Source organism: Takifugu rubripes, chromosome 5, assembly GCF_901000725.2.
Source record: "Takifugu rubripes chromosome 5, fTakRub1.2, whole genome shotgun sequence".
In the NCBI taxonomy this organism is placed as follows: domain Eukaryota; kingdom Metazoa; phylum Chordata; class Actinopteri; order Tetraodontiformes; family Tetraodontidae; genus Takifugu; species Takifugu rubripes.
The window spans coordinates 3,743,092-3,815,180 of NC_042289.1; the positions used below are offsets into that span (position 1 = coordinate 3,743,092).

The following is a 72,089-nucleotide window of genomic DNA, read 5'->3' on the forward strand; positions in this document are numbered from 1 at the left end:
TTGGAGTGAATGGATTTCACAACTAACAGCACACACAAAACCGATTGCCAATATCAACATAGCAGACGATGTAACAGTCGTTCTGATGGAGCTCGGTTTTGAATGGCAAATGATTGATCAAACAAAGACCAGCGGCAGTTACAAAGAAATCCCAGAGGCTGGAAATTACAGCTGTTATCTGACTAGAAAGCACAATAATCACGACGAAGGCGAAGTAAAAAAATATTTCCGGATACATTTTGAATGGGCCAAACAATTTTTCATGAGCGGAGGTCTTTCTAATGAGGAACAGAAACTGATCAGAGACTTGATCAGTGCCGTTGAAGAAGAGGCTCTCACAACAATACAAGCCAAACAAGTGGCAATACCAGGCTATAATATTACATACTTGCATGAAGTAGGCAAAAATGTAATAAAAGCAGTGGAAGCCTTTCACTCTGGGAAGAAATTCACTCTGAACAAAGAGTTTAGTATTGAGCTGGTTTTGTATGTATGTGACAGATTAAAGAGCTGGCTCGAAGACTCCCACAAAAAATTCAAACACAGCAACGATGTATACATTTATGCTGAAAGCAAGAAACCACAATTCTTTAAAGCTTTCAAAGCCTTCTGCAAAGACAGCTCATCATCTGTGGTCTTTGGAGGATTGATCTGTGACCAACTGAAGGATTCCACCATTGAGGCCTCCTGTATCGACTCAGCCACAAATCTAGCTGATGAGATGAGATGTAACCATCCAGTGTTCAATGGGAACAGGACGAACCTGGAGAAGCACATGATGAAATTGTTGGCTGAGAATGAAGACTTTGTTGGTTTCATGACCTACATCCGTACACCGAAAACATATATGGAGACATTCATTGGAAAAGAAGTAAAGAAATACATCAAAGACAATAGAGATAAGGTACAAAATATTCTCAAGAGGAATGTTGAAAACATCACAAAGCTTCTGATAAAAGCTTTGCACGATGCAACAAAAGCAGTAAAAACACAGAGAGGAAACATTGAGATGTGGGTGAAAGAATTTTCCAGGCTGACTGAGCATAAGGTTAAATTGAGTATTAGTTGTGAAGGTTTCAGTGACATAGACAATTTTGACTTTCTTGAAGAGCAGATAGAAACAGGTCTCACATCCAACAAGGAGATGATGGGAGATCTCTCACCTGATGAGATCAAGAAATACAGGCTGCAGCCTGATCAGATCCTGATTGACCAGCTGTGTAACTGCTGCTGGGTCACTTGTCCATTCTGTTCAGCTGTTTGCACCAACACGGTAAAGGACCACAGTCCTGACAAACACAGCGCCCCTTTTCACAGACCCACTGGGGTCAACGGTAGAAAGATTACTGGCACAAATAATATTGTTGTTGAGTCCTGCACAACTTTGGTTGCGAGTGACTGGGTCTTCTACCCTCATCATGATTCAGATGTGACCATACCTTACAAACAATATCAAACAGCTGGAGAGATGTTTGCCTCATGGGAGATTACTTCTGATGGATCATTGCTGCCTTTTTGGAAATGGTTCATCTATCGATTTCAAAAGGAGCTTGAGAAGCGTTTCGACTTACGTTTCACTGGGAAAGGAGAAATCCCCAATAACTGGGGAGAAATTAAGAAAGAAGATGCCATCAAAAGTCTGGATGAACTGTAGCCTCAAACACAAGCCTATGGTGGAGAACTGGAGGGTTGGTTGAAATCTTGGAGCAACAGCAACACTGAGCATGAAGCTATTCTCCAGTCTTTTGATGCAGAGTGGAAGGGAAGAGAAAACTGCTGACAAAATAGTTTTGTTTCCCTTTACAGCAGTATACATTCTTCATATAGAGCCTGCTTTAGAAGTGTTGCTATGACGATGTCTTGAAAAAATTCTATGTAAATTCTATAAAAATTGGATGTAAATTGAGTGACAGGATGTGACAAAATGATTCGAAAATGTTGAGTTTCAAAATTCATGTATGATGTTTTGCTTTGAATGAAAAGGCAAAATGTTTTGGCTTCATTAAAGAAAGATAAGAGATTCCTCTCTTTTGATTTGCTGGACTTTAAATCTAGTTTGCAATTGTGCTTAAATTAAATAATCACCTTTGTGTTAGTTTTTGTCCTCATCTTTCATCAAATTGGGAAGGATCTTAGAAATCTGTTTTTTCTAGTTTTACACTTGTTTTTGTGTTCAGTTGTATTCAGAACTATAAAGTCACTTGCTGTCATCAGTAAATGTTAATCATCATGTTAATAATTCCAACATGTTGGCTTCACCTGCAGGTGAGGATCAAAGTGGGCAGGATGAAATATTATCCTCATTATTATCATCAACAGTTTAAAGGCTGTAAAATTAGGAACATTTTCAATAATAAATATATTACAGAATAATTAAAGTGTTGATTGATTTCTTTTTTACACACATTTTCTGTTGATATAAGAGCTGTCAGATTAATCAGGGATTGTCCTTTTTTACATTTCTTCTCTATTTTATTGGATTGGGGATGGATGGAAATGAAAGTGAACAGTTCAGCACTGATGTCCTTCAGCAAGGCCTCTACACCACCAGCCTCCTGCAGACATCAAGCATCGAGCATGGCTGGACACAGATTTGAACGGAGCCACAAGATGCTACCAACGTCCTTTTTGACTCTTTTAGTTCTGATTGAAGGGGTTTTAGCTAAGGTCTCAGCTTTTGATAAACTGATGAGTTAAATGTATTTTTTAGTCAGCTCAAATTTCAACCTGCTCTGGATCCACTGGTAAAAAATACACATACACATTTGTGTATGAACAAATATTCAGTGATCAAAAGCAGAACTCAGCTTGGTTCAAATTTGACGGACCCTGTAAAATCGAACCTACAATGTCATCAAACATTTTTTCTTGTCCTATTTAGCTCCTTTTTGATCAACTACTTGGCTTAAAAAAGGAAACACACAACGATCTGAGATTTAAATGGTTTATGTTTCTCTGTCCTTGTGAATATCTTATGGAACTGTAACCATCTAAATCCTGTTAGTGATTATTGCCCTCCAGTGGAAGAGTCTGACCATGTAAGTATCTCTTAGCAGATCTTAAAAGATGTCAGTTTGAAGTCTCCACCAATCCTGATGTAACTGATGACATCAACACTCTCCTGGTTTGGAAACTTGAATTCATGGTCATCGGGAATTTCCACTTCAAACACATCTCCAGCCAGCTTCAACACAATCTGAAGAAGAAGAAAACAGAATAAATTAGAATGAAATGAGGTTCTGCTCCAGGCTGGTTATCACTATGTGATTGAGGGAATAGGTCTGCATTTCTTTCTATAAACTGTGGCAGCTTTTAGGACAAAACATGACAACAATTCTCAACAAATCTCTCTTACCTTGACTTCCTAGCCTCTGTGTAAGGGGTTGGGTATTTCGCTTCTCTCTTCACCCCAACACCCAGCTGTCTTTGAGTTAAAAACCAGAACAGATCCATCAGCGTTGTCATGGAAACGAGGGTTAAAATGGAGTGCCAGGTCATTTGCATCATTGCCATTTGGGAGGCAGGATGCGGTCAGGCAAGGAACAGGACTCCCCTAGGGGGAATAGACAAGAAAGGGCACCTGGCTCGACTTTTCAAGAGCCTGTGCGACAGATTAGAGTGAAGTTAAAGTGACTAAAAAACAGAGCCCACCTGGTCTGATACAAGTGGGTGTTAGACGAGAAAAAAAGTGAGCTCTTCCTTCATTTTCTGCAGTATTGCAGTACTTCTCTTCACAACATGCATGATTCTCTGATCGTTTGTAGCAGTTGTTTAAGTCACCTGAAGAGTCAATCAAGCAGACATGAGCCGATGAATTCTACAATCTCCTTGGACAAATTTTTCTTTAATAGTCATGTGGACCGAAGATGACTCCTAGTGACTTCCTTAAAATATTTCAACCTCTGAAACAGGAGCCTGACCCATGTAAGAAGGATCTTGCTCTTACTTTTCTACAGAAGCTGATGTTGTTAGAGGTCACCTTGATATCAATGCTCTTGTGTTTGGAAACTTGGAAACAGGAATTTCCAGAATAAAATGAGGTTTTGCTCAAGGCTGGTTGTCAATATGTGATTGAGGAAATAGGTCTTCGTTTGTGGCAGCTTATAGGACAAAACATGATGACATTTCTCAGCAACTCTCTCTTACCTTACCTTACCTTACCTTACCTTACCTTACCTTACCTTACCTTACCTTACCTTACCTCTTACCTCTTAGTTTGATCCCAAATGAGATTATTAATCTGTATATTTTTAATATATTTATAAATAATATTAAAAGACTATACATATATTACATGAAAACATATCACAACAAATACAGGTTTGATTAAATATTAAAGTATTATACAGTTCTTTAAAAAAGAAAAAAAGTAAAAACCCGACAGTCACATTTCAGCTGAAACACACTTCGTTTATTTATTTTCTTATTTTTTTGCCAAATGTAAAGGTTACTCGATTGCATAACCTCAGTGGACTGAATCTTTGAGAATCTCCTCATTGTTATCAGCCTTTTGTACTTTGTACTTGTTTGGCTTCTGCTCATTTTTGCTTAGTTCTAATTAGAGCAGAAAGTAGATGAGCTGCGCTTATCAAATGGGTGTCATCAGCAGATGATGACCTCAGTCAGGAGGTAAAGGTGTTTGGTTTGTTCCCTGTATATAGTGTACAAGTAGACAGACGTACTGAAATATGCTAATTGCGACAGGTATACCTTCTTGATTTGTTTCTAGTCCCTACATCTGTTATCATGACAGGGCAGTTTAAGATGGATGTTTCTGGGGAGGGTCCCTAGCAGGGGCTTATGGACACCTCAGATTCAGTAGATCTCAGCCCTCGTCACCAAGGTATTGAACCTGATCGACAACCTTGACTGTCTACCGATTTACAGCAGCAATTTATTGCTGCTCCTACAGAAGGGGTTCTGGATCATTGAACTAAAGATCAGCTTCTAAAAATCACAATGGCGTGCAAAATCAAACTGGCTCTGGCAGTGGTTTGAGAAGAGGAGATGCGAAAAACGTCTCAAAGGCAAACTGTTTGTAGAGTGACAACAGCATTGCCTGTTTTATTTTCAATCACGACAAACTTTTTCTGACCTGTAATACAGCAAAATGTATCTAAGTAAAATGCACAAGGTGTTTAACTGTGTCAAAAAGATCATTGTGCCCAGATTGTGAATTGGAGTTTGCCCATGCTTTATGACTTGTGTCAGTGGATAATGATCACCTGTCCTCGTGTCTGCTGAGTCACAAGCTTTAAGAGAAAAGGAGCTGAATTTTACTTTCACTTGTGGCTCACACAAAGACAAGAGTTCACTGAATGGCTAAAATGCACAGTGTGATCTCATGTAAAGCAACAGCAGAACCTAATCCATCGGATCAGCCTCCTTTGTTCCATGGTTCACCTCTGATGCTAAATAGGGAGAAGCTGTATATTCTGATAGCTTTCTCTCGGAGCAGCACTGATTTTCTTTAGCAGTTTCAACTACAGTCACATGACCTCCCAGACCAGCTTCCACTCCAGGAATGTAGCGACGAGCCCTGGCTGCTCATGACCCTTCACCACGGCTACTTCATTCAACCCCTTTTGAATGACCCTTGCCATTGCAATGTGACCCTAATCAAATTAATTTAACCCTTTACATTAACTCTTTTTTGAAAATATTATTACTATTGCTATTGCTGCTGTTACTATGTTGTTGTATAACTATAAATAGGATTATTTTAGGATAATACGAAGAAGAAGAAAAAGAAGAAGAAGAAGAATTAGTTTACAAGAAAGCAGACTGGCATTTACTTTTACCATTTTAAATGTGCACAGGGTTAGGGTTAGGTGATTGTTTTATATGCACAACTTCAGTGACCCTTGCACTGAAGTTGTGCATATAAAATAATCACCATCTGAGATTCATCGGTGCTGAAGGCACACGAAAGAGAAGGTGAGTGCTCTCATTCAACAGACTAACTTCATGTTATCTTAAAGTCTTTTTGAGTGGATGAAAGGAAAACAACAAAAATTGATATTATGCAAATATGCCATTAATGACTTCTAAATTTGAGGTCTGAGTAAAGAGCTACACACACAAAATTCCAACTATCTTCACTCATTTATTCAAACTTTTATGTGACAACATGGGCTTTCTGCTTATCTGACTATCTAAACTAGTCTTGAATGATCCGAATTTGAAATCCTAAAGAGCAAGAATGGCATAAATTGGAAAAGATGAAAAGAGATTGATTGTAGAGATTTACTGTTTTCTATATAATATGTGTGGTCAAAGGCAGGTGAGAAAGATATAAAAAAAATAGTTTAATAGCCTACATTAAAAAAAAGACCTTGTGAAGCCTCCAAAACCCCTAATTTTACTTATTCTTGAAGAGAAATCTGATGCTGTTGAGTTCACCAAGGGGAAGTATAGAATTACTCTGAAAGACAGAGACCCCATGATTCCTTTCAGCTTGAGTCCATGGGTGAGGTCTCTGGAATCAGGTCGGATGGAGTCTGCAAAAAGGGAAAAGCTTCTACAAAGAAGGTGATGGATTTAATCAAGGAACATGATGTTTCTGAGATTACAGACAAATTCCTTCTTTGTCAAGGTGATCTGTGGCAGACTGAAAAATTAGTGACAGTGACCCTGCAACAATAAAAAAAAAAAAGTTTTCATTTACAAAAGTAATGCTAACAATATAATGAAGTTATTTTTTAATAAAATGTGTGTCCCAGAGGCAGAATTTGAATGTGCAAATAATGCCGTTAAGTGCTGCTGATGAAATGCTGAATAATCTACTCTGTTCAGTTTATTTATTTATAAGTCTGATGTGTTATTAACTTTGAAAAATAGTTCTTGAACTATTTCTCATGAGACTGAATTGACTGTCATGATCTGCCTATAAATGACATCCAGAACCACAGCCAACTGGGAAACGGTTGAACCGAGCTTTACGTGGATCCACTTCCCATCTTTTTCTGAACCTTTTATTGTGTATTTAGGCTCTCCCTCCCCAAAATCCAGTGTTTCCTCTCACCTGTTTTGAACCATTTCTCTCCACATTCTGGTCTTTACCAGAACGTTACAAGTCAATTTTATTTAAAGGTTAACTTGTATTTTACAGGAGGTGACCCACTGGTGCTCCAGGACTTATGGGATTCTAAAATCAAGATGTCTTCAAGTGATGAAGGTAATTTTTTAAGTTTTAAAAACTATTGTACACCTCAGTTACATCAGTGTAGTGATGAAATAGTAAAAGTATTGAAGTCAATATATAAAGTTGAAATTTATTAGGTTTATTTTATTTTTCTTCTGTATATTAAGATCAAAGTTCTCTGTGTATTTTGTTTCAGTGGTAGCTGAACTCACACTTGTGTTAGTTGGTGACACCAATTCCATGAAGACAGGATCACAAAACATCTTATTTGACCATGACAAGCAAGCAAATGTGGACCAGATTTCAGAGGGACTGTACGACTTATGTGGTCGTCACATCTCAGTCATTAATCTGCTCGGTCACCAAAACAGTGAAACGTGTCAGTTGAATAAAGGCGTTCATGCCTTTATTTTACTGGTGTCCAACAGTCATCATGAAAGCTCTTATAGAGCAGGACGTCTGTGGTTAGAGAAAGCTTTTGGAGAGGAATCGTTGCCATATTTGCTGACAGTTGTGACTCACGAGTCTGATGAACAATGTAAAAGTGCGTCGACAAACCTGAAAAGAGACGATAGTTTTAATGACAAAAGATACCACACATGCAAAAAAGGTATGACAGACCAAACAGAAATGTTGGCACTGTTGGGAAAGGTAGACGTCATGGTCCAAGAAAATAATCCCAGCTGTTACACCCGACCCAAGTGTGAGGGAGCCCATGAAGAAGACAAGATCAAGTCCTCAGAGTTCCAGGGAAATCAACAAGGTAAGTTCAACAGAGAGAGAGAGAGAGATGAAATAAGTGTAAATTACTCAGTTACATTGAACAGCAAAAACAAACCCTCCAGCAATGTAATTAAAACTAATCTAAAAAGAATCTCAAATTTCACTGCAACATTTTAAGAGAGGAAATCCACCATTTTGGACAGCAACAATCAGGTTGGACTGTTAATATTGTGACACTTTCCCATTAAGGTAAATCAAACGTTCATTGAGTCTTGAAAATAAGATGTGGCTTGAATCTCCTGCAAAGGTCACTGTTACACATGTATTACATGGTAATAAAGTCAGTATCAACAAAGGTTTAAACTTCAAACTTGTTCTGACTTTGTGATAATCACATTTTAAATATGTTTCAGATTCTTTACATTCAGCTATGGATGAAACCAGGAGAAAGGTAAAAAAAAAAAAACCCTCTAAATTCAGACGCAGGAACAGTTCATTCACATTCTGCAGTATTGTGCTACCTCTGGCTTCACAACATGCACAATTCTCTGCTTATTTGTAGCAGCTGCCCAAGTCGTCTGATGAGTCTACTATGAAGACACGAGAAGCTGAATTCTCCAGTCTCCTGGGAAGACTTTGCCTTCAAGACAAGTACAGACAGAAGCTGACTCCTGCTGACTTCCTTAAAATACGTCCACCTCTGAAACAGGAGCCTGGCACATGTGAGAAGGATGTTGTTCTTATGTTTTCACAGAAGTTGATGTTGTTAGACTACACAGCCAGATATATTCCTATCACACAAGATGATCCAGATCCAGGACAGTCAGATCTTGTTCCACAGTCCAGCACTGTTGAGGCAGAAAAAGATGTTTTTGCTGCATTTCTTTATATGCCAGACAGTAGTGAATCAAAACAGCAAAGTGTGCATCCCATGGACATACAAATGGCACTTTTTCACTGCTCAGACAGCTTTTTAAAGCAGAATCTAATAACTAAATTATCCCAGTGTCAGTACGCCCTACCTTTGCTTGTTCCTGACCCAGTCACGATGGATATCCAATGTCCATTGTGGACTTTCAGACAAATAAAGAAAACATGGAAAGCAACAGGAAACCAAGATAATTCAAACACTGTCACATTGAAGACTGTGCCAATCTGCAACGCCACGACACCCATGGTGTCATTTTTCCGCCTGGGTTCACTGTCGCTCTCCAAGTCTCAGCTGATAAACAATTTGATCAGCAGCCGTCATAACACCTTCTACCACAGAGACTGCCAGGGAAGCACCAAAACTCGCCATTTGATGGAAGGAGTAGCAGAGATTGCCTGGTACTGCCCTGCTGGTAAATCCAACGATGCGTTCACTGACTGCACTGCTTTCTGTAACCTTCACGGTGATGCTCGGCGTCTCGAAAAGCAGTGCAGCATACTGAGTGAAAAATCCTCAGTCACTGTTGTTCTCATCTCTGCTCGGAGTGAAAGTGACAGAAACCTTATTGAAGACCTCATGAAGTCTACAAAGCCTCTAATTTTACTTATTGTTGAAGAGAAATCCAATACTGTTCAGTTCTCTGAGGGGAAGTATAGAATTGGTCTGAAAGACAGAGGCCAGTCAAATGTTTCTGAAGAGTTGAAAAGAATCATTCAAAATATTCTAGCTGGACCCCATGATTCCTTTCAGCTTGAGTCCATGGCTACGGTCTCTGGAATCAGGCTGGATGAAGAAGACGAAGCCTGCCAAAAGGGAAAAGCTGCTGCAGAGAAGGTGATGGATTTAATCAAGGGACATGATGTTTCTGCGATTAAAGAGAAATTCCTCACTTGTCAAGGTGAAATGTGGCAGAAGTGGTGTGACACAAACAAGAAACAGTATCGCCTCAAAGACCAAGCTGAGATGGATAAAAGCCAAAAGCAGCAGAAACTGAAAGAAATTAGAGAAATTCAATGTAGGAATTTTTGTGGTGAACTTGTAAATGTATTTGTTGAAGGCATCTCATCTCTGACGCCCAGTGAGAAAGAGTATTTCCTGAAATGGACCCAGCTCTTAATAGACGACCTCACCACAGAGAATGTCTCTTCAATTCTCCAAAACTATGATGGCACATGGTCAGAGTTGTTGATGTTGAAAGAGAAAACTGAGCAGTCCGATCAGCTCAGAGCAAAGCAACAGGAGCTTGAACAAATATCAGAGAAACTACATAAAGCAACGTTCGGCTTGGAGCACATCTATAGAGAAATGGGTCAGATCTATGAAGCCCATGCATCTCTGCAGAAACAACCACTGACAGGACAAACAGACTGGTCCCAGTACCCTGAACTGGCTGCAGAGCTGATGATATCAGGGCACCCAATCGAGCTGATGGATGGTGATGCAGGTCATGTGCCTATAACATGGATCCCAAGACTTTTAGAAGAAGTCATCCAAAAACTGGGTGACAAGAGAGTTTTTGTTTTGTCCGTTTTAGGCATCCAGAGCAGTGGAAAATCAACAATGCTGAATGCCATGTTTGGATTACAGTTTGCAGTGAGTGCTGGCAGATGCACAAAAGGTGCATTTATGCAGCTGCTCAAAGTGTCAGACGAGCTGAGGGACCTCCTGAAGTTTGATTATGTTCTGGTGGTGGACACTGAAGGACTTCGTGCTCTTGAGCTAGCAGGTGATAGTACTCTTCATCGTGACAATGAACTGGCCACATTTGTCGTAGGTCTGGGAAACATGACACTGATCAACGTCTTTGGAGAGAACCCCTCTGAGATGCAAGATGTTTTGCAAATTGTCGTCCAGGCTTTCATGAGGATGAAGGTCGTTAAACTTTCTCCCAGCTGTGTGTTTGTTCACCAGAATGTTGCAGATGTAGCAGCTGCAGAAAGGAACATGGAGGGAAGGCGACGTCTGCAAGAAAAACTGGACAAGATGGTTCAACTAGCTGCAGAAGAGGAGGTTTATGACGCTCAAAGCTTCAGTAGAGTCATTTCATTTAATGTGCAGGAAGATGTCAAATACTTTGCCCAGTTGTGGGAGGGAAGCCCACCCATGGCTCCTCCCAATCCAGGTTACAGTGAAAGCATCCAAGATCTGAAGAACTTTATCATCTCTAAAGCTTCACAGTCCACTGGGATTACTTTATCACAGTTCAAAAGCAAAGTTCAGGACCTGTGGAATGCTCTGTTGAATGAAAACTTTGTTTTCAGCTTCAAGAACACTTATGAAATATCAGTGTACAGAAAACTTGAGGTAGCGTATGGGAACTGGACCTGGACCCTGAGAAACAAGATGTTTGCTGTTGAAAACCAGCTTTATGTTAAAATTGAAAATGGAACAGTTGACAAAATCAGTCACCATGATCTTCATAACCAACTCAACGAAGCATGTGAAAAAATAACAAAAAGTATGACAGATTATTTTGACAAGGATGGAGACAGTGAAGTACTGGCTCAGTGGCGAAGCCGGTTTGAGACCAAAATCAAAGAGTTTCTTGATGGAATGGTGGAGCAAGTTGCAAAAAAATTAAATGCTGCTATCCAACAGAAAGAAGCTTGTAAAAAACTTGATGAAAGGAAGACAGAGCTTGAGAAAATCCTGCTACAGAAGAGCAAAGAGCTCGCTCTGATGTTAAAGGACAAAGATGAAGAGGAACTTCAGAAACACTTTAACTCTCTTTGGACTGAATGGTTTTCAGAACTAACAGCACACACAAAACCGATTGCTGATATCAACATAGCAGATGATGTAACAGTCGTTCTGATGGAGCTCGGTTTTGAATGGAAAATGATTCATCAAAAAAAGACCAGCGGCAGTTACATAAAAATCCCAGAGGCTGGAAATTACAGCTGTTATGTGACTAGAAAGCACAATAATCAAGATGAAGACCAAGTAAATTATGTACAGCAAGGTTATAAATGGGTTAAACAATGTATCAGCAGAGGTCTTTCAAATGAGGAACAGAAACTGATCAGAGACTTGATCAGTGCCATTGAAGAAGAGGCTCTCACAACAATACAAGCCAAACCAGTGGCAATAACAGGCTATAATATTACATACTTGCGTGAAGTAGGCAAAAATGTAATAAAAGCAGTGGAAGCCTTTGACTCTGGGAAGAAATTCACTCTGAACAAAGAGTTTAGTATTGAGCTGGTTTTGTATGTATGTGACAGATTAGAGAGCTGGCTCGAAGACTCCCACAAAAAATTCAAACACAACAACAATGTATCCATTTATGCTGAAAGCAAGAAACCACAATTCTTTAAAGCTTTCAAAGCCTTCTGCAAAGACAGCTCATCATCTGTGGTCTTTGGAGGATTGATCTGTGACCAACTGAAGGATTCCACCATTGAGGCCTCCTGTATCGACTCAGCCACAAATCTAGCTGATGAGATGAGATGTAACCATCCAGTGTTCAATGGGAACAGGACGAACCTGGAGAAGCACATGCTGAAATTGTTGGCTGAGAATGAAGACTTTGTTGGTTTCATGACCTGTATCCGTAAACCGAAAACATATATGGAGACATTCATTGGAAAAGAAGTAGAGAAATACATCAAAGACAATAGAGATAAGGTACAAAATATTCTCAGGAGGAATGTTGAAAACATCACAAAGCTTCTGATAAAAGCTTTGCACGATGCAACAGAAGCAGTAAAAACACAGAGAGGAAACATTGAGATGTGGGTGAAAGAATTTTCCAGGCTGACTGAGCATAAGGTTAAATTGAGTATTAGTTGTGAAGGTTTCAGTGACATAGACAATTGTGACTTTCTTGAAGAGCAGATAGAAACAGGTCTCACATCCAACAAGGAGATGATGGGAGATCTCTCACCTGATGAGATCAAGAAATACAGGCTGCAGCCTGATCAGATCCTGATTGACCAGCTGTGTAACTGCTGCTGGGTCACTTGTCCATTCTGTTCAGCTGTTTGCACCAACACAGTAAAGGACCACAGTCCTGACAAACACAGCGCCCCTTTTCACAGACCCAATGGGGTCAACGGTAGAAGGATTCGTGGCACAAATAATATCGTCGTTGAGTCCTGCACAACTTTGGTTGCGAGTGACTGGGTCTTCTACCCTCATGATTCAGATGTGAATTTTCCTTACAAACAATATCAAACAGCTGGAGAGATGTTTGCCTCATGGGAGATTACTTCTGATGGATCATTGCTGCCTTTTTGGAAATGGTTCATCTATCGATTTCAAAAGGAGCTTGAGAAGCGCTTCGACTTACATTTCACTGGGAAAGGAGAAATCCCCAATAACTGGGGAGAAATTAAGAAAGAAGATGCCATCAAAAGTCTGGATGAACTGTAGCCTCAAACACAAGCCTATGGTGGAGAACTGGAGGGTTGGTTGAAATCGTGGAGCAACAGCAACACTGAGCATGAAGCTATTCTCCAGTCTTTTGATGCAGAGTGGAAGGGAAGAGAAAACTGCTGACAAAATACTTTTGTTTCCCTTTACAGCAGTATACATTCTTCATATAAAGCCTGCTTTAGAAGTGTTGCTATGACGATGTCTTGAAAAAATTCTATGTAAATTCTATAAAAATTGGATGTAAATTGAGTGACAGGATGTGACAAAATGATTTGAAAATGTTGAGTTTCAAAATTCATGTATGATATTTTGCTTTGAATGAATAGGCAAAATGTTTTGGCTTCATTAAAGAAAGATAAGAGATTCCTCTCTTTTGATTTGCTGGACTTTAAATCTAGTTTGCAATTGTGCTTAAATTAAATAATCACCTTTGTGTTAGTTTTTGTTCTCATCTTTCATCAAATTGGGAAGGATCTTAGAATTCTGTTTTTTCTAGTTTTACACTTGTTTTTGTGTTCAGTTGTATTCAGAACTATAAAGTCACTTGCTGTCATCAGTAAATGTTAATCATCATGTTAATTATTCCAACATGTTGGCTTCACCTGCAGGTGAGGATCAAAGTGGGCAGGATGAAATATTATCCTCATTATCATCAACAGTTTAAAGGCTGTAAAATTAGGAACATTTTCAATAATAAATATATTACAGAATAATTAAAGTGTTGATTGATTTCTTTTTTACACACATTTTCTGTTGATATAAGAGCTGTCAGATTAATCAGGAATTGTCCTTTTTTTACATTTCTTCCCTATTTTATTGGATTGGGGATGGATGGAAATGAAAGTGAACAGTTCAGCACTGATGTCCTTCAGCAAGGCCTCTACACCACCAGCCTCCTGCAGACATCAAGCATCGAGCATGGCTGGACACAGATTTGAACGGAGCCACAAGATGCTACCAACGTCCTTTTTGACTCTTTTAGTTCTGATTGAAGGGGTTTTAGCTAAGGTCTCAGCTTTTGATAAACTGATGAGTTAAATGTATTTTTTAGCCAAGTTCACTGAATGAATTAAAATGCACAGTGTGATCTCATGTAAAGCAACAGCAGAAACTAATCCATCGGATCAGCCTCCTTTGTTCCATGGTTCACCTCTGATGCTAAATAGGGAGAAACTGTATATTCTTAAGTTGTGCATATAAAATAATCACCATCTGAGATTCATCGGTGCTGAAGGCACACGAAAGAGAAGGTGAGTGCTCTCATTCAACAGACTAACTTCATGTTATCTTAAAGTCTTTTTGAGTGGATGAAAGGAAAACAACAAAATTGATATTATGCAAATATGCCATTAATGACTTCTAAATTTGAGGTCTGAGTAAAGAGCTACACACAAAATTCCAACTATCTTCAATCATTTATTCAAACTTTTATGTGACAACATGGGCTTTCTGCTTATCTGACTATCTAAACTAGTCTTGAATGATCCGAATTTGAAATCCTAAAGAGCAAGAATGGCATAAATTGGAAAAGATGAAAAGAGATTGATTGTAAAGATTTACTCTTTTCTATATAATATGTGTGGTCAAAGGCAGGTGAGGAAGATATAAAAAAATAGTTTATCAGCCTACATAAAAAAGACCTTGTGAAGCCTCCAAAACCCCTAATTAGAGAAATCTAATGCTGTTGAGTTCACCAAGGGGAAGTATAGAATTACTCTGAAAGACAGAGACCCCATGATTCCTTTCAGCTTGAGTCCATGGGTGAGGTCTCTGGAATCAGGCCGGATGGAGTCTGCAAAAAGGGAAAAGCTTCTGCAAAGAAGGTGATGGATTTAATCAAGGAACATGATGTTTCTGAGATTAAAGACAAATTCCTTCTTTGTCGAGGTGATCTGTGGCAGACTGCAAAATTAGTGACAGTGACCCTGCAACAATAAAAAAATTAACAGTTTTCATTTACAAAAGTAAAGCTAACAATATAATGAAGTTATTTTTTAATAAAATGTGTGTCCCAGAGGCAGAATTTGAATGTGCAAATAATGCCGTTAAGTGCTGCTGATCAAATGCTGAATAATCTACTCTGTTCAGTTTATTTATGAGTCTGATGTGTTATTAACTTTGAAAAATAGTTCTTGAACTATCTCTCATGAGACTGAATTGACTGTCATGATCTGCCTATAAATGACATCCAGAACCACAGCCAACTGGGAAACGGTTGAACCGAGCTTTACGTGGATCCACTTCCCATCTTTTTCCGAACCTTTTATTGTGTATTTAGGCTCTCCCTCCCCAAAATCCAGTGTTTCCTCTCACCTGTTTTGAACCATTTCTCTCCACATTCTGGTCTTTACCAGAACGTTACAAGTCAATTTTGTTTAAAGGTTAACTTGTATTTTACGGGAGGTGACCCACTGGTGCTCCAGGACTTATGGGACTCTAAAATCAAGATGTCTTCAAGTGATGAAGGTAATTTTTTAAGTTTTAAAAACTATTGTACACCTCAGTTACATCAGTGTAGTGATGAAATAGTAAAAGTATTGAAGTCAATATATAAAGTTGAGATTTATTAAGTTTATTTTATTTTTCTTCTATATATTAAGATCAAAGTTCTCTGTGTATTTTGTTTCAGTGGCAGCTGAACTCACACTTGTGTTAGTTGGTGACACCAATTCCATGAAGACAGGATCACAAAACATCTTATTTGACCATGACAAGCAAGCAAATGTGGACCAGATTTCAGAGGGACTGTACGACTTATGTGGTCGTCACATCTCAGTCATTAATCTGCTCGGTCACCAAAACAGTGAAACGTGTCAGTTGAATAAAGGCGTTCATGCCTTTATTTTACTGGTGTCCAACAGTCATCATGAAAGCTCTTATAGAGCAGGACGTCAGTGGTTAGAGAAAGCTTTTGGAGAGGAATCGTTGCCATATTTGCTGACAGTTGTGACTCACGAGTCTGATGAACAATGTAAAAGTGCGTTGACAAACCTGAAAGGAGACGATAGTTTTAATGACAAAAGATACCACACATGCAAAAAAGGTATGACAGACCAAAGAGAAATGGTGACACTGTTGGAAAAGGTAGACGTCATGGTCCAAGAAAATAATCCCAGCTGTTACACCCGACCCAAGTGTGAGGGAGCCCATGAAGAAGACAAGATCAAGTCCTCAGAGTTCCAGGGAAATCAACAAGGTAAGTTCAACAGAGAGAGAGAGAGATGAAATAAGTGTAAATTACTCAGTTACATTGAACAGCAAAAACAAACCCTCCAGCAATGTAATTAAAACTAATCTAAAAAGAATCTCAAATTTCACTGCAACATTTTAAGAGAGGAAATCCACCATTTTGGACAGCAACAATCAGGTTGGACTGTTAATATTGTGACACTTTCCCATTAAGGTAAATCAAACGTTCATTGAGTCTTGAAAATAAGATGTGGCTTGAATCTCCTGCAAAGGTCACTGTTACACATGTATTACATGGTAATAAAGTCAGTATCAACAAAGGTTTAAACTTCAAACTTGTTCTGACTTTGTGATAATCACATTTTAAATATGTTTCAGATTCTTTACATTCAGCTATGGATGAAACCAGGAGAAAGGTAAAAAAAAACCTCTAAATTCAGACACAGGAACAGTTCATTCACATTCTGCAGTATTGTGCTACCTCGGGCTTCACAACATGCACAATTCTCTGCTTATTTGTAGCAGTTGCCCAAGTCGTCTGATGAGTCTACTATGAAGACACGAGAAGCTGAATTCTCCAGTCTCCTGGGAAGACTTTGCCTTCAAGACAAGTACAGACAGAAGCTGACTCCTGCTGACTTCCTTAAAATACGTCCACCTCTGAAACAGGAGCCTGGCACATGTGAGAAGGATGTTGTTCTTATGTTTTCACAGAGGTTGATGTTGTTAGACTACACAGCCAGATATATTCCTATCACACAAGATGATCCAGATCCAGGACAGTCAGATCTTGTTCCACAGTCCAGCACTGTTGAGGCAGAAAAAGATGTTTTTGCTTCATTTCTTTGTGTGCCAGACAGTAGTGAATCAAAACAGCAAAGTGTGCATCCCATGGACATACAAATGGCACTTTTTCACTGCTCAGACAGCTTTTTAAAGCAGAATCTAATAACTAAATTATCCCAGTGTCAGTACGCCCTACCTTTGCTTGTTCCTGACCCAGTCACGATGAATATCCAATGTCCATTGTGGACTTTCAGACAAATAAAGAAAACATGGAAAACAACAGGAAACCAAGATAATTCAAACACTGTCACATTGAAGACTGTGCCAATCTGCAACGCCACGACACCCATGGTGTCATTTTTCCGCCTGGGTTCACTGTCGCTCTCCAAGTCTCAGCTGATAAACAATTTGATCAGCAGCCGTCATAACACCTTCTACCACAGAGACTGCCAGGGAAGCACCAAAACTCGCCATTTGATGGAAGGAGTAGCAGAGATTGCCTGGTACTGCCCTGCTGGTAAATCCAACGATGCGTTCACTGACTGCACTGCTTTCTGTAACCTTCACGGTGATGCTCGGCTTCTGGAAAAGCAGCGCAGCATACTGAGTGAAAAATCCTCAGTCACTGTTGTTCTCATCTCTGCTCGGAGTGAAAGTGACAGAAAGTTTATCGAAGACCTCATGAAGTCTAAAAAGCCTCTAATTTTACTTATTGTTGAAGAGAAATCCAATACTGTTCAGTTCACCAAGGGGAAGTATTCAATTGGTCTGAAAGACAGAGGCCAGTCAAATGTTTCTGAAGAGTTGAAAAGAATCATTCAAAATATTCTAGCTGGACCCCATGATTCCTTTCAGCTTGAGTCCATGGCTACGGTCTCTGGAATCAGGCTGGATGAAGAAGACGAAGCCTGCCAAAAGGGAAAAGCTGCTGCAGAGAAGGTGATGGATTTAATCAAGGGACGTGATGTTTCTGCAATTAAAGAGAAATTCCTCACTTGTCAAGGTGAAATGTGGCAGAAGTGGTGTGACACAAACAAGAAACAGTATCGCCTCAAAGACCAAGCTGAGATGGATAAAAGCCAAAAGCAGCAGAAACTGAAAGAAATTCGAAAAAAACAATGTAGGAATTTTTGTGAACTTGTAAATGTATTTGTTGAAGGCATCTCATCTCTGACGCCCAGTGAGAAAGAGTATTTCCTGAAATGGACCCAGCTCTTAATAGACGACCTCACCACAGAGAATGTCTCTTCAATTCTCCAAAACTATGATGGCACATGGTCAGAGGTGTTGATGTTGAAAGAGAAAACTGAGCAGTCCGATCAGCTCAGAGCAAAGCAACAGGAGCTTGAACAAATATCAGAGAAACTACATAAAGCAACGTTCGGCTTGGAGCACATCAGAGAGAGAGAAATGGACCACTTCTTGTCAAAGTGACAGGTTGACCTTTCCCTGAACCCGCCCACATCTGTCAGACTTTTCGGCGCCAATCAACTTTTTTTTTTTTTTTTTCCTTCTCGCCAAGCATTGTAAAGCGAATATATACATGATCATCTCACAGTCATTAGCTCAGTCCTCCAGAACTTCATCGGAAGCTTCACCGTCTGCGAGCGCGTGTAACAAACAAAGATAGCTGCAAAGATGACTACCGGTAAGCCTCAAATTCTTCCCAAACTTTTTCTCTGTAGTTTTCTAAATAGTTTTAGAAAACTATTAATGAATGAACTATTAATGATTAACTACTATTTACGAATAACTGTGTTTTAGAAGTTACAGTAGAGGTTCACCATATGCCAATTTATCCTGGTAAGCAATCCGTGATCTTTTTAACCTGAAAGTTGTTCTATTTTTATTCTAGATTTTTAAGTGTAATTTTCTGTATCTTTAAAGTCAGCGCCGATGAGTTTGAAGGAATAACCCTCACGCAAACAGACGTTGGTATTTTACATACAGTTTTTTTTTGTTTTGTTTTTTATGAACAGCTCAGTTGTTCATAGATTGCTGAAATATAACTTTTTATGATACATTTTTCAGATCTGTTAGCCAGGGCTGAAAGATTGGTATCCGAAGACAACCAAGAAACTGAAAAAGCAGTAAAAGCATTGCTGTGTTCTGAAACCCCACTCCCCGTGCAGGGGACAAATTGCTGTGTAACTGAAATTGGTGAAATTGAGATTGAGAGGGAAACCTCGGCACTTCAACATGGGACTGACTCAAGTAAGCAGACGAACAAACTCTCCAGAAGACGTGTGAGACAGCCAGGAGGACCGAAGTCGACTGTACAAGGTAATATATTTATCTGTGATTAGAAGTATATACAAAATATGTGCCGTTTTGATGATTTGTATTTTAACGATTTTCCCCTCTGTCTAAACAGAACCATCAAAACAGAACCTTCAAACGTGCGCCTCTCTGAGCACTGTGACTCCCACGGCCTTTCCACCCTCCCGTGAACCTTCTGCCCCTGCGAGGAGACGTAGATTACGGCAAGCGTGTACCACTCTGACCCCTGTACTTACAGCGGCACCAGATCCTTTCGAACCTGCGAGGCCGATAAGGAGACGTAGGAACCAGAGACACAAGTCTAACATTGTCAGGAGATTGTTTGATGGTATATTTTATACTATATCTTCTTGACTAATAATAATAATAATATATAAAAAAAATAATAACTCATCTCTCATCTAATTACAGATTCAGGGTTGAGATTAAACGAGAGCGTTCCTGAACCGTCCTTCGACAGGGGGGAAGCGGATACAGGCTGCTACATTCATTCCCAACACCCCCAAGACATGGTAGTGCTGGAGATTTTCAATAATGTCATACGGTATATTGTTTCCTCCAATTGTAACCAAAGGTGTACTAAAACAGTGTTGAAAAAGCTGTAATTTTTTTTTCCTTTTTCTGTCTTTTGTTTAAGATATGGATGAGGATTTCAATGTTGAATATTTTAATCAAGTACCGAATGCTTTACAAATAGCTGTTGATCAATTAAGTGATGAGGATTTCAATGTTGAATATTTTAATCAAGTACCGAATGCTTTACAAATAGCTGTTGATCAATTAAGTGATGAGGATTTCAATGTTGAATATTTTAATCAAGTACCGAATGCTTTACAAATAGCTGTTGATCAATTAAGTGAAATTCCAATCTCCATTCCAATAAATTTACAATTTACAGAGCAAAATGAAAACGTCCTAGAACTTGACACCTTACGACTCATAAATAATGCCCTCGAAAACCTTAATGCAGTTAATGCAGTAGAGTTTGAAAATCATTCTCCTTCATCAGCTCTCCACACGCAAAGTGATCATGTCTTACACGCGGTAACAATCAGATCAGAGACGGATTCAGCAGAGACACAAGAAGGGGGGTCAGAGAGCAGCCCCTCAGCCCTTACACACATGGCCCCCCCCTAAACTTTCTCCTCAGCAAGGGGGAGGAGGGCTAGGAGAAAATCCATCCGATCTCTCTCCTGAGCGGGGTGAGAGGTTTTTTAATGATTTTAACACATGGAGAACAAGACGCTCCTTTAACATTCCCACTCGGGGAAATGTGCCTGACATTGCAACATTCTATCGAGATGTAACAGGGGTTATCAGCGAATTGGTGGATGTTGCCAGACGACATAGTAGTCGCAATGATTTAATACAGTTGGAGGTGGTGGGTGAAAACGTACACAATCATGTTACAGTTGCTGTGGATGAACAAGGTGAAAATATTCTACCGGCTTTTAATGGAATGCTAGATCGGATTGTGCAGTCAAGCGGTATCATTTCATCGGATGAGAATATAGAATTCATCCTTCACGTGGTGCAGAACCCAGGAGGAGGTGCCAAACGTAAGATGGAGAAAACTCTAGACTGTGAAATCATTGACAAAAAAAGACGTCACTTATTTATCGTAGACAACAGAGACAACCGGCTTTGCTTCGCCATCAGTCTAGCTCACGTTATCTACCCGAAACTTACTGAAAACGAATGCCTTGATATTGCGAGGAAGTTGCAGCATCAGGCTGGTTTAAATGATGAGACCCCCGTCACTTTCAGTGACATTGGTAAATTTGAAAATATTCTGGGGCGTAAAATTGTTGTGTTTTACAGAACATGCCACAGTAAACCCCTCTCACATTATGAGACAAAATTCTCTGATCGTTCCAATCAGTTGTTTCTCTTTTTACTACAAAATCACTATTATGGGATAAAAAATCTCAAAGCCTTCCTGGGGTCGTCAGTCTGTAATTATTGTTACAAGACTTTTAAGCACCCCTATACCCACTTTTGTAAAGGTTACTGCGCAGTGTGCAACGATCCTGCCTGCCCCACAGAAGGGTTCAACACAGTGGTTTGCTCTGACTGTAACAGAACGTGTCGCTCACCCTCTTGTTTCACCAGACACAAATTGGTCGGTTCAAGCAGAAAGTCCAGCCTCTGCGACCGAATCAAAAAATGTGCACGATGCGAACTATACTACAGTGTCAATTTGTCGTTAGACGATGCAAAGCATCGCTGTGCGGTGAAAAAATGTAAAATCTGTGGTGAAAAACTGCAGAGCGACTCTAAAGTCGATCATAGTTGTTACATTCCTACCCTCCAACCAGACATCTCACATCCTGATTTGGTTTTTTATGATTTTGAAACATTTGTGGGTCAAAATGGAGAGCATGTTCCTTTTTTAGTGCATACAAAAACATCCAAAGGTGAAGAGAAGGCGTTTTATGGTCTTGACTGTGCTAAAATGTTTATTTTGCATTTCAGGAAGCCATGATACAAACAGAACATCTTTATAGCCCATAATGCCAAGGGGTTTGACAGTTATCTGGTGTTAAAAGGTATGTTGGAACTGGATGTGACGCCACAACAGATTCTGATGAACGGGAGTAAAATCCTCAGTTTTGAGGAATCCCATTATGGTCTCAAATTCATAGATTCCCTGTCATTTCTCCCCATGCGTCTCAGCGCTATGCCCAAAGCCTTAGGATTCACTGACAAGACCAAGGGGTATTTCCCACACAAATTTAGCTCAGAAATTCACCTCAATTACGTGGGGCCCTATCCCGTTCCGTCCGACTATGGCGTAGATCGCATGACGGTGCGCGAACGGGAAGAATTTGACCCGTGGTACAACGAGGTCAGCCGAGGTACCTTTGACTTCAAAAAGGAGGCCTCGCTGTACTGCAAAAATGATGTTGACATTCTCACCCAGGGCAGTCTTAAATTTAGAGATCAGTTCCTAGGTGAGACGGGGGTAGACCCTTTTGGTTCTATCACCATAGCCGGAGCCTGTATGAAGGTGTTTCGCACCAATTATCTGACTCCTAACACTCTGGCTATCCCCTGCCCTCACAACTATTTGAATCAGAGCAAAAGATTCTCTAGCGCATCGGTTCAATGGTTAGAATGGTTGATGCACAAAGAAAAAATCTTTATACAGCATGCTCTAAACATGGGTGAAAAACAGACTGGTGCATTTTTCGTAGACGGATATGCTGAGATTGACGGTGTAAAACATGTCTGGGAATTTCATGGATGTTTTTACCACGGCTGTCCCAGTTGCTTTGATCCCACAGTACAGTGCGATATGAGAGGCGTCACCTTTGGTGAACTGCACTACAAAAGTGAGAAGAGGGTGAGTGAGCTACAGACCACACATGGGGTTCGTGTTGTAGTCATGAGAGAACACACGTGGAACCAGATGAAAACAACATGCACGGAGGTTAAAGAATTTCTCCGTTGCTTTAACGCTCCTGAGCCTCTCAACCCCCGAAAAGCACTTTTCGGAGGTAGAACGAGCGCTTTAAAACTGCGACACACGGCAGCGCCCGATGAAACCATCCACTATGTTGATGTCACCTCACTGTACCCGTTTGTCAACAGTACTTGCTCTTACCCCTTTGGTCACCCCGTGATCATCTACAAAGATTTCGAGGACCCACGCAGCTACTACGGCTTCATCAGAGCCACTGTGTATCCTCCTCGAGGTCTTTTATTCCCCGTGTTACCGCACAAAAGTGAGGGAGGTAAATTACTCTTTACACTGTGTCGCACCTGTGCCGAAACTAACAATGAGGGTGGCCCCTGCGAACACGACGATGAGGGCAGAGCTCTGACGGGGGTCTGGGTCACCGTTGAATTCATCAAAGCTCTGGAGGTGGGGTACAGGGTGGGTAAAATTACAGAAGTCTGGCACTTTGACAAGAGCAGCGACACTGTGTTTACCGACTACATACACACCTTTTTGAAAGGAAAGCAAGAAGCCTCGGGTTACCCCGCTGAGGCGACGGACCGAGAGAGCAGGGAAAAATACATCAGGGACTATCAGGAGCATCAGGGCATTCTTTTAGATGCTGGCAAAATCGAGACCAATCCTGTGAAAAGACAGGTTGCTAAATTGTGTCTCAACAGTTTGTGGGGAAAGTTTGCACAGAGAGATAATTTGTTTAAAACCACCATTGTCTCAGATCCTAAAGAATTCTTTAGTTACATGTTTTCAGGTAAATACAAAGTCGAATACTTTTCCGTTCTCCACAGCAACAGAGCTCTCATCAGGTGGAAATACACCGACAGGTACGTTCAACCCCCAGGTAAACAGAGTAATGTTTTTATTGCAGCATTCACCACAGCACACGCACGACTGAAGCTGTACAGTTATCTGGAAAAACTACAAGACAGAGTGTTTTACATCGACACAGATAGTTTAATCTATCTGGTCAAAGAGGGTGAGAAACCTCTAGAGCTATTTAGGTGACCTGACGGATGAACTGGATGGTGACAGCATTCAAGAGTTTGCAGCGGCGGGTCCCAAGAGTTACGCGTACCAAACACGAAATAAAAAGAAAGTCGTCATGCGTGTGAAAGGTATCACTCAGACCCGGGAATGTTGTGAGCGTGTGAGCTTTGACAGTGTCAGAGAGCTGGTGGAGGGTTACCTGAGTAATAAACAAGAGGGAAACACGATCGAGATCCGTCAACACAGCATCAGACGTGATAAAAAGGGTTTTGCATTGAGAAATGTGTCATTTGATAAAAAATTTAGGGTGGTGTATGACAAAAGACGACTCTTTGCTGACGGAACAACTCTGCCTTTCGGGTATTAGAAATGCAGGAAATTGAATTTGATCCTAGGTTTATCTTTCCTTTTTCTTGTTTAATCGTGGGTCCGAGCGGGTGTGGAAAGACCTATTTTGTAAAAAATGTATTGGAAAACTGTGACCGTGTAATAAATGTTGTACCTGACAATATCGTGTGGATTTATACCTCTTTTCAACCTATGTACACTGAACTGCAAAAGATGATTAAAAACATTAAATTTGTCAAAGGTCTGCCTGATTCTTTTGAAGATGAAACACTGTTTCCTCCTGATCAAAAGCATTTGATTATTTTGGACGATGTTATTTTTCAAGCCTCTGACCATCCTGAAGTGGTAAAGATTTTTACACAGTATCGCCATCACAGAAACATGAGCGTTATGATGTTGACTCAAAACGTGTTTCACCAGGGTAAACACAGTCGGACCATCAGTTTGAACAGCAATTATTTGGTCATGTTTAAAAACCCACGGGATAAACTACAAATGAATATATTGGCTCATCAGATTTTTCCATCACAAAAGACATTTTTCTTGGAGAGTTTTGAAGACGCCACAAAAGACCCTCACGGGTATTTAATAGTGGATCTCACCCCCGTCTGCCCAGATCCGTACAGACTGAGGACGGGTGTACTTCCTCACCAGCAAGCGGCCGTTTACATCCCCAGAGTGTCGACGTAGATCATCATGTCAGCGCGTATAAAAAGAAACGCACCCCTGCTGAAGGCCCTGTACCGTGCCACACCCAAGAAACGTAGAGACATTCTTATTCACAGCTCCCCGGATTTTATCCAGACACTGTGTGAGATTTCTTTAAATCTTCTAAAAGGAAACGTCCCCCTGACTCCTTCTCAATTTAAAAAACTGAAGAGACAGAAAAAAATTATCAAACTGTTGGCTGATAAAAGAACCAGTTTAAAGAGGAAGCAACAGGTTCTAAAGAAGCAGACGGGCGGATTTCTTTTACCTCTCCTCTCAGCGGTGGTACCTTTGATCGGGAACCTCGTCGGAGGATTGATACGAAAATGACTTTGAAAAAGGCCCAAAAAATGTTTCTCGTCACCCCTCATCAACTCAACCGCCTGACGCGACCCTCCCAGTCCATCAGAGATGTCGCGGAGGACGATTTGGATGCTAGGATGAGAGCCATCTTAAACGAGCAGGGGCTGAGCTCTCATGAAAAAATTAAAAAATATAACGCGTTACTGCAAAGATATCTGACCTTTGTGAAGCAGGATCAGACAGAGAATCTGACAGAGAATCTGACAAAGACGGAGGCAGAGGCAGATTCTGGGACGGACGTCCGATAGCATCATCGACGACGTGTTGCAGAGCCTCCCACCGCGAGATCGCAAGAACGCCGAATACGTCTTAAAGAAATTATCCGACCGTCACGATGTTTGGAATACAAAAGGGGAATTTGTGTACCGGGGCAACGTTGTAAAAGGGTCTCACATGATCGATCTATTCAAACGACTCTTGTTTCCTTTTAAAAAGAAAAAATCAGAGGGTTCTGAACCTCCCGGATGGACACATTTTTTAAATACTCTCTCAGAATTAAACATCCCTTTGTCTTCTATAAGTAACCCACGAGCGCGTAATCAATACCGACTCCTCAAGATGGATGCGATCGGATCTCAAGACTCTGAAACACCTGCGGATCTACCGTCAAAAACTAGAAGACGAACAAATGACCCCCCGCGTTGGATTAACATTTCATCGTGAATAAATGTAATACACAAAGTTTTGTCTTTTACCAATAAAGCGTTTATTAAACATTTTTTCGAGCGTACAGTCATTCATTCAAAAACTTTAAAAATCTTTAAAACATTGCAAAAAACAACACCCCTGCTTGGAGGGACCATTGATTTTATTTCTAATACAGCGCTGATATTTCCTCACATAGTCGTACACCATGAAGTCATTCTTTATTACATCATCATTGTACAAAGACAGTACTTGATCAAAAGATAGCCCGCACGCGCGGTGACAGAGGTAATAGATGCAATGTTGTCCGCAGACCGTCGACATGTGGTGCTGCAACTGAACGTCGTGGTACTCAATGTTTTTAGAACGTTTTTCCAGAAACTGTAAGATGCTCGGAGGGTAGTGATCAAAGTCCGGCGGAAATCCATAAGAATCAAAAAAGGTGGCTATGCCACCATTTTCCAGCGTCAAAGCTAACCAGTGCTCCCCCGGCATGTGAGCCGGATGTGTGTTGACGATAAAGTAGGCCGGGGTTCTAAAAGAGGGATTCAGCATGGGCAGTTGATCGGACGCCCACACCCCGCAAAACACATCTCCCAGCAGGCTATGCAGAAGGTTCTCTAGTTGAACGTTGTCCATCTTTTAATAATAGTCCACCAGCACCTGCCTCTTGGCGTTGATCTCCAGAATAGAATCGTAACAGGCGTAGACGATAAGGGTCGCGGTGTGCGGCAGGGGTGTTCTAAATCTCAACTCCAGCCTGAGGTTTCCGTTTGAGACGGTAGACAGTGCGTCGTTGTCATCGCTCGGATTGAGATTAAACACAAACAGAGAGTAGCCGTCATTAAAGTCATCACGGCTGATACTCAGGGGTAAATCTTTGAGATGTCTCCCGGTAGCCAGGAACATGTTGTAGAATTCTCTGACGGACACCCCGTTGTTAAAATCGGGTTGGAAAGCTTTAGCCGGAACTTGCCGGCCGTCCTGACAGAGAGCCAGGTATTCGATGTCATAGTGTCTGAAATTAAAAGGCGACAGGTCTCGTCTTCCTGTGAAAGCCTCGTGGTGTACCATACCCAGAACCACGTACTTTGGTATGCTACCCAGAAACAGATTCTCCTGGTTGCAAACCCTAGAGTTTGCCGGAATAGAGTAAGTTTTCACATTAACGCGTGAAAGGGGGTAGAGAGCGTTGCCCTTCATTAAGGCGGCGGCGTGACCTAACCTGACTGCAGGGGACACGGCTACTTTTTTAACAAATAGGGAAGCCCCCAGTACTTTTAGGCTAAAAGCAGAGTCACGCGCCCCCATGAGGCAGAAAGCATCGTTGGCTCGCGTCAGTTTAATTCTCAAATCGACAGAGTTGAGCAATAGTCTCTCGCAGAAAAAGATGTCCCCGTGGAGAGGACCGAGCAGGTGTACTTCTCTGGAACGGGCTGTGGACGCGGCTCTCCTCGTTAACCCTTTATTTGGACCGTTCACGAGCACGATAGAGTCCACTGACCCGGCGGTATCTTTGTAAAAAAGACCCCCGGTAAACTGACTGGAGAGCGTGTCCGGTGAAAAGTTGAGCAGGGTCTCAATCATGCAGCGATAGGGGTGGGTAGCGCTCGACTGAGAGATGAGTCGATCCCCCAGGGTCACGTCGCATTGACTGAAAATTGTATTTAGAGGATAATTGATAAGACCCACCGCTGCGTCATTAGCTAGGTTCGATCCGTTAGGGTTGGTGATTTTTACACGGAGATGCAACAGAGTGTCGTTCAGATCCAGATACCGGTCCCCGTCTCCGGGGATGAAAAACTCAATGGGTCCCCCGTCGGTGATGGCTGACAGGGGAGAAATTTCCGTGTAGGTTTTTTCATCGATAGACAGCTGCGTCACAGGTGCTGAAAATAAATCCAATTCGGCCAGAGTACACTCTGGAGATTTCTGATGTACTAGAGCCATTTTCTTTTTTCTCAAAGAAAAGATATTCTTAAAAAATATCAGAGCTCCGGACGGACTTCTTCACACGACGGCCTTTTGCAACTGATTTCTTCCTTTTACCGAACGGCTGTTTATTAAAGCTCGAGGGGATGCGTTCTCCGGGGGGTCGTCTTCTCTTCCTACGCGACAACACCATAATGCCCCCGGATCCTTCTTGCTTCATCTCTTGATCATTTTCTTGATCACCGGCGAACCGTTCCATCACGTGTTTGACGGCGTTGGAGGCGATGTTACTCGCAGCGGCTTTAAGATGAGGTTTAGCTATTTCGAAACCTTTCTTGGCCAAAGGGCTGACGAAACGAAATAATTTAGAAAACAAAGATCCTATCCCCCGACCGTACATGACCGGTGCACCGTAAAACCCCGGCAAATTCCCCCCTACTTGACTCTCATAATATTGTACAAATCGGTGAGGATCTTCTCTCAAACCTACCCGAGCCATTTTCTTTTTCTCTATTTTTCTCTTAGCCTTGAACACTTTGTGTGTGGATAGCTGATCAGCCTCCGGAAAATGAATGATGAGGACGCGGGCGATTGGAATATATATAACCCTGGGGTTCAAGTTCTAGGTCTAAAGTGGAGAGTCGCGATAGTCTTGCCTTATGAAAATTTTACCGGTTTGTTTTGATCCGTTTTTATCTCCACCTGAATGTTTTCAATGTGGTTTTTGGACACCGGTAAATAGTAAGCAGGATTGAAATACTGTGTGACGATTTCACCGAACGTTCCTTTTACATCAATCGTTCTCAAAAGTGGCGCATAAACGTCGCCGACCATCTGCGGTGCAACTACGTCGCTGTAACAATACATGTGATAAAACCCAGCTCGTAAATCGCAGGGATAGTACGCATACCTTTGGTCAAACGTAAACCATTCCCCTGATTTCATACCCATCAAATATGCCAGGGGTCCTTCGAAGAGTACGTGGGTTTTACCTCCCGATTGGAAATCAAATCTTTTCAGAAGACTGTCATAGACGAGGTAAATATCAGACTTTATTCTTCTAAATTGTCCGTCCATCTCGAATCTAAAGGCTGAGATGGCGTTGAAATATGATTCTCTCATCTCTTGACGATGCACCTCGCTCTCCGTGGCCGGTTCTTGAGGTTTTTCCCTCCAGTAAAAGTAGGCATCCTCCTGATAAAGGTGATAAAAGGTGTGCGGGTATGAAATCTGCGTTAAAGCTACTTCCCAGCTTCCCTCTAAATCGATATGTTGAGGCAAATCCACGCGGTAACTGGAACTCGTGTTTTCTTTAAAAACATCGACGCTGGCGTTGGAGGGTAGGGTAATAAAAAAACCCTCGTCCTTCGGACCGTACATGATGAAATGATATCCGTTGCGATCGCAAGTTGATTTTTATACGTTCTTTAAATCTGCGGCTTTGATCCAGCTGTTGAATTTCTCCGGCCAGTTTTTCCAACTTACAAAGACTTGCTTTTCACCCCTGACGACGCGATGCTTCAGAATCTTTTCTACGTGGAAAAGTCTGTCTTCCCCCATCGTTACCTTTTGTAGCTCTGGCTCATAAAATGACCCTTGGATGGGTTCTCCATCGTAATCTTTTAACTTGTACACTGGAGGGTCGCGAGGGATGCGTTCAGATACCGTAAACACCTCGTTCGTAAAACTCTGTTCATATTTTTTATCAAACACTCCTCTCAGTTTTGAAATTCTAACTAGGTCCCCCTTCTTGAAATTCATCTTGGTTTCAACCTTCCGTCGGTTTTCAGATTTACCGTACAAGTTTTGAAACACTCAACACTCAACACAAAGTGTTCTCCGAGGTTACCTCAGCGGGTTTCATCTTGATACTGCTGTGATAACTGTGATTATAGCTTTTCACCAAGTCTTGTAAGACGTCGGTGTATCGCAGAGTGTTGTTTGCTGTAAAATATCTCCACATTCTACCTTTTAATGTACGATTAAATCTTTCAATCACAGAGGCCTTAAGGTGGCTGGCGGTGGAAAAATGAACGATATTGTGTTTTCTCATCAAAGCTTCAAAACTCTTGTTAAAAAATTCTTTCCCCGCATCAGTTTGTATTTTTTCAGGCGTCTGACTTGACTCAAAAATGGATTCAAACGCCTTTACCACCTCAGCCGCTGATTTTCTCTTCAGAGCCCTGACGTAAGCTTTTTTGGAAAATATGTCTATGACCGTTAATAAATAATTATATCCGTCATTATGCTCCGACAGGGCTTGCATATCGCACAGGTCCGCTTGAAATTGGTTTAAAGGGCGGGGGGCGAAAACCCTGTTTCTTGGAAAATGTATCCTGGCCGGTTTGTGTAGAGTGTAAGCGTCCTGTCCCTGTAGAAATGTTTTAACATTTTCTCGAGGAACCGTCTTTCCCATTTGTTCTTGCACCCCCTTATGGAGCCGCTCTACACCACCGAGGCTACCGGGATGCGCGGGGTCATAGTACACTTTTTCCATGAAGCGTGTCTCAGACATGTTGAAAACAGAATGAGAAGGGATGCTCGTTTGAGAGGTATTTATTTTTTTATTAGCTGTTAAGAAATCTTTAGCATACACATTTTGTGAGTAACATGAGTAAATACATTTTGTGAGTAACATGAACAAATACATTTGTAACATTTGTAATGTGAAAGTACAGATAGTCAAAAACTAGTCCAAGACCCATGCGTTATCATCAATAGAGTTTGAGTTAAGACTTTATGATCTAGACTGAGGCAGATATCATCGTGTAATTTTCCAAGTTCTTCCAAGATGCTTACAGAATGGTTGTTTTGCACAAGTCTGCTGGTCACATCAATGAGCAAAGCATAAAAGGCTATCATATGACATGGTTTTACAACATCGTTGGACAGTTCTTTAAAAATTACTTTAAAACAATCCGACAATCCAGATTTGCTCATAAGCATCGTGTCATTTACCATCTCTTCCCAAAGTGCGGGTCCTGCACACGTTCTGGTTTTTTCCAGCAAGATGTTTTTGTTTGAAGCCGTTTTGTTCTCAATAGCCTGGTACAAGATGTTTATTATCTGACCCTTGATCAATTGGATCTTGACACCTTCTACATCGTTTACAACTTTTCCCCAGAAGCTCCCCATTTTATATCTGAAAACACCATTTTCAGATTTAAGTGTTTTCAGTCCAGTACTGAGTCACCGTGTCCAGATGTTCCTGTTTAATCTCGCTGTCGTTGTCGGCGATACTCTCGTACATTTGTTGGATGGGAGTGTAGATTAATTCGCTGGATTTCAGCTCGAACAAAAGGGTCTCTGCGGCGATCTTGACTTTCACGTAGTCAGCGTTGACACCGCACGCTTTCAGGAAATTTTGAATAGCAGGAATGAACTTGGGTGTGTAGAGTCTTTTCATCAACATGTAAAAGTTGTTGCGGTAGAAACCCGGTTCGATCACATCCAAACACTGGTGTTGGCGCTGGCTGGGGTGGTCGATCCGACATCCGTTGCAAACCTCACCCTTGTACAGGTCCAGGACGACGCTAAGTAGATGAAGAACGCCTTTTTTTACCAGACCAAAGAATTCAGATGCCCAGCCGTCAAGCTGGTCAGCACCGTTACATACAGCCCCGGGGAGATCCGATGCGTCGTCGGGCAAAGGCAGATCAGGGGTTGTTGAGCGTGAAAGACTCTCCACACCGCTCACAGAGATTGGAGAACCTGGACGTGAAGAAGCCGGAGACGGCGCAGGATCTCTGCCTTGGAGAAGAGACTCGGACAGCTCTGGAAGTGATGCTGAGTCTCTGACGGGTGGTGTCAGTGAGGGTGAGTGAGGACTGGACACCCCAGGATCCGATGCCGAGCGTCCAAGGGGTGGGGTTGGTGGAGGGCTTAGACAAGGAGTGAGAGACTCCTTAGAATCCGTGGGATCCGAGCGTTGGATGAGTGAGTCAAAGTCCAGCCTGCGAGGCCGAAGCCGACGTTGAGGGCGTTCCGTTTGTGTCTCATCCTCATCCCACAGATAGGAATTGCTCGGAGTGTCAGATCCGCTCTTGACGCTTCTGTTGGTAGACATGCTCTCCTTAGTGTTTCACTCCGGTAGTGGGTAACGTATGGTTCAGACGAACGTCTTTTATACATTTGAGATATGGGTGTGGGCTTACACGAGGGAGGACTCTTTTTTTCGTCACCACAGTGTTGTTCCAAAGACGACAATGGTGAAAAAATTTTGTGATTTTATCATCCATTTCATGCATCTTTTCGATCCATGCTGCAAGAGGTAGAGTCAACACGTTGCTGAAAACCCCACAGTCTGGCGGGTGGGGGATCCACCCTCCTCCCTTTTTAAAAAAAGGCGGGAAGGAGAAAGGCCGGAAAGGCGGGGAAAGGGAGGTGGGGGGGGGGACAGATGTGGGCGGGTTCAGGGAAAGGTCAACCTGTCACTTTGACAAGAAGTGGTCCATTTCTCTCTCTCACATCTATAGAGAAATGGGTCAGATCTATGAAGCCCATGCATCTCTGCAGAAACAACCACTGACAGGACAAACAGACTGGTCCCAGTACCCTAAACTGGCTGCAGAGCTGATGATATCAGGGCACCCAATCGAGCTGATGGATGGTGATGCAGGTCATGTGCCTATAACATGGATCCCAAGACTTTTAGAAGAAGTCATCCAAAAACTGGGTGACAAGAGAGTTTTTGTTTTGTCCGTTTTAGGCATCCAGAGCAGTGGAAAATCAACAATGCTGAATGCCATGTTTGGATTACAGTTTGCAGTGAGTGCTGGCAGATGCACAAAAGGTGCATTTATGCAGCTGCTCAAAGTGTCAGACGAGATGAGGGACCTCCTGAAGTTTGATTATGTTCTGGTGGTGGACACTGAAGGACTTCGTGCTCTTGAGCTAGCAGGTGATAGTACTCTTCATCGTGACAATGAACTGGCCACATTTGTCGTAGGTCTGGGAAACATGACACTGATCAACGTCTTTGGAGAGAACCCCTCTGAGATGCAAGATGTTTTGGAAATTGTCGTCCAGGCTTTCATGAGGATGAAGGTCGTTAAACTTTCTCCCAGCTGTGTGTTTGTTCACCAGAATGTTGCAGATGTAGCAGCTGCAGACAAGAACATGGAGGGAAGGCGACGTCTGCAAGAAAAACTGGACAAGATGGTTCAACGAGCTGCAGAAGAGGAGGTTTATGACGCAAAAAGCTTCAGTAGTGTCATTTCATTTAATGTGCAGGAAGATGTCAAATACTTTGCCCAGTTGTGGGAGGGAAGCCCACCCATGGCTCCTCCCAATCCAGGTTACAGTGAAAGCATCCAAGATCTGAAGAACTTTATCATCTCTAGAGCTTCACAGTCCACTGGGATTACTTTATCACAGTTCAAAAGCAAAGTTCAGGACCTGTGGAATGCTCTGTTGAATGAAAACTTTGTTTTCAGCTTCAAGAACACTTATGAAATATCAGTGTACAGAAAACTTGAGGTAGCGTATGGGAACTGGACCTGGACCCTGAGAAACAAGATGTTGGCTGTTGAAAACCAGGTTTACGTCAAAATTGAAAATGGAACAGTTGACAAAATCAGTCACCATGATCTTCATAACCAACTCAACGAAACATGTGAAAAAATAACAAAAAGTCTGACAGATTATTTTGACAAGGATGGAGACAGTGAAGTACTGGCTCAGTGGCGAAGCCGGTTTGAGACCAAAATCAAAGAGTTTCTTGATGGAATGGTGGAGCAAGTTGCTAAAAAATTAAATGCTGTTATCCAACAGAAAGAAGCTTGTAAAAAACTTGATGAAAGGAAGACAGAGCTTGAGAAAAACCTGCTAAAGAAGAGCAAAGAGCTCGCTCTGTCGTTAAAGGACAAAGATGAAGAGGAACTTCAGAAACACTTTAACTCTCTTTGGGCTGAATGGATTTCTGAACTAACAGCACACATAAAACCGATTGCCAATATCAACATAGCAGACGATGTAACAGTCGTTCTGACGGAGCTCGGTTTTGAATGGAAAATGATTCATCAAACAAAGACCAGCGGCAGTTACAAACAAATGCCAGAGGCTGGAAATTACAGCTGTTATGTGACTAGAAAGCACAATAATCAAAACGAAGGCCAAGTAACTAAATTTGTACAGAAAGGTTTTGAACGGCTAAACAACTTATCATGGGAGGAGGTCTTTCTAATGAGGAACAGAAACTGATCAGAGACTTGATCAGTGCCGTTGAAGAAGAGGCTCTCACAACAATACAAGCCAAACAAGTGGCAATAACAGGCTATAATATTACATACTTGCATGAAGTAGGCAAAAATGTAATAAAAGAAGTGGAAGCCTTTCACTCTGGGAAGAAATTCACTCTGAACAAAGAGTTTAGTATTGAGCTGGTTTTGTATGTATGTGACAGATTAAAGAGCTGGCTCGAAGACTCCCACACAAAATTCAAACACAACAACGATGTATACATTTATGCTGAAAGCAAGAAACCACAATTCTCTAAAGCTTTCAAAGCCTTCTGCAAAGACAGCTCATCATCTGTGGTCTTTGGAGGATTGATCTGTGACCAGCTGAAGGATTCCACCATTGAGGCCTCCTGTATCGACTCAGCCACAAATCTAGCTGATGAGATGAGATGTAACCATCCAGTGTTCAATGGGAACAGGACGAACCTGGAGAAGCACATGCTGAAATTGTTGGCTGAGGATGAAGACTTTGTTGGTTTCATGACCTACATCCATACACCGAAGAAATATATGGAGACATTCATTGGAAAAGAAGTAGAGAAATATATGTACATCAAAGACAATAGAGATAAGGTACAAAATATTCTCAGGAGGAATGTTGAAAACATCACAAAGCTTCTGATAAAAGCTTTGCACGATGCAACAAAAGCAGTAAAAACACAGAGAGGAAACATTGAGATGTGGGTGAAAGAATTTTCCAGGCTGACTCAGCATAAGGTTAAATTGAGAATTAGTTTTGAAGGTTTCAGTGACATAGACAATTTTGACTTTCTTGAAGAGCAGATAGAAACAGGTCTCACATCCAACAAGGAGATGATGGGAGATCTCTCACCTGATGAGATCAAGAAATACAGGCTGCAGCCTGATCAGATCCTGATTGACCAGCTGTGTAACTGCTGCTGGGTCACTTGTCCATTCTGTTCAGCTGTTTGCACCAACACGTTAAAGGACCACGGTCCTGACAAACACAGTGCCCCTTTTCACAGACCCAATGGGGTCAACGGTGGAAGGTTTCGTGGCACAAATATTTTTGTCGTTGAGTCATGCACAACTTTGGTTGCGAGTGACTGGTCCTTCTACCCTCATCATGATTCAGATGTGACCATACCTTTCAAACAATATCAAACAGCTGGAGAGAGATTTGCCTCATGGGAGATTACTTCTGATGGATCATTGCTGCCTTTTTGGAAATGGTTCACCTGTCGATTTCAAAAGGAGCTTGAGAATCACTACGACTTACGTTTCACTGGGAAAGGAGAAATCCCCAATAACTGGGGAAAAATTAAGAAAGAAGACGCCATCAAAAGTCTGGATAAACTGTAGCCTCAAACACAAGCCTATGGTGGAGAACTGGAGGGTTGGTTGAAATCGTGGAGCAACAGCAACACTGAGCATGAAGCTATTCTCCAGTCTTTTGATGCAGAGTGGAGGGAAAGAGAAAACTGCTGACAAAATACTTGTGTTTCCTTTTACAGCAGTATACATTCTTCATATAAAGCTGCTTTAGAAGTGTTGCTATGACGATGTCTTGAAAAAATTCTATGTAAATTCTATAAAAATTGCATGTAAATTGAGTGACAGGATGTGACAAAATGATTTGAAAATGTTGAGTTTCAAAATTCATGTATGATATTTTGCTTTGAATGAAAAGGCAAAATGTTTTGGCTTCATTAAAGAAAGATAAGAGATTCCTCTCTTTTGATTTGCTGGACTTTAAATCTAGTTTGCAATTGTGCTTAAATTAAATAATCACCTTTGTGTTAATTTTTGTTCTCATCTTTCATCAAATTGGGAAGGATCTTAGAAATCTGTTTTTTCTAGTTTTACACTTGTTTTTGTGTTCAGTTGTATTCAGAACTATAAAGTCACTTGCTGTCATCAGTAAATGTTAATCATCATGTTAATAATTCCAACATGTTGGCTTCACCTGCAGGTGAGGATCAAAGTGGGCAGGATGAAATATTATCCTCATTATTATCATCAACAGTTTAAAGGCTGTAAAATTAGGAACATTTTCAATAATAAATATATTACAGAATAATTAAAGTGTTGATTGATTTCTTTTTTACACACGTTTTCTGTTGATATAAGAGCTGTCAGATTAATCAGGGATTGTGCTTTTTTTTCTACATTTCTTCCCTATTTTATTGGATTGGGGATGGATGGAAATGAAAGTGAACAGTTCAGCACTGATGTCCTTCAGCAAGGCCTCTACACCACCAGCCTCCTGCAGACATCAAGCATCGAGCATGGCTGGACACACATTTGAACGGACCCACAAGATGCTACCAACGTCCTTTTTGACTCTTTTAGTTCTGATTGAAGGGGGTTTAGCTAAGGTCTCAGCTTTTGATACACTGATGAGTTAAATGTATTTTTTAGTCAGCTCAAATTTCAACCTGCTCGGGATCCACTGGTAAAAAAATACACATACACATTTGTGTATGAGCAAATATTCAGTGATCAAAAGCAGAACTCAACTTGGTTCAAATTTGACAGACCCTGTAAAATCGAACCTACAATGTCATCAAACATTTTTTCTTGTCCTATTTAGCTCCTATTTGATCAACTACTTGGCTTAAAAAAGGAAACACACAACGATCTGAGATGTAAATGGTTTATGTTTCTCTGTCCTTGTGAATATTTTATGGAACTGTAACCATCTAAATCCTGTTAGTGATTATTGCCCTCCAGTGGAAGAGTCTGCCATGTAAGTATCTCTTAGCAGATCTTAAAAGATGTCAGTTTGAAGTCTCCACCAATCCTGATGTAACTGATGACATCAACACTCTCCTGGTTTGGAAACTTGAATTCATGGTCATCGGGAATTTCCACTTCAAACACATCTCCAGCCAGCTTCAACACAATCTGAAGAAGAAGAAAACAGAATAAATTAGAATGAAATTAGGTTCTGCTCCAGGCTGGTTATCACTATGTGATTGAGGGAATAAGTCTGCATTTCTTTCTATAAACTGTGGCAGCTTTTTGGACAAAACATGACAACAATTCTCAACAAATCTCTCTTACCTTGACTTCCTTGCCTCTGTGTAAGGGGTTGGGTATTTCCCTTCTCTCTTCACCCCAACACCCAGCTGTCTTTCAGTTAAAAACCAGAACAGATCCATCAGCGTTGTCAAGGAAACGAGTGTTAAAATGGAGTGCCAGGTCATTTGCATCATTGCCAAGGTCAATATGGAACCTGGTTTGATCCCAAATTAGATCATTAAAGTGTTGGAAATATATCTATGAAAGTATATTAGGTGTGTTTGTTTTACCTGTCTGCATCATGCAAAACAAACCCCTTAATCTTCAGCTGATCACAAGTTCTCAGAATCACATCCTTTAATTCAAGTTGCTGTAGACATAGATATTAACGTTTGTTTTACCAACATTGTTTTATAAGATCAAACGAAGTCATAAACAGTCAAGCATCAAACAGACATGAGAAAAATACATCTATAACCACTTTTTAAAAAACAACTGTATAATTATTATATATTTTAAAAAAATACTGTACCATGCTCATTTTGGGTGTGGTTCAGACCTCTGGAGATATGGAAGCAGTTGATGGCAGCATCAATACGTCCTAGAAAGCAATATTGTACTTTTGAGACTGATGTTTTTCTCACTATATAGCGGGAGAAACAACAGCTCCTCTGAAGAGATTCTATGCATCTTTCTTTCCTTATGACAGTTAATTGGATCATTTATTTCAGAACAACATAATCTATATAATCATTGTTATTTTCCTGCCAATCAGTTGATCTGATAATGATTAACACATAAAACGCTGTAAAAAAAAAAAAAGTCGCCTGTTTACCCGTGGATGCTACTTTATTGCAAAAACTTTATTACATTTGCATTGAGTTGTTTTAACTGCCATAAATATCATTTATGTTGTCATTTTATGTCTGTAGAATATTTTATTCAACATTGTTTATTTTTATGAATATTTAATTCCTTTATTTAACACATCATACAGGCGGAAGTGGTTTCTGTTCTTTGTTTAGTGACGGACCTTTAATGTGGTACTCCACTTCACGAACTTTTATTTGAGGTAATACTGCAAGAAGAGGAAGTTGCAGAAGACATTCTTTTTAAGACATTTTTCTTTGCTCATGGTGGACTCATTCCCTCAGGGGTGCAGCCAGCGAGGTAATCTGTTTTTCTTATGTTGCGTTTGTACGTGTTGTATATGTGAAACCTGTTTAATTGTGTCTTGTGCTAAACAGTTCGACGGTGGTGATGGTGTTTACGGCGATGTCGAGCCAATAAATCATCTGTGTCAAAAGAACTGTGGTCCGTGCTTCTCTGACGGGAGTGATAGTCGAACTCGAGTCTGCTTCGACGGACCTGCTCGGGCCCAGCAAGGAGGCGCAGACGGCTCGTCAAGAAGGAAAAGCAGATAAGCCGATGTTTAACAAGAAGACACATGTTCAACGGTTTCCCATGAACGTCCACAAGTCAGACACGCAAGTTAAAATGCTCTGAAAAGGGACACAAGTCTGGAAAACCACAAGGGACTGTGAGGTTTATGACAGTAGTCACAAGTTTAATGAGCAATTAATGTCGTTTACGTTTGATGTCTTATTTGAGCACCTCATTCGTTAAAGGGGTAATCTGTACATTTTGAAAGGTTTGAAATAATTCATGAGCATTTAAGTTTAGTCCTTTAATGCTTGCTTTAAGGGTTAATTAGAAGCAAAATTATCTTTAAGTTTATTGACCTGAGTGCCTCAAGAACATGTTTAGGGCTAAACTGCTTATGTCAGACAAGCTAATGACGTATAGTTAATTTCTAAGTAATTCATTTGTCAAAAGTAAAAACTGTCACTCTGAAGTAGCCTTCAAATGGCAGAACCAGAGCAGATAGATGAGCCTGATGATGCACAAGTAGTCCAGTTTGAAGAGCCTCGTAGAAGTGAAAGAGAAAAAGGAAAAGAATTTCACAAGGAAAAGACTAAAGGGCTACTTCTACGCTTTGACAGCATTTATGACCGCTGGAAAGCTCTCAGCAAGGTTGCTAAAAGGTCTGTAATAAAAGAGGACCCTAGCAACATTCTAGAAGAACATATCAGTACTGTTCAAAGGGAGTTGTCAGAGCTGAATATTGTTTATGATGAATATCGGAGGACTGACAGCCCAGAACATGAAATGCGCCGCAAGATGGATAAGTGTGTATCTGTCACAGGGATTGTGGTTCAGAATGCCCAATTTCAAATGCAAGGAACAGCAGAGAAGATTGTTTGGCCTGATGCTGGTTCTGTATTTGCGTCGTCTGTATCAAGCGGCTCACATTCAGCCTCTAAGTATTCTAAAGCTAATTCTGTTGTCTCTAATGTATCCTCAGCCAAAAGACAAGAAGCTGCAGCAGAATATGCAGCCACACAAGCTGTACTGAAGATTATGGCTGAACAAGAGGGTCACCAAGAGAAACTGCAAAGACTTGAGGTCGAGGACAAGCTGATAGCTGCAGACCAAGAAGCAGCTGCAGTATCTCGCCGTCTACAAGCAGAAAAGGAAGAAACTGAACGCAAAATAGAAAGAGAGAGAAAAGAAGCTGCACTTTTAAAGCAACAAGAAGAAGAAAGTGCAGCAAGAAAAAGGTCAGTCAAAGACTTAAAAAGAGAACTTGAGCGTTTGGAGGAGCTGAAAAGACTGAACTCAGCCAGAGCAAAGCTTCAAGTTTATGATGAAGGTGAGATGCTACACAATACAGAACTATCTACAGATATGCAAGCAACCAATCAGATGAATCCTGTGTATCAACACACACAACAAAGTGATTCAGCTCCAAGACATGTTGTTCAAGATAATTCAGGAGAGCTTGTCAAAGTTTTGGCTGAGGCCATATCAGCAAATAGGCTACCTATCCCAGAGCCTATCATCTTTAGCGGTGATCCACTCAAGTTTAACCACTGGAAGTCATCCTTCCATACACTGATTGAGAGGAAAAATATTCCAGCAGCAGAAAAAATCTTTTTCCTTCAGAAATATGTAGGAGGAGCTGCTAAAGAGGCTTTAGAAGGATATTTTTTGACTGATTCAGAAGACTCGTATCACGCAGCATGGGACTTGCTTAATGAACGATATGGTGAGCCCTTTGTAATTGCTAAAGCCCTCCGAGACAAACTACATGCTTGGTCAAAAATAGGCCCAAAGGAGAGTGCTGAACTGAGAAAGTTTGTGGATTTTTTACGTAACTGTAAATCTGCCATGACCCATAATGAGAGTTTAAATGTTCTTAATGATGGAATTGAGAATCAGAAACTTACTGCCAAGCTACCTGACTGGCTAAGTACCAGATGGAATCGGAAAGCTACTCAGTATCAGCTGGAACACAGAAGGTTCCCAAGCTTTGATTATTTTGTGACTTTCCTAAGCATGGAAGCTAGCATCGCATGTAACCCTATAATTTACAGCAGAGTGAATCTGAGAGACTAAAAGTTAAGAACCAAACCACAGTTGTTTTCAAGAATAGAACTGTTGGTGCAAAGATCCTCACAACTAACACTAGTGAGAAGAGCATAGTCACATGTGTGTTTTGTCAGAAAACAGGACGCAGCTTATATAAGTGCAGAAGATTCATTGAAAGGCCTCTATCTGACAGAGTAAAGTTTATTCAAGTCGAGAAATTGTGTTTTTGATGCTTAAGTCATGGCCATCAATCCAAGAGCTGCAGTAAGCGAATGGTGTGTGACATCTGCTCAAAACGTCACCCTACATGTCTTCATGAAGATCGCTTAAAACAAGAATCAAAGAAAGAAAATTCTGAAGCACAAAGTGTAACCAAAGAAATCACATCTAACAGAGTTGTACAAGACAGTAATAATACTCAGACTTCAACAATTATACCTTTTTATGTATCAACCTCAAGTGATTCAAGCAAGGAAGTTCTCATCTATGCACTGCTTGATTCACAAAGTGACTCGTCATTCATTCTTGAGGATGTGGCAGTTGTTCTAGATGTGAATTCAGAGCAAGTTAAACTGAAACTCTACTATGACATCAAAGAAAACAGTAGTCATATGTAAAAGACTGAAAGACCTACAAATAAGAGAGCTATTCTCCTCTAAGAAAATCACAGTGCCAACAACTTACACTCGTGAATTCATTCCTGCTAATCGCTCACACATTCCAACACCAGAGACTGCCAAGGCATGGCCTCACCTGATGCATCTTGCAGAGCACATTGCTCCACTATTGGAATGCGAGATTGGCCTACTGATCGGTTACAACTGCCCACAAGCACTGATGCCCAGAGAAGTTGTAATTGGGGAAGAGAACCAACCATTTGCTCAGAGAACTGATTTAGGTTGGAGCATAGTGAGTTATGGTGAACAAAAAGAAAATGAGATTGATGCAATTGGTGTAAGTCACCGCATCATTGTAAGGCAGGTAATACCAGCACACAAACCAACAGTCAAGCTCAAGAGTGAAGTTCACTATGTTTGTAACACTCGTATCAAAGAAGTGGTTACTCCAGATGATGTAATCAAAGTGCTGGAATCAGACTTCAGTGAGCGAGTGGGAGAAGAAGCAGTCTTCTCTCAGGAAGATCTCCAGTTCTTGAACAAGCTGAAAGATGGAATCAAACATAAACCGGATGGTCATTATGAAATGCCCTTACCCTTTAAACAAGACAAGCCAGACTTACCCAATAACATGCCATGTGCTGTTCATCGTTTGAAGTGTCTAGAACGAAAGCTCAAGAGAGACAAACAATACTGCATGGATTACATTAACTTCATGCAAGACATCATCACATGTGGTGATGCAGAAAAGGTCCCAGAAGAAGAACTCAACAATCATCCAGCCTGGTATATTCCCCACCATGGGGTATACCACCCTCAAAAGCCTGGGAAAATTGGTGTAGTCTTCGATTGCTCAGCGAGGTTCCAGGACACATAATTGAATGATCACCTTCTTACTGGACCAGATCTAACAAACAGCCGGGTGGGTGTCCTTTGCAGATTCCGTAAGGGCCCTGTTGCTGTTATTTGCGATGTTGAACGAATGTTTCATCAGTTCCATGTGAGACCTGAGGACCAAGACTACTTGAGGTTCTTATGGTGGGAGAATGGTGATCTCGAGTCTCCACCATCAGTTTTTCGGATGAGAGTTCATCTCTTTGGGGCAGCCTCTTCACCTGGGTGTGCCAATTTTGGTCTGAAACACATAGCTCTTGAAGGTCAAGACCAGGTTAGTCAAGACACTGTGAAATTTGTTCAGCAGAATTTTTATGTGGATGATGGGCTTGTTAGTGTGATGTCTGACTCAGAGGCTATCCAGCTTGTCGAAGAAGCTAGGAAGCTTTGCAGTGTAGGCAAGTTGAGGCTACACAAGTTCATCTCCAACAGTGACAAAGTGTTAAAGTCGATACCCAAGGAAGAATGTGCAGAAAGCGTGAAAAACCTGGATATGGCTTTTGGAGAGCCACTGATGGAATGTGCACTCGGCGTGCAGTGGTGCGTCTTCTCTGATGATTTTCAGTTCAGAGTTACTGTCAAGGAACGCCCACTGACCAGAAGAGGCGTGTTATCCACTGTAGCTTCCATCTATGACCCATTAGGGTTTGTTGCACCATTCATCCTCCGTGGAAAACTGCTTTTACAACAAATGTGTCGAGACAAAGTTGACTGGGATGAGCCACTCCCTGAAGAGCTCAGATCACAGTGGGAGTTATGGCTACAAGATCTTCAGAATTTATCTCGTGTAAAAATTAGGAGATGTTACATTCCAGAAAGGTTCACAGATGTTGAGAAGTACAAACTCCATCACTTTTCCGACGCCAGTGTCAAAGGTTATGGTGAGTGTAGTTATCTCAGAGCAGTTAGTGCTGAGGGAGAGGTTCATTGCTCGCTAGTGATGGCGAAAGCGCGTGTTGCTCCCACCAAAGTAACTACTATACCGCGCCTTTAGTTGTCTGCAGCGGTGGTAGCAGCAAAGATGAGTGTCATGCTCAGAAATGAGCTTGATATAGATGGTCTTCAAGAATATTTTTGGACAGACTCCAAGGTCGTTCTTGGATATATAAACAATGATGCCAAAAGGTTTCAAGTGTTTGTCGCAAACAGAATCCAGAGAATTAAGTCCATCACTGATGCTGAGCAATGGCAGTATGTGAAATCTGAAGATAACCCGGCAGATCACGCTTCAAGGGGCCTGATGGCACATCAGCTTGTCAGTTAAAATTGGCTCACTGGCCCAGAATTTCTATGGAAACAGGACCTACCTGCAGGAAATATCAAGGTGGGAGAAATCCAAGATGATGATCCAGAGCTATGGAAAGTTCAGGTTCTAAACACAAAAGCAAAGGAAGAGAAGACTTTGCTTGATTGTTTATCAAAGTTTTCTGACTGGAGAAGAGCTGTGAAAGCCATCGCCTGTCTTAAAAGATATGTACAGCAAAGAAAGGGTCTCAAAGCTAAGACTAATGAAACCACAAACATTGAAGAAAGACAGGAAGCGGAGCTTTTCATTATTAAACTGGTCCAAGAGGAAGCATTCAACTCTGAGATCAAAGGTATAAAGCAATGCAAGGAAGTAAGACCTAAGGATAAAACAAACAACTTACACAAGCTAAGTCCATTCTTGGATGAGCATGGTGTGCTCAGGGTAGGAGGACGTTTGACAAGGTCTAGTCTTCACCCACATGTCAAGCATCCTGTCATTTTGCCTAAGACAAGCCATGTATCTTTTTTACTTATCAAGCATTACCACCAAAAGGTGCATCATCAAGGAAGAGGCATAACTGTAAATGAACTAAGATCGAGTGGAATATGGATCATAGGCTGCAGTAGTGCAGTTGCCTCACACATCCACAAATGTATGATGTGCAGAAAGTACAGAAGAAACACACAAGATCCAAAGATGGCAGATTTGCCAGAAGACAGGATGGAAAGTACTCCTCCATTTACATATTGTGGCTTAGATTGCTTTGGACCATTCTACATGAAGGAAGCAAGAAAAGAACTCAAGAAATATGGTCTCCTTTTTACATGTATGTGTTCAAGAGCCGTACATATAGAAATGTTGGATGATCTTACCACAGATGCTTTCATCAATGCGCTGCACACATTCATTGCAATCCGTGGAAATGTGAGACAGCTGAGATGTGATCAAGGCACAAACTTTGTAGGGGCGAAAAGAGAGTTCATGAATGCAATGAAAGATCTGAACCATGAACAAATGAAGGGATATGGATGTGAGTTCCTAATGAACACCCCATCATCAAGCCATATGGGAGGTGTATGGGAAAGACAAATAAAGACAATCAGAAGTGTTCTCACTGCAATCCTGGATGAATCTGCTAAAAGACTTGACACTGCTTCATTTCGCACATTTCTGTATGAGGTGATGGCTGTTATAAACAGCAGGCCTCTAACAATTGAACACTTAAATGATCCCACAAGTGTCGAACCTTTGACTCCCAACCACATTCTCATGATGAAGTCTAGCATAGTGTATCCCCCTCCTGGTCAATTTGTGAAGCAGGATCTGTATATGCGTAAGAGGTGGCGACAGGTGCAGTTTCTGTCAAATGAGTTTTGGGTTAGGTGGAGGAAAGAATATCTCCTTAATCTTCAGCAGAGACAAATCTGGCAAACAGATAAGAGAGATACAAAGGTTGATGACATAGTTATCATTTGTGAGGACAGTTCTCCAAGAAATCAGTGGAAACTGGCAAGAGTGACAGAAGTGTATCCCAGTGCAGATGGAAAGGTTAGAAAAGTGAAACTGTTAGTCAGTGACTCAACCTTAGACAAACAAGGGAAGCGTAATACTAAGTCAGTGTATCTTGATCGGCCTGTGCAAAAGATTGTTGTATTGGTTGAAGCAGAATAAGTGTCATAGTTCACTTGTTACGTTAAATGTTACGTTAAAACGTAAGGTTGTAGCAAAGGTGTAAAGTGTGTATTGAAATCACAATAACTGATTTGGTGGGAGTTTAACTGCCATAAATATCATTTATGTTGTCATTTTATGTCTGTAGAATATTTTATTTAACATTGTTTATTTTTATGAATATTTAATTCCTTTATTTAACACATCATACAGGCGGAAGTGGTTTCTGTTCTTTGTTTAGTGACGGACCTTTAATGTGGTACTCCACTTCACGAACTTTTATTTGAGGTAATACTGCAAGAAGAGGAAGTTGCAGAAGACATTCTTTTTAAGACATTATTCTTTGCTCATGGTGGACTCATTCCCTCAGGGGTGCAGCCAGCGAGGTAATCTGTTTTTCTTATGTTGCGTTTGTACGTGTTGTATATGTGAAACCTGTTTAATTGTGTCTTGTGCTAAACAGTTCGACGGTGGTGATGGTGTTTACGACGATGTCGTGCCAATAAATCATCTGTGTCAAAAGAACTGTGGTCCGTGCTTCTCTGACGGGAGTGATAGTTGTTCTTTATCTTTGATTAATGTCCAATGTTTCCCCTCTTGTGGTCAATACGGTAAACTGTTCCTCAACTCCAAGGCCACGCCCTTTACTTCCGGTATTAAAACGTAACAAAACAGTCGAATCGGTTGAAGAGGACACAATTTTTGAACATTCATGATAAACATTATTTCGTAACATGAACCCTTTTCCTGCTTGTAACCACCTAGAGGAAATATATATGTATATGGACAAAATAATGAAAGAAAATAATTTTTTTAAGTCTGCTAGAATACTTACAAATTTATTACTGAACTGTTACAAACCAAACGTGGTTCTTTCAAAAATAAAAACCTTCATGAGTTTGTCAATACTTGTAGTTTTCTTACAGAAAACTCCTGCTATGTTTCAGGAAGTGACGTAGAAGAATATTAGGAACTGTCAGTGGATAAAGAAAGTAAATATAATTCCTACTAGAGCAGACATATCATTAATTACATTTTGCTTCGACCGATTCAGGGGTGTTAATCGCGGGCAAATAACCAATTTAAGGTAAACAGTTAATATTTTTGTATTAGTGCATGCTTGGAATTTGACTTCGCACTTGCTAGCAGCTAGTCAAACAGTTTATTCTATCGTTGATTGTAAAAGAAATATACATAAATAGTAATTATATTCTACAGTTGTGTTTGTGACGGTGAGGCCATGTTAGTGCTAATAATCGGCGGAGTCCTGTATTTTTTTTAAATATGGATTATTTCTCCTTGTTGTTATCGAGTGATTAGAATATCCCGAGTATTCAATTTTAAAGAAGTTTAAATAAAAGTGAAACCAACACACACGGCACACCCACGAACATTGAGAAGACAGGAAGTGACGCAATACGTTACCCAACGGAAGCAGGCCCGACCCTGCTTAGCTTCCCACTAAAGTTGTACATATAAAATAATCACCATCTGAGTTTAATCGGTGCTGAAGGCACACGATAGAGAAGGGGGGTACTGTCATTCAACAGACTAACTTCATGTTATCTTAAAGTCTTTTTGGGTGGATGAAAAAGTGTTAAGGTTTCGGTTTTTACAGGACCCGAAAGCAGGCTAAACGCAGTGATAAAAAGTCCAAAACTAGTCTTTATTGAACAAAATCAAACCGGCAATCCTCCTGGACCGCAGGGAAGCACTCGTCCAGTCTTCCGGGGCGCACAAAGAGCTCCAGAGCGGACCCAACACAGGAGTCAAGTCCTGCGCGTTCTCTAGTCCAGCAGGGCGGCGTGGAGACCTCAAACGAGCTGGGCTGGGGTGGGGTGGGGTGGGGGAAACACCCAAACTCTCCGACGGTAGAACAGGCGCCCTCCCAGGCTTATCCGGGTGGGCGGAGTAGAAGTCTCGGAGGAGGCTGTTGTCCAGTATGAAACGGCGGGGGACCCACGATCGCGTACCCCTCCCAGTCGACCAGGAACTGGAACTCTCGTCCTCGGTGACGGACGTCCAGGATGCTCCGGACTGTGTCGGCAGGACCCCATCCACAACACGGGGGGGAGGGACCAGATCCGACTCAGCGACCGGCTTCACCTTGGAGACGTGGAAACTTTTATGTGACAACATGGGCTTCCTGCTTATCTGACTATCTAAACTAGGTTAACTAGTCTTGAATGATCCGAATTTGTTTGAAATCCTAAAGAGCAAGAATGGCATAAATTGGAAAAGATGAAAAGAGACTGATTGTAGAGATTTACTGTTTTCTATATACCGTAATATGTGTGGTCAAAGGCAGGTGAGGAAGATATTGAAAAAATGGTTTATCAGCCTACATAAAAAAGACCTTGTGAAGCCTCCAAAACCCCTAATTTTACTTATTCTTGAAGAGAAATCCAATGCTGTTGAGTTCACCATGGGGAAGTATAGAATTACTCTGAAAGACAGAGGCCCCATGATTCCTTTCAGCTTGAGTCCGGGGGTGAGGTCTCTGGAATCAGGTCGGATGGAGTCTGCAAAAAGGGAAAAGCTTCTGCAAAGAAGGTGATGGATTTAATCAAGGAACATGATGTTTCTGAGATTAAAGAGAAATTCCTTCTTTGTCGAGGTGATCTGTGGCAGACTGAAAAATTAGTGACAGTGACCCTGCAACAATAAAAAAAATTAACAGTTTTCATTTACAAAAGTAAAGCTCACAATATAATGAAGTTATTTTTTAATAAAATGTGTGTCCCAGAGGCAGAATTTGAATGTGCAAATAATGCCGTTAAGTGCAGCTGATCAAATGCTGAATAATCTACTCTGTTCAGTTTATTTATTTATTAGTCTGATGTGTTATTAACTTTGAAAAATAGTTCTTGAACTATCTCTCATGAGACTGAATTGACTGTCATGATCTGCCTAGAAATGACATCCAGAACCACAGCCAACTGGGAAACGGTTGAACCGAGCTTTACGTGGATCCACTTCCCATCTTTTTCCGAACCTTTTATTGTGTATTTAGGCTCTCCCTCCCCAAAATCCAGTGTTTCCTCTCACCTGTTTTGAACCATTTCTCTCCACATTCTGGTCTTTACCAGAACGTTACAGGTCAATTTTGTTTAAAGGTTAACTTGTATTTTACAGGAGGTGACCCACTGGTGCTCCAGGACTTATGGGATTCTAAAATCAAGATGTCTTCAAGTGATGAAGGTAATTTTTTAAGTTTTGAAAACTATTGTACACCTCAGTTACATCAGTGTAGTGATGAAATAGTAAAAGTATTGAAGTCAATATATAAAGTTGAGATTTATTAGGTTTATTTTATTTTTCTTCTGTATATTAAGATCAAAGTTCTCTGTGTATTTTGTTTCAGTGGCAGCTGAACTCACACTTGTGTTAGTTGGTGACACCAATTCCATGAAGACAGGATCACAAAACATCTTATTTGACCATGACATGGAGCAGATTTCAGAGGGACTGTACGACTTATGTGGTCGTCACATCTCAGTCATTAATCTGCTCGGTCACCAAAACAGTGAAACGTGTCAGTTGAATAAAGGCGTTCATGCCTTTATTTTACTGGTGTCCAACAGTCATCATGAAAGCTCTTATAGAGCAGGACGTCAGTGGTTAGAGAAAGCTTTTGGAGAGGAATCGTTGCCATATTTGCTGACAGTTGTGACTCACGAGTCTGATGAACAATGTAAAAGTGCGTTGACAAACCTGAAAAGAGACGATAGTTTTAATGACAAAAGATACCACACATGCAAAAAAGGTATGCCAGACGAAACAGAAATCTTGGCACTGTTGGAAAAGGTAGACGTCATGGTCCAAGAAAATAATCCCAGCTGTTACACCCGACCCAAGTGTGAGGGAGCCCATGAAGAAGACAAGATCAAGTCCTCAGAGTTCCAGGGAAATCAACAAGGTAAGTTCAACAGAGAGAGAGAGAGATGAAATAAGTGTAAATTACTCAGTTACATTGAACAGCAAAAACAATCCCTCCAGCAATGTAATTAAAACTAATTTGAAAAGAATCTCAAATTTCACTGCAACATTTTAAGAGAGGTGCCAGAAAATCCACCATTTTGGACAGCAACACTCAGGTTGGACTGTTAATATTGAGACACTTTCCCATTAAGGTGAATCAAACGTTCGTTGAGTTTTGAAAATAAGCTGTGGCTTGAATCTCCTGCAAAGGTCACTGTTACACATGTATTACATGGTAATAAAGTCAGTATCAACAAAGGTTCAGACTTCAGATGGTTCATCACGTTAAACTGTTCCTGTCTCATCTCGTTCTGACTTGGTAATAATCACATTTTAAATATGTTTCAGATTCTTTACATCCAGCTGTGGATGAAACCAGGAGAAAGGTAAAAAAAAACTTCTAAATTCAGACACAGGAACAGTTCATTCACATTCTGCAGTATTGTGCTACCTCGGGCTTCACAACATGCACAATTCTCTGCTTATTTGTAGCAGTTGCCCAAGTCGTCTGATGAGTCTCCTATGAAGACACCAGAAGCTGAATTCTCCAGTCTCCTGGGAAGACTTTGCCTTCAAGACTTCAAGTACAGACAGAAGCTGACTCCTGCTGACTTCCTTAAAATACGTCCACCTCTGAAACAGGAGCCTGGCACATGTGAGAAGGATGTTGTTCTTATGTTTTCACAGAAGTTGATGTTGTTAGACTACACAGCCAGATATATTCCTATCACACAAGATGATCCAGATCCAGGACAGTCAGATCTTGTTCCACAGTCCAGCACTGTTGAGGCAGAAAAAGATGTTTTTGCTGCATTTTTTTGTGTTCCAGACAGTAGTGAATTAAAACAGCAAAGTGTGCATCCCATGGACATACAAATGGCACTTTTTCACTGCTCAGACAGCTTTTTAAAGCAGAATCTAATAACTAAATTATCCCAGTGTCAGTACGCCCTACCTTTGCTTGTTCCTGACCCAGTCACGATGGATATCCAATGTCCATTGTGGACTTTCAGACAAATAAAGAAAACATGGAAAACAACAGGAAACCAAGATAATTCAAACACTGTCACATTGAAGACTGTGCCAATCTGCAACGCCAAGACACCCATGGTGTCATTTTTCCGCCTGGGTTCACTGTCGCTCTCCAAGTCTCAGCTGATAAACAATTTGATCAGCAGCCGTCATAACACCTTCTACCACAGAGACTGCCAGGGAAGCACCAAAACTCGCCATTTGATGGAAGGAGTAGCAGAGATTGCCTGGTACTGCCCTGCTGGTAAATCCAACGATGCGTTCACTGACTGCACTGCTTTCTGTAACCTTCACGGTGATGCTCGGCTTCTCAAAAAGCAGCGCAGCATACTGAGTGAAAAATCCTCAGTCACTGTTGTTCTCATCTCTGCTCGGAGTAAAAGTGACATAAACTTTATCGAAGACCTCATGAAGTCTACAAAGCCTCTAATTTTACTTATTGTTGAAGAGAAATCCAATACCGTTCAGTTCACCAAGGGGAAGTATTCAATTGGTCTGAAAGACAGAGGCCAGTCAAATGTTTCTGAAGAGTTGAAAAGAATCATTCAAAATATTCTAGCTGGACCCCATGATTCCTTTCAGCTTGAGTCCATGGCTGCGGTCTCTGGAATCAGGCTGGATGAAGAAGACAAAGCCTGCCAAAAGGGAAAAGCTGCTGCAGAAAAGGTGATGGATTTAATCAAGGGACGTGATGTTTCTGCGATTAAAGAGAAATTCCTCACTTGTCAAGGTGAAATGTGGCAGAAGTGGTGTGACACAAACAAGAAACAGTATCGCCTCAAAGACCAAGCTGGGATGGATAAAAGCCAAAAGCAGCAGAAACTGAAAGAAATTAGAGAAAGTCAATGTAGGGATTTTTGTGGTGAACTTGTAAATGTATTTGTTGAAGGCATCTCATCTCTGACACCCAGTGAGAAAGAGTATTTCCTGAAATGGACCCAGCTCTTAATAGACGACCTCACCACAGAGAATGTCTCTTCAATTCTCCAAAACTATCATGGCACATGGTCAGAGGTGTTGATGTTGAAAGAGAAAACAGAGCAGTCCGATCAGCTCACAGCAAAGCAACAGGAGCTTGAACAAATATCAGAGAAACTACATAAAGCAACGTTCGGCTTGGAGCACATCTATAGAGAAATGGGTCAGATCTATGAAGCCCATGCATCTCTGCAGAAACAACCACTGACAGGACAAACAGACTGGTCCCAGTACCCTGAACTGGCTGCAGAGCTGATGATATCAGGGCACCCAATCGAGCTGATGGATGGTGATGCAGGTCATGTGCCTATAACATGGATCCCAAGACTTTTAGAAGAAGTCATCCAAAAACTGGGTGACAAGAGAGTTTTTGTTTTGTCCGTTTTAGGCATCCAGAGCAGTGGAAAATCAACAATGCTGAATGCCATGTTTGGATTACAGTTTGCAGTGAGTGTTGGCAGATGCACAAAAGGTGCATTTATGCAGCTGCTCAAAGTGTCAGACGAGATGAGGGACCTCCTGAAGTTTGATTATGTTCTGGTGGTGGACACTGAAGGACTTTGTGCTCTTGAGCTAGCAGGTGATAGTACTCTTCATCGTGACAATGAACTGGCCACATTTGTCATAGGTCTGGGAAACATGACACTGATCAACGTCTTTGGAGAGAACCCCTCTGAGATGCAAGATGTTTTGCAAATTGTCGTCCAGGCTTTCATGAGGATGAAGGTCGTTAAACTTTCTCCCAGCTGTGTGTTTGTTCACCAGAATGTTGCAGATGTAGCAGCTGCAGAAAAGAGCATGGAGGGAAGGCGACGTCTGCAAGAAAAACTGGACAAGATGGTTCAACTAGCTGCAGAAGAGGAGGTTTATGACGCTCAAAGATTCAGTAGTGTCATTTCATTTAATGTGCAGGAAGATGTCAAATACTTTGCCCAGTTGTGGGAGGGAAGCCCACCCATGGCTCCTCCCAATCCAGGTTACAGTGAAAGCATCCAAGATCTGAAGAACTTTATCATCTCTAAAGCTTCACAGTCCACTGGGATTACTTTATCACAGTTCAAAAGCAAAGTTCAGGACCTGTGGAATGCTCTGTTGAATGAAAACTTTGTTTTCAGCTTCAAGAACACTTATGAAATATCAGTGTACAGAAAACTTGAGGTAGCGTATGGGAACTGGACCTGGACCCTGAGAAACAAGATGTTGGCTGTTGAAAACCAGCTTTACGTCAAAATTGAAAACGGAAAAGTTGACAAAATCAGTCACCCTGATCTTCATAACCAACTCAACGAAGCATGGGAAAAAATAACAAAAAGTATGACAGATTATTTTGACAAGGATGGAGACAGTGAAGTACTGGCTCAGTGGCGAAGCCGGTTTGAGACCAAAATCAAAGAGTTTCTTGATGGAATGGTGGAGCAAGTTGCAAAAAAATTAAATGCTGTTATCCAACAGAAAGAAGCTTGTAAAAAACTTGATGAAAGGAAGACAGAGCTTGAGAAAATCCTGCTACAGAAGAGCAAAGAGCTCGCTGTGACGTTAAAGGACAAAGATGAAGAGGAACTTCAGAAACACTTTAACTCTCTTTGGACTGAATGGATTTCAGAACTAACAGCACACACAAAACCGATTGCTGATATCAACATAGCAGACGATGTAACAGTCGTTCTGATGGAGCTCGGTTTTGAATGGAAAATGATTCATCAAAAAAAGACCAGCGGCAGTTACAAACAAATCCCAGAGGCTGGAAATTACAGCTGTTATGTGACTAGAAAGCACAATAATCAAGACGAAGACCAAGTAAAAGAATATGCACGAATACGTTTTGAACGAGCTAGACAATTTTTCATGAACGGAGGTCTTTCTAATGAGGAACAGAAACTGATCAGAGACTTGATCAGTGCCGTTGAAGAAGAGGCTCTCACAACAATACAAGCCAAACAAGTGGCAATAACAGGCTATAATATTACATACTTGCATGAAGTAGGCAAAAATGTAATAAAAGAAGTGGAAGCCTTTCACTCTGGGAAGAAATTCACTCTGAACAAAGAGTTTAGTATTAAGCTGGTTTTGTATGTATGTGACAGATTAAAGAACTGGCTCGAAAACTCCCACAAAAAATTCAAACACAACAACGATGTATCCATTTATGCTGAAAGCAAGAAACCACAATTCTTTAAAGCTTTCAAAGCCTTCTGCAAAGACAGCTCATCATCTGTGGTCTTTGGAGGATTGATCTGTGACCAACTGAAGGGTTCCACCATCGAGGCCTCCTATATCGACTCAGCCACAAATCTAGCTGATGAGATGAGATGTAACCATCCAGTGTTCAATGGGAACAGGACGAACCTGGAGAAGCACATGATGAAATTGTTGGCTGAGGATGAAGACTTTGATGGTTTCATGACCTACATCCATACACCGAAGAAATATATGAAGACATTCATTGGAAAAGAAGTAGAGAAATACATCAAAGACAATAGAGATGAGGTACAAAATATTCTCAAGAGGAATGTTGAAAACATCACAAAGCTTCTGATAAAAGCTTTGCACAATGCAACAAAAGCAGTAAAAACACAGAGAGGAAACATTGAGATGTGGGTGAAAGAATTTTCCAGGCTGACTCAGCATAAGGTTAAATTGAGTATTAGTTGTGAAAGTTTCAGTGACATAGACAATTTTGACTTTCTTGAAGAGCAGATAGAAACAGGTCTCACATCCAACAAGGAGATGATGGGAGATCTCTCACCTGATGAGATCAAGAAATACAGGCTGCAGCCTGATCAGATCCTGATTGACCAGCTGTGTAACTGCTGCTGGGTCACTTGTCCATTCTGTTCAGCTGTTTGCACCAACACGGTAAAGGACCACAGTCCTGACAAACACAGCGTCCCTTTTCACAGACCCACTGGGGTCAACAGTTTCCGATATCGTGACACCAATATTTTTGTCGTTGATTCCTGCACAACTTTGGTTGCGAGTGACTGGGTCTTCTGCCCTGATCATGATCCAGATGTGTCCATACCTTACAAGCAATATCAAACAGCTGGAGAGTGGTATGCCTCATGGGAGATTACTTCTGATGGATCATTGCTGCCTTTTTGGAAATGGTTCACCTATCGATTTCAAAAGGAGCTTGAGAAGCGCTTCGACTTACGTTTCACTGGGAAAGGAGAAATCCCCAATAACTGGGGAGAAATTAAGAAAGAAGATGCCATCAAAAGTCTGGATGAACTGTAGCCTCAAACACAAGCCTATGGTGGAGAACTGGAGGGTTGGTTGAAATCTTGGAGCAACAGCAACACTGAGCATGAAGCTATTCTCCAGTCTTTTGATGCAGAGTGGAAGGGAAGAGAAAACTGCTGACAAAATACTTTTGTTTCCCTTTACAGCAGTATACATTCTTCATATAAAGCCTGCTTTAGAAGTGTTGCTATGATGATGTCTTGAAAAAATTCTATGTAAATTCTATAAAAATTGCATGTAAATTGAGTGACAGGATTTGACAAAATGATTTGAAAATGTTGGGTTTCAAAATTCATGTATGATGTTTTGCTTTGAATGAAAAGGCAAAATGTTTTGGCTTCATTAAAGAAAGATAAGAGATTCATCTCTTTTGATTAGCTGGACTTTAAATCTAGTTTGCAATTGTGCTTAAATTAAATAATCACCTTTGTGTTAGTTTTTGTTCTCACCTTTCATCAAATTGGGAAGGATCTTAGAAATCTGTTTTTTCTAGTTTTACACTTGTTTTTGTGTTCAGTTGTATTCAGAACTATAAAGTCACTTGCTGTCATCAGTAAATGTTAATTATCATGTTAATAATTCCAACATGTTGGCTTCACCTGCAGGTGAGGATCAAAGTGGGCAGGATGAAATATTATCCTCATTATTATCATCAACAGTTTAAAGGCTGTAAAATTAGGAACATTTTCAATAATAAATATATTACAGAATAATTAAAGTGTTGATTGATTTCTTTTTTACACACATTTTCTGTTGATATAAGAGCTGTCAGATTAATCAGGAATTGCCCTTTTTTTTTACATTTCTTCCCTATTTTATTGGATTGGGGATGGATGGAAATGAAAGTGAACAGTTCAGCACTGATGTCCTTCAGCAAGGCCTCTACACCACCAGCCTCCTGCAGACATCAAGCATCGAGCATGGCTGGACACAGATTTGAACGGACCCACAAGATGCTACCAACGTCCTTTTTGACTCTTTTAGTTCTGATTGAAGGGGTTTAGCTAAGGTCTCAGCTTTTGATACACTGATGAGTTAAATGTATTTTTTAGTCAGCTCAAATTTCAACCTGCTCGGGATCCACTGGTAAAAAATACACATACACATTTGTGTATGAGCAAATATTCAGTGATCAAAAGCAGAACTCAACTTGGTTCAAATTTGACAGACCCTGTAAAATCGAACCTACAATGTCAAACATTTTTTCTTGTCCTATTTAGCTCCTTTTTGATCAACTACTTGGCTTAAAAAAGGAAACACACAACGATCTGAGATTTAAATGGTTTATGTTTCTCTGTCCTTGTGAATATTTTATGGAATCGTAACCATCTAAATCCTGTTAGTGATTATTGCCCTCCAGTGGAAGAGTCTGACCATGTAAGTATCTCTTAGCAGATCTTCAAAGATGTCAGTTTGAAGTCTCCACCAATCCTGATGTAACTGATGACATCAACACTCTCCTGGTTTGGAAACTTGAATTCATGGTCATCGGGAATTTCCACTTCAAACACATCTCCAGCCAGCTTCAACACAATCTGAAGAAGAAAACAGAATAAATTAGAATGAAATGAGGTTCTGCTCCAGGCTGGTTATCACGATGTGATTGAGGGAATAGGTCTGCATTTCTTTCTATAAACTGTGGCAGCTTTTAGGACAAAACATGACAACAACTCTCAACAAATCTCTCTTACCTTGGCTTCCTTGCCTCTGTGTAAGGGGTTGGGTGTTTCCCTTCTCACTTCACCGCAACACCCAGCTGTCTTTCAGTTAAAAACCAGAACAGATCCATCAGCGTTGTCATGGAAACGAGGGTTAAAATGGAGTGCCAGGTCATTTGCATCATTGCCATTTGGGAGGCAGGATGCGGTCAGGCAAGGAACAGGACTCCCCTAGGGGGAATAGACAAGAAAGGGCACCTGGCTTGACTTTTCAAGAGCCTGTGCGACAGATTAGAGTGAAGTTAAAGTGACTAAAAAACAGAGCCCACCTGGTCTGATACAAGTGGGTGTTAGACGAGAAAAAAAGTGAGCTCTTCCTTCATTTTCTGCAGTATTGCAGTACTTCTCTTCACAACATGCATGATTCTCTGATTATTTGGACAGAAGATGACTCCTAGTGACTTCCTTAAAATATTTCAACCTCTGAAACAGGAGCCTGACTCATGTAAGAAGGATCTCGCTCTTACTTTTCTACAGAAGCTGATGTTGTTAGAGGTCACCTTGATATCAATGCTCTTGTGTTTGGAAACTTGGAAACAGGAATTTCCAGAATAAAATGAGGTTTTGCTCAAGGCTGGTTGTCAATATGTGATTGAGGAAATAGGTCTTTGTTTGTGGCAGCTTCTAGGACAAAACATGATGACATTTCTCAGCAACTCTCTCTTACCTTACCTTACCTTACCTCCTACCTCTTGTTTGATCCCAAATGAGATTATTAATCTGTATATTTTTAATATATTTATAAATAATATTAAAAGACTATACATATATTACATGAAAACATATCACAACAAATACAGGTTTGATTAAATATTAAAGCATTATACAGTTCTTTAAAAAACAAAAAAAGTAAAAACCCGACAGTCACATTTCAGCTGAAACACACTTCGCTTATTTATTTTCTTATTTTTTTGCCAAATGTAAAGGTTACTCGATTGCATAACCTCAGTGGACCGAATCTTTGAGAATCTCCTCATTGTTATCAGCCTTTTGTACTCATTTATTTGGCTTCTGCTCATTTTTGCTTAGTTCTAATTAGAGCAGAAAGTAGATGAGCTGCGCTTATCAAATGGGTGTCATCAGCAGATGATGACCTCAGTCAGGAGGTAAAGTTGTTTGGTTTGTTCCCTGTATATAGTGTACAAGTAGACAGACGTACTGAAATATGCTAATTGCGACAGGTATACCTTCTTGATTTGTTTCTAGTCCCTACATCTGTGATCATGACAGGACATTTTAAGATGGGTGTTTCTGGGGAGGGTCCCTAGCAGGGGCTTATGGACACCTCAGATTCAGTAGATCTCAGCCCTCGTCACCAAGGTATTGAACCTGATCGACAACCTTGACTGACTACCGATTTACAGCAGCAATTTATTGCTGCTCCTACAGAAGGGGTTCTGGATCATTGAACTAAAGATCAGCTTCTAAAAATCACAATGGCGTGCAAAATCAAACTGGCTCTGGCAGTGGTTTGAGAAGAGGAGATGCGAAAAACGTCTCAAAGGCAAACTGTTTGTAGAGTTACAACAGCATTGCCTGTTTTATTTTCAATCACGACAAACTTTTTCTGACCTGTAATACAGCAAAATGTATCTAAGTAAAATGCACAAGGTGTTTAACTCTGTCAAAAAGATCATTGTACCCAGATTGTGAATTGGAGTTTGCCTGTGCTTTATGACTTGTGTCAGTGGATAATGATCACCTGTCCTCGTGTCTGCTGAGTCACAAGCTTTAAGAGAAAAGGAGCTGAATTTTACTTTCACTTGTGGCTCACGCAAAAACAAGAGTTCACTGAATGGCTAAAATGCACAGTGTGATCTCATGTAAAGCAACAGCAGAACCTAATCCATCGGATCAGCCTCCTTTGTTCCATGGTTCACCTCTGATGCTAAATAGGGAGAAACTGTATATTCTTAAGTTGTGCATATAAAATAATCACCATCTGAGATTCATCGGTGCTGAAGGCACACGAAAGAGAAGGTGAGTGTTCTCATTCAACAGACTAACAAAATTGATATTATGCAAATATGCCATTAATGACTTCTAAATTTGAGGTCTGAGTAAAGAGCTACACACACAAAATTCCAACTATCTTCAATCATTTATTCAAACTTGACACTTTGTGACAACATGGGCTTTCTGCTTATCTGACTATCTAAACTAGTCTTGAATGATCCGAATTTGAAATCCTAAAGAGCAAGAACGGCATGAATTGGAAAAGATGATTTACTGTTTTCTGTATAATATGTGTGGTCAAAGGCAGGTGGGGAAGATATAAAAAAATAGTTTATCAGCCTACATAAAAAAGACCTTGTGAAGCCTCCAAAACCCCTAATTAGAGAAATCTAATGCTGTTGAGTTCACCAAGGGGAAGTATAGAATTACTCTGAAAGACAGAGACCCCATGATTCCTTTCAGCTTGAGTCCAGGGGTGAGGTCTCTGGAATCAGGTCGGATGGAGTCTGCAAAAAGGGAAAAGCTTCTGCAAAGAAGGTGATGGATTTAATCAAGGAACATGATGTTTCTGAGATTAAAGACAAATTCCTTCTTTGTCGAGGTGATCTGTGGCAGACTGCAAAATTAGTGACAGTGACCCTGCAACAATAAAAAAAAAAAGTTTTCATTTACAAAAGTAAAGCTAACAATATAATGAAGTTATTTTTTAATAAAATGTGTGTCCCAGAGGCAGAATTTGAACGTGCAAATAATGCCGTTAAGTGCAGCTGATCAAATGCTGAATAATCTACTCTGTTCAGTTTATTTATTTATATGTCTGATGTGTTATTAACTTTGAAAAATAGTTCTTGAACTATTTCTCATGAGACTGAATTGACTGTCATGATCTGCCTATAAATGACATCCAGAACCACAGCCAACTGGGAAACGGTTGAACCGAGCTTTACGTGGATCCACTTCCCATCTTTTTCTGAACCTTTTATTGTGTATTTAGGCTCTCCCTCCCCAAAATCCAGTGTTTCCTCTCACCTGTTTTGAACCATTTCTCTCCACATTCTGGTCTTTACCAGAACGTTACAAGTCAATTTTATTTAAAGGTTAACTTGTATTTTACAGGAGGTGACCCACTGGTGCTCCAGGACTTATGGGATTCTAAAATCAAGATGTCTTCAAGTGATGAAGGTAATTTTTTAAGTTTTAAAAACTATTGTACACCTCAGTTACATCAGTGTAGTGATGAAATAGTAAAAGTATTGAAGTCAATATATAAAGTTGAAATTTATTAGGTTTATTTTATTTTTCTTCTGTATATTAAGATCAAAGTTCTCTGTGTATTTTGTTTCAGTGGTAGCTGAACTCACACTTGTGTTAGTTGGTGACACCAATTCCATGAAGACAGGATCACAAAACATCTTATTTGACCATGACAAGCAAGCAAATGTGGACCAGATTTCAGAGGGACTGTACGACTTATGTGGTCGTCACATCTCAGTCATTAATCTGCTCGGTCACCAAAACAGTGAAACGTGTCAGTTGAATAAAGGCGTTCATGCCTTTATTTTACTGGTGTCCAACAGTCATCATGAAAGCTCTTATAGAGCAGGACGTCAGTGGTTAGAGAAAGCTTTTGGAGAGGAATCGTTGCCATATTTGCTGACAGTTGTGACTCACGAGTCTGATGAACAATGTAAAAGTGCGTTGACAAACCTGAAAGGAGACGATAGTTTTAATGACAAAAGATACCACACATGCAAAAAAGGTATGACAGACCAAAGAGAAATGGTGACACTGTTGGAAAAGGTAGACGTCATGGTCCAAGAAAATAATCCCAGCTGTTACACCCGACCCAAGTGTGAGGGAGCCCATGAAGAAGACAAGATCAAGTCCTCAGAGTTCCAGGGAAATCAACAAGGTAAGTTTGACAGAGAGAGAGAGGGAGATGAAATAAGTGTAAATTACTCAGTTACAATGAGCAGCAAAAACAATCCTTCCAGCAATGTAATTAAAACTAATCTAAAAAGAATCTCAAATTTCACTGCAACATTTTAAGAGAGGAAATCCACCATTTTGGACAGCAACAATCAGGTTGGACTGTTAATATTGTGACACTTTCCCATTAAGGTAAATCAAACGTTCATTGAGTCTTGAAAATAAGATGTGGCTTGAATCTCCTGCAAAGGTCACTGTTACACATGTATTACATGGTAATAAAGTCAGTATCAACAAAGGTTTAAACTTCAAACTTGTTCTGACTTTGTGATAATCACATTTTAAATATGTTTCAGATTCTTTACATTCAGCTATGGATGAAACCAGGAGAAAGGTAAAAAAAAAAAAAACCCTCTAAATTCAGACGCAGGAACAGTTCATTCACATTCTGCAGTATTGTGCTACCTCGGGCTTCACAACATGCACAATTCTCTGCTTATTTGTAGCAGCTGCCCAAGTCGTCTGATGAGTCTACTATGAAGACACGAGAAGCTGAATTCTCCAGTCTCCTGGGAAGACTTTGCCTTCAAGACAAGTACAGACAGAAGCTGACTCCTGCTGACTTCCTTAAAATACGTCCACCTCTGAAACAGGAGCCTGGCACATGTGAGAAGGATGTTGTTCTTATGTTTTCACAGAAGTTGATGTTGTTAGACTACACAGCCAGATATATTCCTATCACACAAGATGATCCAGATCCAGGACAGTCAGATCTTGTTCCACAGTCCAGCACTGTTGAGGCAGAAAAAGATGTTTTTGCTGCATTTCTTTATATGCCAGACAGTAGTGAATCAAAACAGCAAAGTGTGCATCCCATGGACATACAAATGGCACTTTTTCACTGCTCAGACAGCTTTTTAAAGCAGAATCTAATAACTAAATTATCCCAGTGTCAGTACGCCCTACCTTTGCTTGTTCCTGACCCAGTCACGATGGATATCCAATGTCCATTGTGGACTTTCAGACAAATAAAGAAAACATGGAAAGCAACAGGAAACCAAGATAATTCAAACACTGTCACATTGAAGACTGTGCCAATCTGCAACGCCACGACACCCATGGTGTCATTTTTCCGCCTGGGTTCACTGTCGCTCTCCAAGTCTCAGCTGATAAACAATTTGATCAGCAGCCGTCATAACACCTTCTACCACAGAGACTGCCAGGGAAGCACCAAAACTCGCCATTTGATGGAAGGAGTAGCAGAGATTGCCTGGTACTGCCCTGCTGGTAAATCCAACGATGCGTTCACTGACTGCACTGCTTTCTGTAACCTTCACGGTGATGCTCGGCGTCTCGAAAAGCAGTGCAGCATACTGAGTGAAAAATCCTCAGTCACTGTTGTTCTCGTCTCTGCTCGGAGTGAAAGTGACAGAAACCTTATTGAAGACCTCATGAAGTCTACAAAGCCTCTAATTTTACTTATTGTTGAAGAGAAATCCAATACTGTTCAGTTCTCTGAGGGGAAGTATAGAATTGGTCTGAAAGACAGAGGCCAGTCAAATGTTTCTGAAGAGTTGAAAAGAATCATTCAAAATATTCTAGCTGGACCCCATGATTCCTTTCAGCTTGAGTCCATGGCTACGGTCTCTGGAATCAGGCTGGATGAAGAAGACGAAGCCTGCCAAAAGGGAAAAGCTGCTGCAGAGAAGGTGATGGATTTAATCAAGGGACATGATGTTTCTGCGATTAAAGAGAAATTCCTCACTTGTCAAGGTGAAATGTGGCAGAAGTGGTGTGACACAAACAAGAAACAGTATCGCCTCAAAGACCAAGCTGAGATGGATAAAAGCCAAAAGCAGCAGAAACTGAAAGAAATTAGAGAAATTCAATGTAGGAATTTTTGTGGTGAACTTGTAAATGTATTTGTTGAAGGCATCTCATCTCTGACGCCCAGTGAGAAAGAGTATTTCCTGAAATGGACCCAGCTCTTAATAGACGACCTCACCACAGAGAATGTCTCTTCAATTCTCCAAAACTATGATGGCACATGGTCAGAGTTGTTGATGTTGAAAGAGAAAACTGAGCAGTCCGATCAGCTCAGAGCAAAGCAACAGGAGCTTGAACAAATATCAGAGAAACTACATAAAGCAACGTTCGGCTTGGAGCACATCTATAGAGAAATGGGTCAGATCTATGAAGCCCATGCATCTCTGCAGAAACAACCACTGACAGGACAAACAGACTTGTCCCAGTACCCTGAACTGGCTGCAGAGCTGATGATGTCAGGGCACCCAATCGAGCTGATGGATGGTGATGCAGGTCATGTGCCTATAACATGGATCCCAAGACTTTTAGAAGAAGTCATCCAAAAACTGGGTGACAAGAGAGTTTTTGTTTTGTCCGTTTTAGGCATCCAGAGCAGTGGAAAATCAACAATGCTGAATGCCATGTTTGGATTACAGTTTGCAGTGAGTGCTGGCAGATGCACAAAAGGTGCATTTATGCAGCTGCTCAAAGTGTCAGACGAGCTGAGGGACCTCCTGAAGTTTGATTATGTTCTGGTGGTGGACACTGAAGGACTTCGTGCTCTTGAGCTAGCAGGTGATAGTACTCTTCATCGTGACAATGAACTGGCCACATTTGTCGTAGGTCTGGGAAACATGACACTGATCAACGTCTTTGGAGAGAACCCCTCTGAGATGCAAGATGTTTTGCAAATTGTCGTCCAGGCTTTCATGAGGATGAAGGTCGTTAAACTTTCTCCCAGCTGTGTGTTTGTTCACCAGAATGTTGCAGATGTAGCAGCTGCAGAAAGGAACATGGAGGGAAGGCGACGTCTGCAAGAAAAACTGGACAAGATGGTTCAACTAGCTGCAGAAGAGGAGGTTTATGACGCTCAAAGCTTCAGTAGAGTCATTTCATTTAATGTGCAGGAAGATGTCAAATACTTTGCCCAGTTGTGGGAGGGAAGCCCACCCATGGCTCCTCCCAATCCAGGTTACAGTGAAAGCATCCAAGATCTGAAGAACTTTATCATCTCTAAAGCTTCACAGTCCACTGGGATTACTTTATCACAGTTCAAAAGCAAAGTTCAGGACCTGTGGAATGCTCTGTTGAATGAAAACTTTGTTTTCAGCTTCAAGAACACTTATGAAATATCAGTGTACAGAAAACTTGAGGTAGCGTATGGGAACTGGACCTGGACCCTGAGAAACAAGATGTTTGCTGTTGAAAACCAGCTTTATGTTAAAATTGAAAATGGAACAGTTGACAAAATCAGTCACCATGATCTTCATAACCAACTCAACGAAGCATGGGAAAAAATAACAAAAAGTATGACAGATTATTTTGACAAGGATGGAGACAGTGAAGTACTGGCTCAGTGGCGAAGCCGGTTTGAGACCAAAATCAAAGAGTTTCTTGATGGAATGGTGGAGCAAGTTGCAAAAAAATTAAATGCTGCTATCCAACAGAAAGAAGCTTGTAAAAAACTTGATGAAAGGAAGACAGAGCTTGAGAAAATCCTGCTACAGAAGAGCAAAGAGCTCGCTCTGATGTTAAAGGACAAAGATGAAGAGGAACTTCAGAAACACTTTAACTCTCTTTGGACTGAATGGTTTTCAGAACTAACAGCACACACAAAACCGATTGCTGATATCAACATAGCAGATGATGTAACAGTCGTTCTGATGGAGCTCGGTTTTGAATGGAAAATGATTCATCAAAAAAAGACCAGCGGCAGTTACATAAAAATCCCAGAGGCTGGAAATTACAGCTGTTATGTGACTAGAAAGCACAATAATCAAGATGAAGACCAAGTAAATTATGTACAGCAAGGTTATAAATGGGTTAAACAATGTATCAGCAGAGGTCTTTCAAATGAGGAACAGAAACTGATCAGAGACTTGATCAGTGCCATTGAAGAAGAGGCTCTCACAACAATACAAGCCAAACCAGTGGCAATAACAGGCTATAATATTACATACTTGCGTGAAGTAGGCAAAAATGTAATAAAAGCAGTGGAAGCCTTTGACTCTGGGAAGAAATTCACTCTGAACAAAGAGTTTAGTATTAAGCTGGTTTTGTATGTATGTGACAGATTAGAGAGCTGGCTCGAAGACTCCCACAAAAAATTCAAACACAACAACAATGTATCCATTTATGCTGAAAGCAAGAAACCACAATTCTTTAAAGCTTTCAAAGCCTTCTGCAAAGACAGCTCATCATCTGTGGTCTTTGGAGGATTGATCTGTGACCAACTGAAGGATTCCACCATTGAGGCCTCCTGTATCGACTCAGCCACAAATCTAGCTGATGAGATGAGATGTAACCATCCAGTGTTCAATGGGAACAGGACGAACCTGGAGAAGCACATGCTGAAATTGTTGGCTGAGAATGAAGACTTTGTTGGTTTCATGACCTACATCCATACACCGAAACCATATATGGAGACATTCATTGGAAAAGAAGTAGAGAAATACATCAAAGACAATAGAGATAAGGTACAAAATATTCTCAGGAGGAATGTTGAAAACATCACAAAGCTTCTGATAAAAGCTTTGCACGATGCAACAGAAGCAGTAAAAACACAGAGAGGAAACATTGAGATGTGGGTGAAAGAATTTTCCAGGCTGACTGAGCATAAGGTTAAATTGAGTATTAGTTGTGAAGGTTTCAGTGACATAGACAATTTGGACTTTCTTGAAGAGCAGATAGAAACAGGTCTCACATCCAACAAGGAGATGATGGGAGATCTCTCACCTGATGAGATCAAGAAATACAGGCTGCAGCCTGATCAGATCCTGATTGACCAGCTGTGTAACTGCTGCTGGGTCACTTGTCCATTCTGTTCAGCTGTTTGCACCAACACAGTAAAGGACCACAGTCCTGACAAACACAGCGCCCCTTTTCACAGACCCAATGGGGTCAACGGTAGAAGGATTCGTGGCACAAATAATATCGTCGTTGAGTCCTGCACAACTTTGGTTGCGAGTGACTGGGTCTTCTACCCTCATGATTCAGATGTGAATTTTCCTTACAAACAATATCAAACAGCTGGAGAGATGTTTGCCTCATGGGAGATTACTTCTGATGGATCATTGCTGCCTTTTTGGAAATGGTTCATCTATCGATTTCAAAAGGAGCTTGAGAAGCGCTTCGACTTACATTTCACTGGGAAAGGAGAAATCCCCAATAACTGGGGAGAAATTAAGAAAGAAGATGCCATCAAAAGTCTGGATGAACTGTAGCCTCAAACACAAGCCTATGGTGGAGAACTGGAGGGTTGGTTGAAATCTTGGAGCAACAGCAACACTGAGCATGAAGCTATTCTCCAGTCTTTTGATGCAGAGTGGAAGGGAAGAGAAAACTGCTGACAAAATACTTTTGTTTCCCTTTACAGCAGTATACATTCTTCATATAAAGCCTGCTTTAGAAGTGTTGCTATGACGATGTCTTGAAAAAATTCTATGTAAATTCTATAAAAATTGGATGTAAATTGAGTGACAGGATGTGACAAAATGATTTGAAAATGTTGAGTTTCAAAATTCATGTATGATATTTTGCTTTGAATGAATAGGCAAAATGTTTTGGCTTCATTAAAGAAAGATAAGAGATTCCTCTCTTTTGATTTGCTGGACTTTAAATCTAGTTTGCAATTGTGCTTAAATTAAATAATCACCTTTGTGTTAGTTTTTGTTCTCATCTTTCATCAAATTGGGAAGGATCTTAGAATTCTGTTTTTTCTAGTTTTACACTTGTTTTTGTGTTCAGTTGTATTCAGAACTATAAAGTCACTTGCTGTCATCAGTAAATGTTAATCATCATGTTAATTATTCCAACATGTTGGCTTCACCTGCAGGTGAGGATCAAAGTGGGCAGGATGAAATATTATCCTCATTATCATCAACAGTTTAAAGGCTGTAAAATTAGGAACATTTTCAATAATAAATATATTACAGAATAATTAAAGTGTTGATTGATTTCTTTTTTACACACATTTTCTGTTGATATAAGAGCTGTCAGATTAATCAGGAATTGTCCTTTTTTTACATTTCTTCCCTATTTTATTGGATTGGGGATGGATGGAAATGAAAGTGAACAGTTCAGCACTGATGTCCTTCAGCAAGGCCTCTACACCACCAGCCTCCTGCAGACATCAAGCATCGAGCATGGCTGGACACAGATTTGAACGGAGCCACAAGATGCTACCAACGTCCTTTTTGACTCTTTTAGTTCTGATTGAAGGGGTTTTAGCTAAGGTCTCAGCTTTTGATAAACTGATGAGTTAAATGTATTTTTTAGCCAAGTTCACTGAATGAATTAAAATGCACAGTGTGATCTCATGTAAAGCAACAGCAGAAACTAATCCATCGGATCAGCCTCCTTTGTTCCATGGTTCACCTCTGATGCTAATTAGGGAGAAACTGTATATTCTTAAGTTGTGCATATAAAATAATCACCATCTGAGATTCATCGGTGCTGAAGGCACACGAAAGAGAAGATGAGTGCTCTCATTCAACAGACTAACTTCATGTTATCTTAAAGTCTTTTTGAGTGGATGAAAGGAAAACAACAAAATTGATATTATGCAAATATGCCATTAATGACTTCTAAATTTGAGGTCTGAGTAAAGAGCTACACACAAAATTCCAACTATCTTCAATCATTTATTCAAACTTTTATGTGACAACATGGGCTTTCTGCTTATCTGACTATCTAAACTAGTCTTGAATGATCCGAATTTGAAATCCTAAAGAGCAAGAATGGCATAAATTGGAAAAGATGAAAAGAGATTGATTGTAAAGATTTACTCTTTTCTATATAATATGTGTGGTCAAAGGCAGGTGAGGAAGATATAAAAAAAATAGTTTATCAGCCTACATAAAAAAGACCTTGTGAAGCCTCCAAAACCCCTAATTAGAGAAATCTAATGCTGTTGAGTTCACCAAGGGGAAGTATAGAATTACTCTGAAAGACAGAGACCCCATGATTCCTTTCAGCTTGAGTCCATGGGTGAGGTCTCTGGAATCAGGCCGGATGAAGTCTGCAAAAAGGGAAAAGCTTCTGCAAAGAAGGTGATGGATTTAATCAAGGAACATGATGTTTCTGAGATTAAAGACAAATTCCTTCTTTGTCGAGGTGATCTGTGGCAGACTGCAAAATTAGTGACAGTGACCCTGCAACAATAAAAAAATTAACAGTTTTCATTTACAAAAGTAAAGCTAACAATATAATGAAGTTATTTTTTAATAAAATGTGTGTCCCAGAGGCAGAATTTGAATGTGCAAATAATGCCGTTAAGTGCTGCTGATCAAATGCTGAATAATCTACTCTGTTCAGTTTATTTATGAGTCTGATGTGTTATTAACTTTGAAAAATAGTTCTTGAACTATCTCTCATGAGACTGAATTGACTGTCATGATCTGCCTATAAATGACATCCAGAACCACAGCCAACTGGGAAACGGTTGAACCGAGCTTTACGTGGATCCACTTCCCATCTTTTTCCGAACCTTTTATTGTGTATTTACACTCTAAAAAAAGACCGTGAAATGTACATAAAAACATTGTAAAATCCCTACAAAAAAATCTTGTAAACCCAAATACATATATTTTTTGTTTAAATCACTGTGAAATTTTGTAAACTATTAAACAGAATTTTTTGTTAGATTTACTACAACAATATGTGATTTAAATGGAATTTATTTGTTAAAATTACAAATATTGGTAAAAGAAACCGGGAAATACTGCAATACTCATAACAAAGCAACTTTGATAAATTGACGTGCAAATATTGCAAAAACTATTGTTTTAGTCTTTTTTTAAAAAAAAAATACAAAAACTATATGTTATTCCCTTCACAAGTTTGTTCTTTTATCAAAATTATTCCTTTTACCATTGATGAAATTATGTTAATTGAGGTCAACCAAATGTGATTTCACACAAAATTTCATTGTAACGTGAAACCGTTTACTGCCTATCTATTTATATTTTTTAAAAATATAAACGTATAATGACATTGTTTTTAGTAGCCTATTGTACTGTTCAATCTTAACCCTTGCTTTATATATTTTTTGTCTTTAAATTTTAATGCATTACAGCCCATTATTATTATTGTTGTTATTATTATTAATAATACAATGATAATTATTAATATTATTGTATTTATTTATATAATAATTCAAATAGAAAGCCAGTACTGGTACAATATTCATAATACTCATAATGGGCAGTGCATCGTCATCACTGGCTAATCAACCTAACAGCGCCTCTCTCCAGAGGCTGATACCTGTGCAATAAAGCCGCCTCCTTCCGAGACTTATTTTTTTGAGTTTAAAATTGCGCGGGTTAAGCTCGTCTCTGATTGGATAATGATGGAAAGGCGCGAGCTCCTCGTTGACGGACACAACGGACACCACTCGCGAACGGGTCGGAACAGAGCAGAAATCGCAGAAATTTTTCATTTCAAAAGATTTTACAAAAAATCGACACACTACATACAAGATTTTGCAGGGTCTATAGTGACTGCGCAATTGGAAAGTCTAAAGTTTGCACGGTAAGTTTTCTTACTTTCTTTGGGAGACCTAGCAAAAATGTGTGCTAATAGCAAATGGCTTAAGTTAGCAATTCTCCATATTTCAGTACATCAGTTCGTAATTATTAAGCAGAAAGAGACAGACAAACACTTGAAATTTTAAAAATGATCACCTGTGTCTTTTGTAAAAAGAAATTGGTTACGTTAAGATGCTATGTGCAACATTGCAGAGTGCATAGGAATGAGCCACGCTGTCTTTTCAAATGTGTTGGCGCCAACTGTAATAAAACCTTTACTACTTACTCGGCTTTCAAGGGCCATTTTTACCGTGTGCACAATATACTTGAGCCACAAGCTGTACCTGTTGTTGTGGATTTAAAATGTGCGGTTTCTTTGTGTGTCCGCCATTTTCAAACAGTGAAAGAGCTTGTGTCACACTTAAAGGATCACATTGGTGAAGGCAGGTCTGTGTCATGTCCAGTAAGTGGTTGTAAGCACGTTTTTACAAAAAAATCCACATTTACTTCTCACATGTGTAGGAATCATAAAGAATGGATTTGAAGGGAAAAAGGCTTCTCAACTGCTTGACCACAGTTTGTGTCCACAAGAGCAAGAGATTCCATCAGACTTATGCAAGGCTTCAGAGGATGCAGGGACAGCATAGTGGCTGCTCAGAAGATGTGAAGGAGATGCTGCTGCTTCTGCTCAGCTACTTTGATGAGAAGGAGGAGTCCATGTTCTTCCATGTAGATGATACATGTCTGGCAGAAGAGGTTGAGCTAGGGCAGGTGCCTCTGACACCCACTATTATTGTCTCTGGTAAGTCTCTTGCATATGTGTCTGAATTTGTTATGTGAGTGACTGAGCTATGACCACCACACACTTATTAATATAACCTGTTAAATTATAGGCCAGTCCTGCTATTCCTCAACAAGGTACATGCTGAGTCTGGATCGGAACCTTGTCAACACAAACATCTCTTCCTTCATTTCTGCATTGTGGCTAATGTTTGGGAGCTACTACTGTTTCAACATCCATTATCCATCTGAGCTGGCTTCTACACTGGAGTTTCTTCAAAGGTGAGTAAACATTTCCTGGGACCTGGAGTCCGGACTGCACCCAGAGCCAAGGCCAAGAGTCAGACCCAGACTAAGAGCCGTAATCACACCTGGTCTTGGTGTGGGTCTGATTCTCGGCCTTGGCTCTGGGTGCAGCATTGGTTTTGATATGACTTTGAGTCTTGGCTCGGACCCAGACTCAGACTGTTTGTTTATATATGGATGTGTGTATTCATTCATTCCTATAGTCTCCTTTTACCTCATTAAAATGCTTAATATGTTTTTATATGCTTTTATTCTACTGGTGTTTTTTCTTGATAAACCCAGAAAAAGGAACCAAAGTAGAGAATAAAAACTCAAAGCGTCGTCTCAACGTGAACCCTCGAGTTCTGACCCTGATGCAGGATCTCGCTGATCATGAGTGGCGTGAAGGCTAAACAAGCTGAGTGCACAGCACCCCTCGGCCTCCACGCTGGTTCTGGAAGCCGGCATCAACGACCTCAAATTCCAGCAGTCGGAGGTTCTGAAGCAGGACTTCATCTCCCTGGTGGACCGTCTGCTGGACACGGGGAAGCGGCTAATTATCTCCGGCCCGCTTCCCCCACCTCGCTACGGTGACGTCGTCACCAGCCGCCTCCGCCAGCTGCACCTGTGGCTGAAGGGGTACTGCTTGGGCAACAGTATCCCCTTCGTTGACAATTTTGCTGCCTTTTTAAATAGACCCCATCTTTTTAAACGGGACGGCCTTCACCTAAACCACGCGGGGTCCCGGCTTCTATCTTTGAACATTGACTTGACTGTCCGTTCCTGCGCAACACCCACCTCCTGACTATTGGTTAAAACACATGCACGCCAACACTCTGCCCCCCACTCACACTCACATATAGGCTCACCCCCCGCACGCCCCACCATACATGCCCCTCCACCACTACTCCCATGTCTGCCATCAACATCACAGATCACTCACTCCATTGACACCATCACTTCATACAGACAGAAACCCAGGACTGTTCCCAGACGTGACAGTGCTTTTATTATTCCTATAAAAAGACATGATGAGTGCACGTCCGGCGCGGACATAAAGATGGCCGTGCTGAACGTGCGCTCTCTTTTAAACAAATCTTTTATAATAAACGATTTAATTCTAGACAAAAACCTTGATGGTATTCTCCTTACTGAGACATGGCTTGGCACTGATGCACCTGCTGTTCTCACAGAGGCTTGCCCCCCAGATTTTAACTTTTTATTTTCTACAAGGGGGGGTAGGAAAGGAGGTGGAACCGCCTCAATAACAAGGACCGAAATGTCTTCACGCGAGGTCTCTTTTAATACGTTTCCATCATTTGAGCATCATGCGTTTGTTTTTAGCAGCCCTCCGATTTTAAGCATAACAGTTTACAGACCACCCCAATACTCCACCTCTTTTATCAGTCAATTCTCAGAATTTTTATCAATCATTTATGCTAAATACAATAGGATTTTAATAACTGGTGATTTTAATCTACACCTCAACAACGCCTCGGACCCAGTGTCCAGAGAATTTTTAAACCTCCTTCACAGTCTGGATTTTAAACAACATGTCACGCAGCCGACCCACAACAGAGGTCGCACCCTGGACCTGGTCATAACCTATGGCCTGTCCGTGGGTGGGTCCTCTGTTGTGGATCTGGCCGTGTCTGACCACTTTTGCGTGTTTTTTAACATCACCAGTTTTAATCAGCGGGGGGCCCCTGTGAGAGCGGTGAGGAGACGCTACCTGACTCCTGAAGTGGCTGCAAATTTTATCCAGATTTTACAGAGCACTCCTGCAGAAATTTTACCAGCACCGTGTGATTTTATTGTTGACACTTTTAACAATAAATTAAAGTCAACGCTGGACTCTGTGGCTCCACTTGTCACAAAAACTGTACGAACAAAACGTGCACCACCGTGGAGAAATGAAGAAACTAGAATACTGAAAAGAACCTGCAGGAGTGCTGAGAGGAGGTGGAGGAAATCCAAACTGACCATCCATAAAGAAATATTTTATCAACACCTCAAAACCTACAATAACACAATCAAGCAGGCAAGAACTTCTCATTTCAAAAAACTAATCTCCAACAATAAAAACAACCCCAAATTTCTATTCCACACCATTGAGCTTTTAACCAACGGTAATTTTAACAAGTGTCCCACAACAACGACTGACACCCTCTGCGAGGCCTTTGCAGACCACTTCAGGAGTAAAATCGATAATATTAGATCCAGTCTTTTATCACAGCAAATTTTTATCAACAACACCCCTGGATCATTGCTTCCACCTGAGGAGACACTGGAGAGTTTTGTCCTGGTTGATGCGAGGACACTTGGTCGAGTTTTCTCCCAAGTTAGGCCCACAACCTGCCTTTTAGATCCAATTCCCACACCGTTTTTCAAAACATTTTATGGATTCTTTGAGGAACATCTCTTATATATGGTGAATTGCTCTCTTCAGACAGGTGTCTTCCCCACCTCCTTTAAAACAGCGGTGGTGAAGCCCCTTCTGAAGAAGAGCAATCTAGACCACAGCGTTTTAAATAACTATCGGCCAGTATCCAACCTACCATTTTTAAGTAAGATTTTAGAAAAACTTGTTTTTAACCAAGTAAATGATTTTTTAAACTCAAATGATATTTTAGAGAGGCATCAGTCTGGTTTTAGGATGAACCACAGTACAGAGA

The 72,089-nt window shown here is 40.7% G+C and overlaps 3 protein-coding genes and 1 long non-coding RNA gene across 4 annotated transcripts; 3 read left to right on the plus strand and 1 right to left on the minus strand.

Moving 5' to 3' along the window:
• Positions 1-16,515: 16,515 nt before the first annotated feature.
• LOC115249945 (interferon-induced very large GTPase 1-like) lies at positions 16,516-18,115 on the plus strand. The gene is made up of 3 exons (XM_029836638.1): positions 16,516-16,780; positions 16,887-18,039; positions 18,108-18,115. Exons 1-3 carry the CDS (start codon positions 16,760-16,762, stop codon positions 18,113-18,115), a joined length of 1,182 nt encoding a protein of 393 aa, XP_029692498.1. The 5' UTR covers positions 16,516-16,759.
• Positions 18,116-18,162: 47 nt separating this feature from the next.
• LOC115249946 (interferon-induced very large GTPase 1-like) lies at positions 18,163-35,435 on the plus strand. The gene is made up of 4 exons (XM_029836640.1): positions 18,163-18,545; positions 32,341-33,057; positions 34,437-34,685; positions 35,328-35,435. Exons 1-4 carry the CDS (start codon positions 18,219-18,221, stop codon positions 35,433-35,435), a joined length of 1,401 nt encoding a protein of 466 aa, XP_029692500.1. The 5' UTR covers positions 18,163-18,218.
• A 1,389-nt stretch (positions 35,436-36,824) lies between these two features.
• On the minus strand, positions 36,825-37,431 carry LOC115249821 (uncharacterized). Its single transcript, XR_003888452.1, has 3 exons — positions 37,388-37,431; positions 37,140-37,208; positions 36,825-36,980 (listed from the first exon to the last, which is right to left on the minus strand). It is a non-coding gene; the product is annotated as an uncharacterized lncRNA (long non-coding RNA).
• Positions 37,432-51,969: 14,538 nt separating this feature from the next.
• Positions 51,970-65,621, plus strand: LOC101061824 (interferon-induced very large GTPase 1-like). Its single transcript, XM_029836123.1, has 2 exons — positions 51,970-53,861; positions 64,723-65,621. Exons 1-2 carry the CDS (start codon positions 52,149-52,151, stop codon positions 65,044-65,046), a joined length of 2,037 nt encoding a protein of 678 aa, XP_029691983.1. The 5' UTR covers positions 51,970-52,148; the 3' UTR covers positions 65,047-65,621.
• The last annotated feature ends 6,468 nt before the right edge of the window (positions 65,622-72,089 follow it).

Bases quoted from the DNA above. Each gene is read 5' to 3' on its own strand.
- LOC101061824 (XM_029836123.1), top strand. From the start codon at position 52,149: ATGTTGGCTGTTGAAAACCAGCTTTACGTCAAAATTGAAAACGGAAAA. The intron at 53,862-64,722 runs GTCAACAGTTTC...AGACCCAATGGG, and splicing joins CTTTTCACAGACCCACTGGG to GTCAACGGTAGAAGGATTCG.
- LOC115249945 (XM_029836638.1), top strand. From the start codon at position 16,760: ATGGATGAAACCAGGAGAAAG. The intron at 16,781-16,886 runs GTAAAAAAAAAC...GCTTATTTGTAG, and splicing joins TGGATGAAACCAGGAGAAAG to CAGTTGCCCAAGTCGTCTGA.
- LOC115249946 (XM_029836640.1), top strand. From the start codon at position 18,219: ATGGATAAAAGCCAAAAGCAGCAGAAACTGAAAGAAATTCGAAAAAAA. The intron at 18,546-32,340 runs ATCAGAGAGAGA...TCTCTCTCTCAC, and splicing joins CAACGTTCGGCTTGGAGCAC to ATCTATAGAGAAATGGGTCA. The intron at 33,058-34,436 runs GTTTATGACGCA...ATCTGTGACCAG, and splicing joins AACGAGCTGCAGAAGAGGAG to CTGAAGGATTCCACCATTGA.